This window comes from Schistosoma haematobium, chromosome 1 (assembly GCF_000699445.3).
Source record: "Schistosoma haematobium chromosome 1, whole genome shotgun sequence".
Taxonomy (NCBI): Eukaryota; Metazoa; Platyhelminthes; class Trematoda; order Strigeidida; family Schistosomatidae; genus Schistosoma; species Schistosoma haematobium.
In genome coordinates, this window is record NC_067196.1 from 60,590,933 (window position 1) to 60,663,021 (window position 72,089).

At 36.5% G+C, this 72,089-nt stretch overlaps 1 protein-coding gene across 1 annotated transcript; it reads left to right on the forward strand.

Annotated features, from left to right (window-relative positions):
- Nucleotides 1-1,177: 1,177 nt before the first annotated feature.
- DYRK1A_1 (Dual specificity tyrosine-phosphorylation-regulated kinase 1A) lies at nucleotides 1,178-37,966 on the forward strand. The gene is made up of 10 exons (XM_051209250.1): nucleotides 1,178-1,247; nucleotides 4,477-6,110; nucleotides 8,243-8,747; nucleotides 13,899-14,585; nucleotides 16,313-16,956; nucleotides 24,388-24,565; nucleotides 26,423-26,856; nucleotides 27,732-27,851; nucleotides 28,807-29,089; nucleotides 35,184-37,966. The coding sequence occupies exons 2-10, from the start codon at nucleotides 4,659-4,661 to the stop codon at nucleotides 35,804-35,806; spliced, it is 4,926 nt and encodes a 1,641-aa protein (XP_051074693.1). The 5' UTR covers nucleotides 1,178-1,247; nucleotides 4,477-4,658; the 3' UTR covers nucleotides 35,807-37,966.
- Nucleotides 37,967-72,089: the final 34,123 nt, after the last annotated feature.

The following is a 72,089-nucleotide window of genomic DNA, read 5'->3' on the forward strand; positions in this document are numbered from 1 at the left end:
ATGTCCTAGTGGGGTCCCCCAGGGCTCAGTACTAGGGCCTCTTCTCTTCTTGATCTACATAAATGATCTTCCTCAACAGGTAACGTCAGACTTACTACTTTTTGCCGACGACGTGAAACTTTGGAGAGAGATACGCAACCAAGACGATACACAGGCACTTCAGGAGGATCTGACGCGACTTCAAAGTTGGGCGGACGATAACGGACTTACCTTTAACACTTCAAAGTGTAAAGTAGTCCATCTGCGACATGTCGCAAACTACAGTTACAACTTAGGAAACTCCTCTCTAGTAGTATCCCAAGTCGAAAAAGATTTAGGAGTCCTGGTGCCCCATGACTTAAAGTCTTACGCTAACTGTGACAAAAATGCCTTCCGAGCAAACCTTGCACTGGTAACGTTGAAGCGCATTTTTGGACAGTTTGACGGACGAACTTTCCATACAATCTTCAATAGTTTCATCCGTCCCCATTTAGAGTACGGAAACATAGTACTCCCCCCCTCACTCCATAAGGACAAGGTCACTTTGGAGCGTATCCAACGGCGAGCCACGAAATCAGTTCGAGGACTCAAATCTAAGCCTTACGAAGAACTCCTCCGTTCACTAGACCTTTACCTACTAGAATATAGGCGTCTTAGAGGTGATTTACTAATGGCTTATAGTATTCTTAACACTTCTGGACATCCTCTTAAACACCTACTTAAGCTTAGTTCGAATAATAATCTAAGGGGTAACACCCAGAAACTGGAAACACAACATAGCAAGACGGAATGTAGACACAACTTCTACTCCTTAAGAGTTGTCAAAAGCTGGAATTCGCTGCCGGCCGAGCTAGTCCAAGCGACTTCTCAAGAGGCGACTTGACCTATTCTTAAGGACCAAGGACAGCATCACATTATGATTTACCAATTTCTTTTCCTTTTTTATTGTTAACATACCTAGGTTCCTGCCTGGAGGATTTGGTGATCCCCTGCTACTAGACACGGAAGCCTGTTAAGCGAAAGCTTCTTCTATTCCGTCCACAACCATTTGAACCATTTGAACCATTTGAGGACGAAGCTAGTTCCTCCGTTGTACTATTCCGGAAATTCACTACAACCCTTAGTAATCTGGATGTTCTGTCCAGTTGTCTGACGTTCATTTTCATCTGAATTAGGCTCAGTATGTTCCAATGGCCGCTTTGTACTTTGCGCGCACATTTCGTTTTATGGCCCACTTGGTCGGTCGAAGTATTTTGCATTTTATCGTAGTACGTAAATGAGAATTCTCGGTTTCATTGTTTTCCATTTTGAAGACCTACCTGAGTCTTATATATTTTCTGGGGTTTTATCATTTTCAGACTTGTTTGATGCAAATATCATAATGGAAATAATATATTACTCAGGACGAGGAATTTTATAAAATTCTGTTTACCGGTCTCAGTAGTTTCTTTGAATATCTGGTTTTTCGTAAGCAAAAGTTCCTGTCATCCTCCACATTTGTATTCAGAGACAAAAATACTACAATGATTCTCACTATTCTTCAAAATCAAACGAGTATTTGTTTTGTTTTTTGGGTCATTTTGCTTATATTTCCTGGATGGCAGTCATATCCCTTAAAAAGTAGTGGATGAAGATTCATGTTCGCATAACATTCAAACACGAGATTATTCCCAAGAAACTTGGTTCTCTTCCATTTCCAGTTCTGGATTCACAGTCTAAATCATCAATGGATGGTTAGTATTTCTTCGTATGAATTCAATGAGACTTGTGCGGTTTCTTGAGAATATTGGTAACCCCGAATCGCTCCACTCGGAATAGTATGAATCTTGTCTTCCGTACTGCTGTTTAGTTTAAACAAGTTTAGCATTTGATATAGTAAAGTGGTACCAGTTTAGTTAGCGTAAAGTGACCGATACAGTTGTGAAAGTGATTTCCGAATTAAAAAGATAGGGACGTAGTACCCTTGCTAATTCAGTAACCGGATCTTGTGAGTCAATGCGACCGTTCTACAAGATTAACTTTATTATCTACTACTAAATCACCTCACCTCAAAACACGTTTAACAGTCGAGTCTATGCAATTCATTCTCTGTTCTATTTGATACATGGTACAGTGGCTTAGTTTTTAAAACACGACTCATGCACCTGTTTATAGGTTCTTCAATTACTAGACTGCTCTACTTGCTGTCGAACGTAAATAGTTGCATTCTGGTTAATTTTCAAATATCACATATGAGATCTTTTCGATTTGCTTTTTCAGGTTTTATTTTACTGACATACGTTCTATGACTCGAAATCTATTCTCGTAGCCCTGCAAGCATGGTAGTAAAATGTACGAATCGCAGCTAGTTTGCCGTTTAAATGAACCACATAATAAAATTGATTATTTATTTTTAAGATAACATATAAGGTTCAAACGATTCCTTATTTCATTAGAAAGAAATGGAATTACTTACGAAACTCAAGTATTGTTAAAGCCGTTAGCGTATGAGTCATTATTGGTAACCAGATTACTGTTTGCAGCATCCCAGTACTATGAAAAATTTTGTGAACACATAATTGTCAAATACTCGGTGAGATATGATAGTTGAGCCTATGTACTTGATTTCTTTCTTATTCGAGAATCCCTTTTGCTGTTTAACTATTGGGTCGTAGACTCTGGCTACAAACTACCTATTTTACTTCATTACATAATGTGATTTAAAGCCAAGTTCGTAATTTGCGCTGAGCTACATAAACACTGTCACTCGGCAGTCCCTACCACGTCGGACTTCCGTTATTATTTATTTAAACACAGACATTGGTAAAAAGGTGAACCGAATACATATGCACCACATAAGTCACTTGATTTGTGAGTGGGCTGTGATACTGCCCAGGTGCCAAAATCGATGCACGTGATTTTCTTAGAGGGTCGCATCCCGACCCTTTGACCTGAAGGTCTAATCCGCATGGCAGTAGAGCGATGTAAGGAGATGCAGTCCTATCGTAGCCGGTCACCAACAATGGGTTCATACACCATTTGTTCCCTTAGAACCTTGGAGCCCACATGCACCAGTTGTTTGGAATCAGAGTTTTCTGACCCCCGTAGGTGCATCCTACGTATTCACTAACCCGGATAAAGCGCTGGACATTCGCTTTTCGTTCTCTCAATCTCGTAAGCAACACCCCCTCGAGAAGGCAGTAAGTGGGACTTCCATGGCATTGGTACGTGGTCATTTGAGAGCATTTCGAGAGAGAGAGAGGGCTGACTCCGCACTCTCGACCGTACCAGGTTACTTCCTTACATCCCCACTCGTGAATTCTTACAGTTAGCTGGTCACAGACAAAGTAAAATCGGATTCCTCAGGCCAATATTGTTCTTAGGCAAGGTTGAGAGCTCCTAAACCTGAAAACCCAGTAATCCTAAATTAATTCCGTTTTATAACCTACCATCTCCAGCGCCACATTTCTTAAATTATCCGCGGGATAGTCGTGGTGGTTATGTCTCAAACGACATGGCAGCATCAGCTGCAGGGACTTAGTTGTATTTAATCTTTATCTCCCTCCAAATCCCAAGTTTCATTAATATATTCTGAAAATTAACAGTTTCTTAATATTCTGAAAATGATTGCATAATGTGTACTGACATTACCCCATACTTTTTTTACCCCTGATTCTTTCCATTCCCCTCTCCCAACACTCAATATTTCGTTTTTCCTTACCGTAGTTATCATTTCGGCTCCTTTTGGTTCTCCTCCTGTTAATTTATTCCCACTGTTTTGGTATAAAGTGTGGCTAATCGATCCAGTTGATGAGGTTGTGAACCTTCATCGACTGAGATGGATGTGCCACGTGTAACGTTGCATGAACACCGATTACCACGACGCACAATGGTGACTAGTGTTGGGGATGGTTGGAAGAAAGTTAGTGGCGGCCAAACCAAAATGTGGCATCAGTCCTTGAAGTCACTAACTTCTAGTCTGAGCCACGTTGGCAGATGCAGACTACTTGGTTGGGGTCCGCGTGACTATCGTAACCATTGGTTGGAGACTCTGTGTGACATGACTCAGAATCGATCACATTGGTGTAGGTTTATACACTCTTTGTCTTCCTTTAAACTATGAGATAAAAATGGCTCCATATCTTTCTTTCTACATACTAAATCTTTCTTCCTGTACTATGTCCTTATATGGAATCTTTCTTTTATATATTACCACCACTGAATTAACTACTTCTATGAATTTGGTGTTCATCTTGTTGTGCTAATGAGGTATGGCAACCTGGACCGATGCATATATGTGCCTTGTCCTACGTTTTAGTTGACTGACTCGTTCCAATGAGCATCGTCCAGTTGAGGTTGCGATAGACTTAACAACTAAACTAAATACAAACTCCGTGACCATATTTTTCATGTTAGTTTTCGTATTTTCATGTCCAAACTTTGAAGCTATTTTAACTTTAATGAATATCACATGGATGTCCGCAGGTTTTCCTACATACTGTTTTTCATTTGTTGTAGGTTTATTTACTCAGAGATGTTACTAATTTACATTCAAATTCTTAAGTAATGTTAGACAGAATATGACATTTGTCTTACATAGAAATCGTCTCTGAATATTTCAAGATAATATGATTCTCCCAAATCAAACCGGGATGCAACACTTCTGGAGCTGGTAGATATCAAATTGGCATAAAAATTAAATGCATCTATGTCAAACAAAAGCAACACTTAGACCAACCCAGCCAACAAAGTCGTGTGAATCTCAGTATAGCTGCCCCGCACCATGTGATGGTATTTTGCATAATGCAGATAACCTTACTAATTCTTCGGATAATAATTTTTTGAGTTCTTCTACAAAAGATCCCTCCAGCAATTCTAATATTGATGACTCCATGAATGAGGTTCAAAGTCATCTTTCCATCCTAGGGTCAAATAATCAAATCCGATCACTTCCAAAGGAAGAGAAAGAGCAGTCTGATGTCATTAAGAAACTGGTTGATTCTGGAAGTCAAATGAGCGATTTGACTTTACAATGTATGGATAATTATTACGATGATGAAGATGACGATGCCTTGTTAGCAAGAGAGTTCAGTCAACAACCTGTAGGATTTGAGGGTAGTCCAGGTGATTGTGAATCGGGAGATTATGATATTGGAACATTTTCCCTTACTTCAGTTGATGGTAGAGCCGTCAAAGAAGAGTCCATTCCTCTTTTTGCACGTTACCGACCCTCTCCACCTCCTCCACTTTCCAGAGGACAAATACTATTTTCTCCTAACTTACGTAATCAGTCGTTAGAAGTTTCAGAGCAACCGTCAAGGTTTATCAGTTCGGAGTGTCTTCCACCACAGATCAAAGGGTATTCTCAACTTCAAATGAGTGATTTAGAAACTGTCGACGATGATAACCCATCTAGTCACAGATGGTTCTCTGAGGATGAAGCTGGTGACGTAAACCAAACTTTATATCATCGTGTTATGGAGGAACCTTCACCTTTTGTTGGTTTGTCTACAACGTTGTCCCCTATTGCACTCACGTTGGACACGGGTGTTATAACTTCTTCGTCACTCTCTTTGTCTTCAGCTTTATCCAGAGTAGCTGCAGATGACCAAGTTTCACTTCGACTTACCACTTCATCTAGTACAAGAAATAGTGCTAGTACTAATCCTGTTAATAGTCCACCTTTACAAGCTTCAACATCATCTTCATATGGTCAACTTAGTCAGCCTATTTGTGATAGCCGACCACTTACCTCAGTTACTTATAATTCAGACCCAGTAATTTCTTCTTGTTCCAAAATAACTTTCTCTCATATCCCAGATGACCCTTCTATTAGCGCTCGTCAAAGATTAATGGGAGCGTCCGCTGCAGCAGCTATCTTGGCTGCATCAGCATATGCTGCGCAAAACTACCCTGCGAAACTGAACAACTACAAAGACATGGTCAATTTAAAGGAGCAGGATGTGATTCATTTACGTCAGTTACCACAACACTCAGCATTAATTAATGACCTTTGTCTAAATTCACCACTTTTACAAATCCAATCAAGCTCACACACTGCAATGTCTTCTCTCAGACGCCGTGATCCTTGGTCCATTCCTTTAAGAAAAATGTCTGTAAATCTAATACAAACGTACAAGCACATAAACGAGGTAATGTTTAAATGGCTATGTTTTACTATATCACACGCGAGCAAATTTTACTATCGTACGTCTTGTAAATTACTACTGCTCTTTTTTATAGCGTCAACATCACTTTTCTTAAACATATGGGATTGGTTACTAAGCTATCAGTTTAGAATTGATGTCTAACTAAAATTAATAAAAATTTTAGCTTCTCTCCACTACTATATATGTTCAGATAGTTCTCAGTCACCTAGTTGATTAGATTTAAAATGTGGTATTGCAAAGACGCATTATTCACGGCACATATTCTATCCACGCTCTTTGAGGAGCCTGGTGCTCCGCCACATACCTGATAGCGTATATCAGTCACAATAAATTTGACCTGGTCATGTATATATGCGCAACCAAATGATATTCCAGTTTAGAGATTTATTTAGGGAATGTATACTAGAGTTTGAAATGATTATTTAATAGCGAAATCCTAAATTGGTCTTTGATGGTCATCGTCATATAAGGAAACCTAAAATTCTCTAGACCTTCAAATCTCTCAGAACCAGCCTACGTTAGAACTGTGACTGTTACGAAAGTTTTTAGGGTCGCTGTAAAGTTAATGCACAACTGAACAAATGGTCTTCACAAACTGATAGTAGTCACCACTTAGAAGACAGTCAATCATCTATCAGTAGGGATCAAACTAAGCATACGAGTCATGTGTCCTGTCAAACATGCAATATTTTTTCCGTTTGTAAGAGAACAATGTGAGTGAACAGATTTTTTGTGTAACAAATTCAGTTTCTAAAACTATATTACTGAATCACGTACTAATTAAACTAGGATATATTTTGTATCCTATTAGTGCGTAATTATAATAACAGTACAAACTCATTGAATCAAAATATTAACTAAACATGTAAATCGTTTTAAGAAATCTTTACATTAACGTTGGACGGTGTTTGTTACTCACTAAACAGTTCGTCATCAGGATTTCCGGTATTATAGTCCATTCACTAGCACAACTATAATACACAAGAGACTGTACTCTCTGAATAAGCTTCATGTTAGTGACTTTTGATTAATTTATTTATGGAGAAGTAAAGTATCTTCGTGTGCAATTCAACCGAAGCGGAAGTTAGGATGGATTGTTTTGTTGACCCAATCGGGTTGTAACTTTTGAAACACTTGTCTTTGTACGGGCAGAAGGTAGTCATTAAGATATTTCTCCCCAAATCCCAACATATGTAGTTATACTTTCAGGATGTAGTGAAAAGTGGAACTAGAAAACCAGTCTTTGTTCTTCCCCACGAACTTTCGATATGTCTAGCAACTTTTTTGTTACAATATAAACGAAAATGAAGACCTAGACATTACCGAAAAAGTTGCACATCATTTACATAAACTTAAAATGTTTAGACTACGGATTTTTTCAGTATATCGTTAACAATACTACATTGTTTCCAAATTTATATATGGAAATAGATTCGTGTCTGGCTAGACAACTGGGATTCTAGTCCCTAGACCATTTGGATTCATTATATCAGGAGAAACTGGCTAGCTAACTACCAATACTGTACAGCCGCGATTTCAGTCTTAAATGAGCTTTTCATCGCTTGCGTACTTTTCTAAAAAGAAAACAAGACATTACATTTGCAGTCAAACACTAGTGAAACCCGATAAACGTCTAATTTATGAACTTTGCTGTTACACCCTCATAAAAGAAAATGGATTTTTAAGAGATTATCATCAAACCTTTCACATAAAAGTCTTATCCATAAGACAGCGAGAACATGTTCACATAAACCAGTAATTAGAACAGATACATGCATCATATCTCCTTCAGGATCCACAAATTAATGTTTCCCACCACTATTGAATCGGTTTCTCTGCTCTTTTAAGTAAACCTATGCATGTCATCTCTGTATATAAGCGCCACCCGTTCACTTTTGTAACGAATATTCCCAACTATTTAAAGGTATTAAGTTAGGATCCTATTCTCAAGACACGAGCTCGGAATCTTATGAGGCTATTTTGAAAAAAATAGCAAGCTTTTAACCCTCAATCGTACCGTTTTATTCGCATGGTCATATCCGGTTGAATTTCATTGTAGTTCATTATCATTCAACCGTTGGTTACCATGCTTATATGTTATCACTTGTTTTTAGGTGTACTATCGTAAGAAGCGACGACTTCGCGAACAACAGCGTCAAACAAATGAAGCTTCTGCTACAGTTCCTGAAGTACCTTACCTTCAAAAAGTTCGCTCACCTGAAAATGATCTATTGCTTGGTGATCACCTGGATTCATTTTGGAGGATGGCGGATAGTAGTGAAGCGTGTATCAAAACACAACCAATGTATGACCATGGCACTTTGGGTGGTATTACTAGGACCACAGAACACCAATCATTTTCTTCAGGTGTTTCAGTTCAACATAGTTCTACAACTTCTAACAATGCTATGAACGTGCCCACAAATTACAATGTAGGTTCAGCTGTTCAGTCACAAACGTTTCCATGCAACAATTCTGTTGTGTCTTCCAAAAGCTCGCCTCACCCTCGACATCGGGCCGTGCCGAATGTACTTCGAATGAATTCAAATCAAATAGTACAACCTTATCTATATGATTCAACCACGTTAAATGGAGTAACAAATCGTTTTTCTACACTAGGTAATTAATATCAATTTTTATTTACTCATAACTATTCTATGTATAACGGTGTTGTCTAATAACTTGTTTTTCATATACTTTGAGATCTGAAGGTTACTTATGATACAGCAATCAACCATGATTTCGTTCTTTCTCGAACTGTAAAAATGGAAAGGTATTCCAAAAAGCTACCCTCTGCAGTAAAGGAACACTCAGGTGAAAGGAAACCAATTTATTGTTTAACGCAAAATCACACAGTGGCTTAGTAAAATATTAAAATTATATATCAAATATATCATTTGCACATCTTTGCGTTGTCTTTCACACACTCCATTGTTCCTCTAGTTCTATTGTTATTTCGATTGTTCTCAGATTTCCTTCCTGTTGTCTTCATTGCAATCTTCTGCCACCAGGCATTCCACTTTCGATTGGTACTACATACGGCTCATATTTGTCAATATAAGTAGCATGCACCCACTGTCGTCAAATAATTTGAATGAGAAATTATCACAAGTCTCTCAGATCTTAGCGCGATTGAAAGAGCTATAGCTAATCTAAAGCGAAGGAAGCAGCGGACCTGGCGGATTAACTCCGGAGACCGTTGAAGATAGTGGTTCACTTTTAGCAGCCAAGGTGATCGAGATACAGGCTAGAGTTTGGGAGCTGCCCACAATTCCATCGGATTGGTTTTGATCTCTGGTCGTCTCCGTTTGTAAGAAGAGGACAAAAATCCTCTTCTGATAACCATAAAGCAATCATTGTGACTAATATACTGTCTGAAATAATAACCTTTATAATCATCCAATACATAACTAGTTGCAAAGAGCAAACCCATAAAAATCAGACTTGGCTTATGCCGGACCGGTAATGTATTAACCAGATATCCATTTTTCGTTAGGTTTTAAAATACAGTCATATTTACCGACATGCGACTATGGCTTTTCTTCTTGATCTTAAGGCAGCATGCAACCCTTTTGACCGAGATGTTTTTTGAAACTGTTTATGATTAAAGGGGTTACCAAATAAGTACATAAACCTCGTAAGAATCTCAGCTCAGACACTATTGATCGAGTCCGAATTCATCGGTAAACTGTCAGTTGGTGTTTTTTTAGGGTTTCCCATGTGTATATTACAAGGTAGTCCTATATGTATCACTTGATTGTTGTGAAACATGGTCTATGAAAGTATAAAAGACACGTAGGGTGCAACCTTTCGATCACATATATCTTCGAAGCATTGTTTGTTTATTTTGGGATAGCCGTGTGAGTAATATTGAGGTTAGGCATACGGTACTAGACAAATGTAGGAGATCGGTTGAAGGGGGTGTATGGACCTTCATCGACAAAGGGGATTTGAACATGTGTTACGCATATCTAACCACTGCCTACCTCAATGCACTATGTCTACTGCTATAGAAACATGCTGTTGTACGAAGATATGAAGTTATTGACTGTTAGTCTAAGCCGTTGTTGCTGCCTTAAAGTGGTGGTCGGGCTTGCCTATCGTGATGAAGCAACCGAGCTATACTGACTGGAACAACCGTCCCTCAAGGTCTTACCATGCCAGACAGGTCGGTTGAAGAAGGGTAAGACTAAAAGCAACAAATCGAAGGTCCGAAGGCGAAGTCGTACTGCTGACTGTACAAAGGTGTGACGGCAGTGAGGTGTTTCTTTCAGACAACCAGCATAACAGCGATCCTGCCTTCCCACAAGGAGAGGTGGGGTTAGAAAAGGTCAACCCTAAATATTCAACACTTCGCCTTATCCCACGGATATCCGTCTCCGACGGTATTTATTATTTATTTATTTGAACACATAAATATTGGTACAAGAGGGCACCAAATATATATGCGCCACACAACAAGGTCTCAACAAGTACGGAGCTAACACGGAAATTACTCGCAGAAATATCGTGTGTGGCCGACTTCAAGCAGTTGTCCCTTGGGCACTGCGGTCACGCTCTCAGGTCACTAAGACCACCTCCAATCCAATTTCCTTTTCAGGTACCCCCAAAAGAACCCTTCCACGGTGTGAGCAACTGGGAAGTGATAACCGCCCTCATACCTCTAACAGCACCCAAGACCACTGTATTCATAATCAACCTCAGTCTTCACTTCCTATTATTCCTCCTACATCGACTTTCAACCCTAAACTTCCTCCTTCGGCATTCTCCTCAAGTGTCACCATAGCCAACGATTCTAGTGCTAAAAACTCTGTCCCAGGTCTACTGAAACCTCGCTCCAAACTACACATTGGAGCTTTCAACGTACGCACTCTATGTCAAATCGGTCAGCAGGCTTCCTTGGCTAAAACCCTAGAGTCTCTTTCCATTGATGTATGCTGTGTCTCCGAAACACGCATACAAGATCCTAGTGTGGTCATTCACTTGACCTCACCTCGGCAAAACAGAGAGCCGACGAGATGCAGATAGCTAAACGTTCAGACATAGTACTCGTAACAGGTGACTTTAATGCCCAGGTAGGTAGCTTAAACCAAACAGAAAGACATTTATGTGGGCATTTTGGTATTCCGGCTCAGCGAATAGATAATGGTGATCGTCTGCTGCAATTATGCTCAGACAATCGTTTATTTTTAGCAAACACTAATTTTGAGAATAAGGAGAGACGTCTAACGTGGCGACCCCTGCACCAAACCAACGATGGACTCAAATAGACCATATTGCCATCAGTCATCGTTGGAGAGGGTCGATAGAAGGTTGTCGCTCATTCTGGAATACCTGCTTGGACTCCGACCATGCTCTAATACGGGCACGCTTCTGCTTGTGCCTCACTGGACGCAGAAAAGTTGCACTAAAAGGACCCATTAGAATTGAATTGAGTGACGAGAAAACCAAAAGTAGGTTCCAGGAACAACTGAGGTCACACTTAGGTAGTTCTGAAAACGAGGCTGACCCAGATGTTGCTTGTAAAAATATACAATCAGCTGTGGAGATAGCAGTGACATCTGTTAGTGACTTAAACCAAAGTGTTACAAAACACCAATGGATTTCCTCTAAGTCTATTGCATTGATGGATTCTCGTAAACTCATCCCATCAGGCTCTGAACACGATGAAGAGCGAAAACAAATCAGATCTAGGTTAGGCAAAAGTCTAAGGAATGACCGTGAGAAGTGGTGGGCAATGAAAGCCAAATAGATGGAATAGGTGGCGGCTATAGGGAACACAAGACAGCTCTACAGACCAATAAAAGAAATTGGAATTAATAATTCAAGTGTGAGTGAGACTATGTCGGAAAAAGATGACACTCTTATCTGCTCCCAGTTTAGACGTTTAGAACGATGGGCGGAACATTTTAAGGAGCAGTTCATCTGGCCTTTGGCTACTCTACAACTACCCATCATTCACAAACAGCCTGAATGGAACATTGAAGTAGGTCTCCCGACTCTTGCTGAAGTTCAAAAGGCTATAGTTAATCTGAAACGAGGAAGGGCAGCTGGTCCAGATGGATTAGCGTCAGAAGTGTTTAAGGATGGTGGTCCAATTTTAGCGATTAGGTTGACTAATATTTTAGCTAAGATCTGGGAGTTAGACGTAATCCCATCTTACTGGTCACAATCACTTATCGTCCCAATACATGAGAAAGGGTCAAAATCATCCTGTGATAACCATAAAGGGATTAGTTTAACAAATATAATATCTAAAATACTAGCCTCGATAATTATCAGACGCCTAACTAAGACTCGTGAACTGCAAACACGAGAGAATCAAGCTGGCTTCAGACTTGGTCGTGGCTGCATCGACCACATATTCACCATTCGTCAGGTTCTAGAACACAGGCATACTTATCGGCGTCCGACAATGGTGATCTTTCTTGACTTAAAAGCAGCATTTGGCTCTGTAGACCGCGAGATTCTATGGCAGTGTCTGTCATTGAAAGGTGTACCTTAGAAGTACATAAACCTTGTAAAGGCTCTTTACTCGAACACTACTAGTCGAGTCAGGGCTTATGGCGAACTGTCATCTACTTTTGCAACCTCAAGTGGTGTCCGTCAAGGCTGTCCACTTGGTTGGGGTCCGCGTGACTTTCGTAACCAATGGTTGGAGACTGTGACATGACTCAAAACCGATCACAATAGCGTAGGTGTATACACTTTGTCTTCCTTCAAACTATGAGATTAAAATCGCTTCATATCTTTCTACATACTAGATCTTTCTTCCTGTACTATGTCCTTATATGGGATCTTTCTTTTATATATTACCACCACTGAATTAACTACTTCTATGAATTTGGTGTTCATCTTGTTGTGTTAATGAGGTATGGCAACCTGGACCGATGCATATATGTGGCTAGTCCCACGTTGCAACTGACTGACTGAGCTGTTTTGGTAAGTTTGGGGTACCACGTTGGAGTCCATATGGTAAGCACGATCAGTGCTTCGAGAATTTGGTAGCATAGGTCAACGTAGTTCTCAATGGCTCAAATTCATTCACTTCATTTTCTGTCTTGAATTTCAGTATTTCTTCGTATATATACCTTTTCACTGTTCCTTCAAACCATATTCTCAAAATTTAGACTTTATTGGTCATTACCAAGGTTATACCTGGTAATTTCAAATAAAATGAACACTGAGTAAGATGGTGATAGTAAAATAATGATGTAGTTGTGGTATCACAGTGTAGAAATTAGAATTTTTGACTTTTCATGACCTAGTGTAAACCGCTTCGGAGTAAAATAAAGAATCCGGTTGTTTATTTACTCTGAAGAAATGCCTTACACTGTCACAAAACGTCAGAAATTTCTTTGGTGTTTTTGTTATTGATACCACATTATTCTGATCCCTCGTTATTTTCATCTCGTCGTCTCAATGTGGTATGGGAACTTGAGCCAACTCACATCTGTCTCAGACTGTATTTGTGATGTCTATCTGCGAAAAAGCCGCAGTTTTTGACCATATTTTTCAATAACTTTGAAGGGAATAATCAAACCAGCAACACAACATATATCCGTATACATACTGGATGTCTGAAAGTGCTAAATACTAACTATAATGTCCTATTTCGAATTGAAATTTGAGTTCTAATATTCTTAATGTAAATTGAACCCAACAATCGTTTCCTTAAAAGTAGTGAATAAAAATGTTTTCTTAGTTTCATTTGTTTATAAAATTACACTTTCATACAATTCACAAAGCCCAATTATCTCTTTCTTTTAGATATTTCTGAGTCTATCTATGACACCGGTAATTCAAAAGTAGACTCAAGATTCATGCCTGTTACCCTCAATAATGTTTGGCTACCAACAAGCAGTTCCGGTGCAACTGCAACACATATTTCTAGACCACTCCTACTAGAAAGTGGGGAGTCGGTAGTTCGTGACCAAAGAGACCCACGTGGTTCTACTAACCAGAGAGATACTGAGCCACATTCCACACATTTGCAACACATATTCCCATATCAATCTTTTCTGCCGTCAAAGACAGACTTTCCCACTTATATGGAGCAAAATCCATTGTCTCTAGACAACAACATTCGTTCAGAAAACTCATCTCAAATCCCTCTGTGTCTTTTGTCAACAACAGAAGCTAGGAATACCAGTATAACCACCACCGAAGGATTTTATCAGAATCAATTCAATTTAGATATTACGAAACCAATCAATCCACATCATTCAATTTCTTTCCCGGTTGGAAATTTCAGTTCCTCGAATTGTACACATAACAATAGTTTCAGATCATCAACATGTTATTATAATTTAACACCGCTTGATTCAATATCCCCGACTAATAGTCGAATATCTGGGATGTTTTTAAATACGCATCAACATACTGCAAATACGTGTCCTATTAGTCATAGTCAAAATAATTTGGTGTCAACTTCTGTAACTTCACCGTCATATATGTGTATGTCTAAAACTAGATTCATAATTTACGTGTTATGATTTTATGTCAATATTCATTTTATGCGAATCCAAAAGTCTTTTAGATTTGTAGCACTTCTTGCTGAAGTATTAATAAGAGTCAGCTTAAATAAAGTTGGGTCGAAAACAATGAAGAGTTCTATGTCAATATGTGCTTTTGAGCTGTTTTTTTTTATCGTGGAATATACATCCGATCTCTGGTGTCTTCAGATCACTACTTACATCCAGTATAGCGATCGAGCCTACAATACTGTAGGTTTGTACATTATTTCAGGTAAGAGAGGAATGACATGTTTCGAGTTAGCTAAGAAACTCAACTCTCGGCTAACTTAGTGGAGCTGTTAAAATATGTTCGTCATGTAAGCAAAACCCGTGAACTTGATGGATCCATCCATGGTGATTTAAAATTCCAAACCAGGGGTGCATATAGGCTCCATGATTCTAAATAAACAAACTGTGTAAGCCTATCATGGTCGTGGTCACCATGGAAATACAGCTCCTAACTTTTGGTTGATAAACTCTCCTGACAACTAACAACCGTATTTGAAGGTCGTGGACTTAATACACTTAGATCCATCTTGTAAAATATGTTCATCTTTTATGTTATGACCATTAATCAGTCTCTTCGGGTTATGCACAACTAATGAAAATTCCATTTAATAATATGAACACGTTTTTTGCAAATGTTTTGATTACGTTAAATTTGAATTAAGGAAACTAAATGTATGTATTTTTTGAAATTCTAAGTTTAGTTACTGTCTACCCCTTGATTGTAATGATGTAACACATATCGACGCTGGTTTGTTAATAAATACATCCAATTACAACTAATAATAAGTTCATTAATGCAAGACTTCTATCGAACGTTTCTGTTGGTTTTGATTCCAACATAATAAATAACTAGTCACAGTGAATATTTTGCATTTGCATAGCCTCATAACTGTTTACTCCTTACTAATCTTATCTAGAATATTTAATAACACCTATCGATTGTTGATAATGATCTTGTTTGCACAATATAAAATCAACTTTTTCTGGGTTTTTTCCACCTTGTCGCACTTGTTACCAATCTGTGCAATATTTCTGCTCACTGCCCTGCATTATAAATATATATTAGTAACTTAACGGGATCATCAACATGACTTCATCATTACAATCAGTACGTACCTCAACAGAAGTCAAAGATTGTGTTACTATTCAGAAGTAATTACGTAAATTCTCTTAAGATTAGATCAATTAAGATTGCACGACATTAAATTTTTTCTGAACTAATATCAAGTGGCTATTAGGACTCATTAGCTGAGTGGATAGTGCGATGGCGTTTGAAGCGAATGGTACTGGGTTCGAGTCCCAGAGTGAACATCAACTCTGAGATGCAGGTACATCCAGCTGACGAGTCCCAAATAGGACGAAACGCGCGTCCTGGATTCCATTGTTAGCCACTATCTATCATGGTTTATAATATCAATTTATGTTGGTCTACGTTATGTATTGTGTTAAAAACTCATGTTAATTGTAGTCTGTTCAGATTTTTACCAGTACTACATCCTCTAAGCTTTTCAGATATTTCATATTAGTTCGGCGAAGCGATATTCTTGAAAACTTGTTAAGTACATGTTCTTAGGAATAAGTAATGACTAGAATATATGCTTTATTGATTTTTACTATTTCACACTTTCATCGATAATTTTTTAAAATATTATTTTGTAGCTGGTTTTCGTCAACGTTTCGACCTCACGTCACAAAGTCAAGATGCTTTAGCAAATACAAGAACATCACATGATAACATCCTTGGGGTTACTAGTATTAGTCCTACCAGCCCGCTTTTGCCATCCATTTTTTCCGGTCACGTGTCTAATCCAGCTTTAATTACATCTTTAAGCACATGCGTTGCACGACCTCATGAAGGCAATGTAAATCAGCTGTATCCACTTGGTTTGTCTACTAATGAAGTGTTGCACTCTTCCTATGCACAAAATGCTCTGTCAAAATCCACAAATGTTACATATGTAAATCAACCTATGTTTTTCAACTCGGCACTGTCAAATCAGTTTGTTCACCGTTCTGGTATAAATCAAATAGGAACCAAGGTGGCGATCACAAACTCAGACATTCCTGGGACATCAGCAACAGTCTTATCAGCAGCTAGTGCAGCAGTGCAACAATCATCTGTGATATCTGGTTCAAGCAAAATTAATATAGTAAATAGTTCTACTAGTACTACTACTACTACCACTCATCATGTAGATCGTCGTCATACAGATAGCAATTATGATTACATTGTTAGGCCCGGTGAGGTATGGATGGGACAATACTTAATTAACAATCTTATTGGGAAAGGATCGTTTGGTCAGGTAAAATTTCCTTTAACCAAATTACACGTCTTTTTTCATGATAGATTTTTTACCTGAAACTCAACCATTTTTATACAGGATGCATCATCTATGAGCGAAGGCTTCTGTACCTATATACCACTATCCATAAACGTATTGAACGTCTGTTAGGTATCCCACATAGATTCGTCAGAGCTATTCCATCGAAGCCAAATATAAGTCATTTATCACAACTACGATGTCTCTTTAACTTAAAATTAGTGTGTAATAAGAACAGTATTGCATCTTATATTTACAACAATTTTATGACAGAATCTTCGATATTTCTTTGTAGATGCTATACCTAATGCGATAATACGCTTGACTTACATGTTAATCTTGTAATGAGATGTGAAATTGTTTAATTTGAAAGTGTATCCTTACAGAATCAGCAATTATCGCTAAATTGAATTACCCTTATCAACTGGTAAAAATACAGTGGTCTTGAATGTTGTTAGAGGTATGAGGGCGGTTATCACTTCCCGGTTGCCCACACCGTGGGAGGGTTCTTCTGGAGGTACCTGAAAAGGAAATTGGATTAAAGGGGGTCTTAGTGACCTGAGAGCGTGACCGCAGTGCCCAAGGGACAACTGCTTGAGGTCGGCCACACACGATATTTCTGCGAGTAATTTCCGTGTTAGCTCCGTACTCGTTGAGACCTTACCGCCGGAGACGGATATCCGTGGGATAAGGCGAGGTGTGCATTTTTAGGGTCGACCTTTTCTAACCCCACCTCTCCTTGTGGGAAGGCAGGATCGCTGTTATGCTGGTTGTCTGAAAGAAACACCTCACTGCCGTCACACCTTTGTACAGTCAGCAGTACGACTTCGCCTTCGGACCTTCGATTTGTTGCTTTTAGTCTTACCCTTCTTCAACCGACCTGTCTGGCATGGTAAGACCTTGAGGGACGGTTGTTCCAGTCAGTATAGCTCGGTTGCTTCATCACGATAGGCAAGCCCGACCACCACGTCAAGGTAGCAACAACGGTCGGGCGTTTTTCTTGCAGGCCAAAGCCAATAGGCCCATAGCCTCCTGAATTAGTACTTTTTTATCCGTACAGCAGAACATACAAAGCCAATGCGAGTTAGGCTTCGAGCATTTTTTGTAAGCCGTCGGACTTAGGCGTGTACACACTTTGTGGTACCACTTTTTACAATCGCCACATTGCATTCCCTCCTCCATGGGAAACAAACAATTTAGTTGCCCAAATTTGTGAGTCTTACCAACCATTGTAATTCGATTTAAAAGGTTTAAAGAACATAAAATGATCACAATGTGAACACAAGTGTTAGTCAGGAGTAAAAAAAGGTACTCAGGACAAAATTTAGCAAACAATTTCAAACTTTAACCAAAGTACTTTAAGTTAGAGTAGACCAAGAATGCTTTTTGGTGCAACTGGCCTTCAGCTACTCTACAACTACCCTCCATTCCCAGACAGCGTGAATGGAACATTGAAGTAGGTCTCCCGACTCTTGCTGAAGTTCAAAAGGCTATAGTTAATCTGAAACGAGGAAGGGCAGCTGGTCCAGATGGATTAGCGTCAGAAGTGTTTAAGGATGGTGGTCCAATTTTAGCGATTAGGTTGACTAATATTTTAGCTAAGATCTGGGAGTTAGACGTAATCCCATCTTACTGGTCACAATCACTTATCGTCCCAATACATAAGAAAGGGTCAAAATCATCCTGTGATAACCATAAAGGGATTAGTTTAACAAATATAATATCTAAAATACTAGCCTCGATAATTATCAGACGCCTAACTAAGACTCGTGAACTGCAAACACGAGAGAATCAAGCTGGCTTCAGACTTGGTCGTGGCTGCATCGACCACATATTCACCATTCGTCAGGTTCTAGAACACAGGCATACTTATCGGCGTCCGACAATGGTGATCTTTCTTGACTTAAAAGCAGCATTTGGCTCTGTAGACCGCGAGATTCTATGGCAGTGTCTGTCATTGAAAGGTGTACCTTAGAAGTACATAAACCTTGTAAAGGCTCTTTACTCGAACACTACTAGTCGAGTCAGGGCTTATGGCGAACTGTCATCTACTTTTGCAACCTCAAGTGGTGTCCGTCAAGGCTGTCCACTTTCTCCATTTCTGTTTAACTTCATCATAGACCGACTGATGGAAATAACATTCTCGTCGACTGAATTCTCGGGTATTGATCTCCTACCAGGAGGTTCACTTACCGACTTAGAATACGCAGATGATATAGTCCTGTCTGGTGAAGACGCTGACAAAATGCAGAGTCTTCTGATAGCACTAAGCAACAATGCCAGAATGTTTGGAATGCGCTTCTCTCCCTCTAAATGCAAGTTGTTGCTTCAGGACTGGCCTACGTCAACACCTGAACTAAGGATAGGGAGTGAAGTAGTCGGACGCGTCGACAACTTCACTTATCTTGGAAGTTTGATCAGCCTTAATGGGTTGGTATCGGACGAAATCTCAGCACGGATTCGAAAAGCTCGTTTGGCTTTTGCCAACTTACATCACCTACGGAGTAGGCGAGATATCCGTCTATCAATAAAAAGACGAGTATACTGCGCGGCAGTCCGTTCTGTTTTACTTTACGGCTGCGAAACATGGCCTTTAAGAGTAGAAGACACTTGTAAGCTACTAGTATTTGACCACAGATGCCTTAGAAATATTGCTGGAGTCTGCTGGGATCACCGGATAAGTAATAGTGAGGTTAAACGCAGGGTATTAGGGAATGATGGTAAATCAGTTGATGAGTTTGTGAATCTTCATCGACTGAGATAGATGTGCCACGTGTTACGTATGCCTGAACACCGATTACCACGACGTGCAATGCAAACCGGTGTTGGAGATGGCTGGAAGAAAGTAAGGGGCGGTCAAACCGAAATGTGGCATTAGTCCTTGAAGTCACTAACTTCTGGTCTGAGCCACGTTGGCAGATGCAGACTACTTGGTTGGGGTCCGCGTGACTTTCGTAACCAATGGTTGGAGACTCTGTGTGACATGACTCAAAACCGATCACAATAGCGTAGGTGTATACACTCTTTGTCTTCCCTTAAACTAAGAGATTAAAATCACTTCATATCTTTCTTTCTACATACTAATTCTTTCTTCTTATACTATATCCTTATATGCAATCTTTCTCCTATATATTACCACCTTTGACCTAACCACTGCTATGAATTTGGTGTTCATCTTGCTGTGCTAATGAGGTATGGCAACACCGATGTTGAGATCTATATTCAGCGTGCTTCTTCGCACTGGATATTGGATGGATGCGCGAATCCAGAAATACTCTTCTAATTGTCATAATAAAACAATAATCGGTCGGGAGCCACTAATACGTCGTCTTCAGGAAAGACTTACACCAGCTGCATGTCAACTACTGAAGCGGCACTTGCGCACTCATATCACTGAGGTCGTAATGTCGGTGGACTTGTCCAGTCACTTACACAGTCTCCAGTAATCCACTCAACTGTTCATGTGGTTTTTACATTGAAAACCGAATGCCATGTCGTCCCATTTTGGCCTACTGCACACACAGTAATACTGAAGTAAACACTCATTCATTTATTGATAGATGGTTGCAATTGGACAGCTACATCACCAGCATTGCGATTGACAATAACTTCCCTATCCAAGTAGGACAGGGAAGCGTAAGAAAATCGTTGTATGCATTAGTGAGGCGTATGTCCGAAAAGCAATGTACTATAGTGTATAACAGTGCCTATCAAGTGGTTTACGGTAGGATGCCTCCAACACCGTTGACCTTACCTGCAGCTACTGAGTTTCAGATCGATACCTCCATTTCCACTGATGTTACAATGCCGTTGACTCAACAGACGGCAGTTACCAACTATCAAAATAACGTCGATATGGATGCAACGTTAAACAATGACGAAGAAGAAATTGTTTCAATTAACTCAGAGTTCACTGAACGAGACTATGACAGTGATGAAAACGCGTATGACAACAGACTTTTTGATATTTGCAATCTTGCGCAACCGCCACATGAAACTGCTGATGGAAGTGCTTGGATTTTTTGTCCATGTGAAGCAATGTCTCAATTATTTTGTGCTTGCGACCCATCACCACACGTCCATCGAATATACTGTCCCATGTGCGGCGCTATAACGGACTCATGAAATTCGGAACTGTTAAGAGAGCTAGTAAAGGCCCTTTTCAGGGCCATCCATAATTTCATTTAAATTCTTTTGTTTCAATTCCTTATTTCCATGGCAAAGGTCAAGTGTGATTATCGCTCACGTTTTCGTAAACGCTTTATCAAATATACGGTTTAAGTAAACGATTTCGTATGGAGGAAAACTTCATTTAATGAACACTAACCTGTCTAAAAATAGTACATGCAAAACTGATTCAGAATGTTTCAATGTTTTTCATATAGTTACGATAGACGAATGTAGTACTACCAGTTCACTAGTACAACGACATTATTTCTTTTTGGTTGAGATTATGAACCGGTTGATGTTAGACCACCGTTGAAAACCTGGAAGCAGTGGACGGCCGTTTCGTCCTATTGTGGCACTCCTCAGCAGTGCGCATCCACGATCCCGCTCACGGAATTCGAACTCAGGGCCTTCAGTCTCGCGCGCGAACGCTCAACCTACTGGACCGCTGAGCCTGCATTCAATGGTGTTAATATCTAACCTCAACCAATCCACGACTCATGATCTCTCAACTATTAAAATAAAAAAAATGTGATTATCGTTCACGTAATAGTAATGTTAAAATGCAAATTCTCACATCCAATCAAAGCACTTGATACTGTTTCGATTTGAACTAATCAGATTACAAAGATGCACATTATACAGCCAATTAAAAAATTGTTACAAGTGACAAAATGTTTGTTCATTATCACTTGAGCACACACTTGCAAAAACAGGTCCACAAATTCCAAAATCTTTTGATCACACCCTAAAATTTCTATTCAATAAGTGGTATAAAATCACAATGTCCGTGCAATTAATGTCAACGGACTAAAAGCAACAAATCGAAGGTCCGAAGGCGAAGTCGTACTGCTGACTGTACAAAGGTGTGACGGCAGTGAGGTGTTTCTTTCAGACAACCAGCATAACAGCGATCCTGCCTTCCCACAAGGAGAGGTGGGGTTAGAAAAGGTCAACCCTAAATATTCAACACTTCGCCTTATCCCACGGATATCCGTCTCCGACGGTATTTATTATTTATTTATTTGAACACATAAATATTGGTACAAGAGGGCACCAAATATATATGCGCCACACAACAAGGTCTCAACAAGTACGGAGCTAACACGGAAATTACTCGCAGAAATATCGTGTGTGGCCGACTTCAAGCAGTTGTCCCTTGGGCACTGCGGTCACGCTCTCAGGTCACTAAGACCACCTCCAATCCAATTTCCTTTTCAGGTACCCCCAAAAGAACCCTTCCACGGTGTGAGCAACTGGGAAGTGATAACCGCCCTCATACCTCTAACAGCACCCAAGACCACTGTATTCATAATCAACCTCAGTCTTCACTTCCTATTATTCCTCCTACATCGACTTTCAACCCTAAACTTCCTCCTTCGGCATTCTCCTCAAGTGTCACCATAGCCAACGATTCTAGTGCTAAAAACTCTGTCCCAGGTCTACTGAAACCTCGCTCCAAACTACACATTGGAGCTTTCAGCGTACGCACTCTATGTCAAATCGGTCAGCAGGCTTCCTTGGCTAAAACCCTAGAGTCTCTTTCCATTGATGTATGCTGTGTCTCCGAAACACGCATACAAGATCCTAGTGTGGTCATTCACTTGACCTCACCTCGGCAAAACAGAGAGCCGACGAGATGCAGATAGCTAAACGTTCAGACATAGTACTCGTAACAGGTGACTTTAATGCCCAGGTAGGTAGCTTAAACCAAACAGAAAGACATTTATGTGGGCATTTTGGTATTCCGGCTCAGCGAATAGATAATGGTGATCGTCTGCTGCAATTATGCTCAGACAATCGTTTATTTTTAGCAAACACTAATTTTGAGAATAAGGAGAGACGTCTAACGTGGCGACCCCCTGCACCAAACCAACGATGGACTCAAATAGACCATATTGCCATCAGTCATCGTTGGAGAGGGTCGATAGAAGGTTGTCGCTCATTCTGGAATACCTGCTTGGACTCCGACCATGCTCTAATACGGGCACGCTTCTGCTTGTGCCTCACTGGACGCAGAAAAGTTGCACTAAAAGGACCCATTAGAATTGAATTGAGTGACGAGAAAACCAAAAGTAGGTTCCAGGAACAACTGAGGTCACACTTAGGTAGTTCTGAAAACGAGGCTGACCCAGATGTTGCTTGTAAAAATATACAATCAGCTGTGGAGATAGCAGTGACATCTGTTAGTGACTTAAACCAAAGTGTTACAAAACACCAATGGATTTCCTCTAAGTCTATTGCATTGATGGATTCTCGTAAACTCATCCCATCAGGCTCTGAACACGATGAAGAGCGAAAACAAATCAGATCTAGGTTAGGCAAAAGTCTAAGGAATGACCGTGAGAAGTGGTGGGCAATGAAAGCCAAATAGATGGAATAGGTGGCGGCTATAGGGAACACAAGACAGCTCTACAGACCAATAAAAGAAATTGGAATTAATAATTCAAGTGTGAGTGAGACTATGTCGGAAAAAGATGACACCTTATCTGCTCCCAGTTTAGACGTTTAGAACGATGGGCGGAACATTTTAAGGAGCAGTTCATCTGGCCTTTGGCTACTCTACAACTACCCATCATTCACAAACAGCCTGAATGGAACATTGAAGTAGGTCTCCCGACTCTTGCTGAAGTTCAAAAGGCTATAGTTAATCTGAAACGAGGAAGGGCAGCTGGTCCAGATGGATTGGCTCCAAGTTCACGAATTCCAAAATTTTCTATCGCACCCTAAGATTTCGGTTGGATGAGTGGTAGCTAATCTCAATGTGCATGCAATTAATGTTAGCGCCGGAAGTGGTCATTCAAATCTCAAGCCTGTACTACATTATCTAACAAGTGAAGTCTCTGTAATCGATCATCAAATTTTTCTCAGAACTCATCCTTGGTTTCATTCATGCCGCGATTCTCATAAGCATGGGAGGAGATTACATAAATATATCGTTTCCCTCACCAACTTCTCACTTTGATGAGGGTTAGAATTTCTCTTGTTTACGATTCACCTGCTTCTATTGCTTAGTAATCTTAAACTTCACTCGACAAGTCCATTAATCTGAACACGGTTGAACAGGAACGTAATTATATTCCAAGTAATACGTATTTCATGGTTGTACATGTTACAGGCTAATTTACTGATATAGTTTACTGAACAATTCATTTTATTTTTAAAAGACTTATTTGTACATATCAGCCTGTAAGATGCCTTTTTAAAATTTATCTGTTTTCTAATTTACTGTGTGTAATATATCAGGTAATGAAAGCACATGATTGTATTTCAAATGAAGATGTGGCTATTAAAATTATCAAAAATAAACGTGCATTCACTAATCAAGCTCAAGTGGAAATTCGTTTGCTACGTGAAATGAATCATTTTGTTGAAGAAGCTGCTGAAACTGGGAAAGAACCACCACCTGGATCTAATTTGATTGGTGAGTTCTTCTCATTTTTGCCTTGTACATAAAATGATTTCATTGGGTTCTTGTTTTCCATTTCATGAATAACCACTAATTTCACAGCAGAAATAATGATTTTAGTTGAGTTTTTTTCTCATTAAGGGACAGTGTTAAGTTAATAAATCATTTTGACTCTGATTGAATACGGTAAAATAATAGTTTATTTCCAAGTTTGTTTATCATGATTGACTCAGTTAGAAAATTATCTGTTAGGGTATTTCTTTTTTATACAACTTTTCATATAACACATTTCAGAGTTGATGTACGCTTTTATCTGTTTATTTAGTAGTTAGTGCTATTATTCTGCTATATTTTGTGAAAAATCATAAATGCCCTGGTACGACCGAGGGTGGGGGAGAGTCCGCTCTCCCTCTCAAAATGCTCTCACGTAGCTGTGCGTATACAGCCGGGGAAGTTCTACTAACTGCCTTCTCATGGGGGGGGGGTGTTGTTTACGAAATTTGGAGGATGAAAAGCGAACGTCCGGTGCCTTATCCTGGTTGCTGAATACGTAGGATCCACCTAGGATAGTTGGGAGACCCTTATTCCAAACCAATGGTGTACATGGAGTCCAGTATCCTGAAGGAACAAATGGCGTATGAACTAGTCGTTGGTCATCAGCTACCATAGGACTGCAGCTCCTGACGTTTCTCCGCTGCCTTGTGGATCAGACCTTTAGATCGAAGGCTCCGGGCGTGGCCCCCTTATATAAACCACCTGCCTCGGTTTGGGTACCCAGGCATTATCACAGCCCACTCACAAATCAAGTGACTTGTGTGGTGCATATGTATTCGGTTCCCCTTTGTACTAATAGTTATGTGTTCAAATAAATAAATAAAAATAAATGGGTTTATTAGACCCATATATTAATATCTCTCCATTAGTTCAATACTTTTAAGTTTCGTTTTAATCATTTCTAATTATAACTACTCTATTTTGTGAAACACATTTCAGTGTGCTTTTATATGAAGTTTTCGAAAGGTGATTTCGTTTTTGATATGATGAGCTACACTAGCGAACGGTACAACAGTCTATATAGCGTGAAATAATTATAAGAAGCTTTATTTGCTTAATAACTATATATGCCGTACATAGAAGCTTTATGATTATATTCGGCGTTTTGATTCACCCTAACTAAATGTTACCACCAGCAATTTCATCCAGAATATGTGTATTTTCGTCCTTTGGTACAATCTTGAGTTACGTGAGTGAGCATTAAAAAACGAGTAATCGATATTGTAATTCATGCATACTTCTCTTCTTGGAATCTCACCAACCGGCCATTTAATATTTTCTTTTAATCACAACCATGAAGTTGTAATTCTCCCAATTTGATTCTATTACCTTTCTTTGATTATAGCTTTGGAATAGGACTTTCCAGCTAGATAGAATCGATTTTTGTATTAACATTTTAGAATGTAACTATTTAACAGTTCTCAGCAACCTTTCATCTGGAGTTTTCTTATTCTGTCTTTGCATCGACGTTTTAATCATGTGGCTTTGAGCGTACTGCCATCAACGTTTTAACCGATAATTAGTTTTCTCGTCTAACATTTTCAAAATACGATGGCTAAATGACACTTAATCCCTCCAGTTTTATTCGGTCCCAATAAAATCCAAATAATCTTCAAGTGATCTTGAAACTCCATATATAACAGTCAAGACATATCTATCTCATAGTTGGGAAGAATCATAGTTCTTGGATTTATATTTCTATACTAACCAAGGGTCCTTACATGCTAACATTTATTATTATATTGTAGGCAGTTTGTTAATAGCTAAAATTCTATTGTACTAATTTTGCTTGTGTTCTTTTCTTTTTTCTTCTGTCAGTTCGTTTACTTACTCATTTCACATTCAGAGGTCATTTGTGTCTAGTATTCGAGTTACTTTCATACAATTTGTATGATCTTTTAAGAAATACAAATTTTCATGGTGTTTCATTGGGTTTAACAAGAAAATTCGCTCAACAATTATGCTGTGCATTAGATTTTTTATCTAGACCTGAATTACAAATCATACATTGTGATTTAAAACCGGAAAACATTCTACTTGTCAATCCTAAACGCTCAACCATAAAATTAGTGGATTTCGGAAGCTCTTGTCATATGAATGAGAAGATTTATCAATATATCCAATCACGCTATTATCGTTCGCCAGATGTTCTACTAGGATTAGATTATACGATGAGTATTGATATGTGGTCTCTGGGATGTATTCTAGTTGAATTACATACTGGGGAACCTTTATTCGCTGGACAAAATGAGGTGAGTTTCTTGACTATGTTCCATTATCCGTTTCCAATTCTTTTCATCTTGTATTTATATCTAGTTACTTTACTAGCCGAACATTATCCCCAATAATCGTCTCTCCATGTCTAATTAGCACACATACTTACAGCATAGAATAAATGTCGTCACGTGAATAACGAAACCTGAGTTCTACATGCATGTTTATAGGAACAGGGCATGTATCCTTGATTTATTATTCCAACGTTGACTAGTGAATTGATTCGAAAAGCTGTTGCGTTGATTTTACAACTTTAGTATACTATTTCTTAAAACCAAAGGGTTTGTCTTGATTTCAAATGTAGAAATTAAAAAGTGTAAAGGATTTAGTGGTAGGATTGTATGAAGTGATTATTAAATGTTATCCGGAAAGCGAGGTTATAATGAGCACTGGGGACAAAGTTGTCACTTTCATGCTGTTATTAGGTGGTAAATGTAAATATCGCGTGTAATTTGACTTTTGTCCTATTGATTGCTCGTATCAAACTGTCTCTTAATAAGCCATTTAATATTTTTTTAAAGGGATATGTGATATTTATCATAAATTGAACTCATCCACGTTTATGAAAGAGGTTTCTCGATAGTCTGTTTACAACCACTTCAAACTATAGTAATCATTATACTCCTGACACTACAGGACGTTCGTAAGAATGCATTCAATACTTTTTTGTTATTACCTACCTATCTGTAAAACATATTTTGTACTGAAAGTTAATTTTATCATTCTTTAACAGAATACCGTCAGATAAATTATACTAATTCGCTTTTGAGCTCCAAATGCATTAACTTAACTATTCATTCAATATCGTCTAAAAGTTAGAAACATAATGTATTTTTCGTTTGGTTATTGTCAGGTTGGACAAATGATGAAAATTATTGAAGTTCTAGGTATGCCACCCCGGTTACTACTAGAAAAAAGTCGTCGCTGGCATGTATTTTTTGAACGAACAGTTGATCGCACTTATGTACCTAAAGTAAGTTTGTCAAATGAAAGTTTCTTTTCTCATATTGAAACTGGTCTTTTACGATAATTTTTCCTGCATTAACGCACTATTTTTTTTATTCTAAAGCTGGGAAAATTTACCCTGAACTCATATCTATCTTTAAGACAATTGCTAAAACTAAGGTATATCGTAAGTTTGCACCATAATATCTTGTACGTTAAACCAAGGTAATCTAAGGATTGATTAAATTACCCACCTACTTAAGTCACTATTTTGAAATATTGGACTATTAATAACTCATTTCCGTTTATGTGAAATTCAGCTATAATTATGATTAATTATTACATGATACAACGTAGATACCAATTGTAATACCAAAAATATGAAAGTTGTCTGAGCATGAGAACAGTGGGTTAGTTTAGTTGAGGTTAGGTGAGAAAACGTTTAGATTAACTATTCATAAAATATTAACATAAGGTTATCACAAGTCATCTTAATAATTTTTCGAAATTCTGTAGTTTGCTTACTCCAATGGAATTACACATTACCGCGAAAAAGAATAGTTAATTAGTATGCTCTTTTCTTTCACTTGTTCTCTGATTTTTTGAGACGCGTAGTTTATTTTATCTGATACTCATTAAATTTAGTGGAGATTCCAGATCCTTTTACTCAACAGATTCATTATCTGCACGTTCATAAATCACCTTTATACATAATAATCTTTATCAATCTCACATTTTCAAGCCCGTCTATTGGCTCGAAGTCAGCTATTTTTAAATGACTAAGCACACTACTTATAAGTAGGTAGATGTTTCGTAAAAATATTATTTTGGTACTACTTTGAACTGAATGTCAGCTACATATTATGTATCACTTGTTAGTTAACCATTACTCCACATAATCAACCATTCTACAGTTTGAAAAACATTATATATATTTATATTTTACATATTAGCTTAATTCCTTTGTACTCTCATTAACATAGGCTGCTTGCCAGCAACCAGGTAGTCGTCGTCTTTCTGAAATTTTGGGTGTCAATACTGGAGGACCACGTGGGCGACGTTTACATGAATCTGGTCACACCCCAATGGACTACAGCATCTTCTTGGAGTTTGTACTGCGAATGCTTACTTTCGATCCAGCTCGACGCATTAGTCCTGCTGCAGCATTAGGTCACCGGTTTTTTCGACGTTCAAATTCAAATCCAGTGCCTTCTGGTGCCAACGTACTACAATCGGGTCAGTGTGATTCTGTTTCAAACGCTCCAGGTGTGTTTTGTTTGAAATTAACTAACTAATTGCTGAGTGTATTTGTTTTCCGGCAACCTATTTTTGTCTTAAGTCGTCTTGCTAAATGATCAATCGTCATTAGAATATGGCATCTTTGGTATTGATTAAAAGTGGATTTTATATAATCTTTCTTAATAAACAAACTATTATTGTAAAAGAAATATAACAGTTCGTTTTTGACATTTTCTCCGGTTGTTATAATTTAGATGTCAAGATTAATTCAGTGTTCACATTCACATATTTTAATACATTAAGTTGGCGTGACTGTTCATTTAAAAAGGCTTCAAGTGACTACTATACATTAAAATTTTGGATGGCATGACACTGATGTGAAATTCTTTTTAATGCTCATATTGAAATCCCGTAATGCTGTTTACGTGTGATTGCTTGATTTATTTATTCGCATCCATAGTAGTTTTTTAAAAATAATTCTTAATTCTCTAACCTAAAAATCGAGTCTATGTTATTGTATGAATGATATTAAGTTCATATTTACTTAAATTCTTCGTATTAAACTAAGGCATAATAACATAAAATGTCGTTGCACAAAATGTTAGTCATTTTAAACTATCACCTAAAATACCACTTGATGTTCAGAGTTATCAATTAAAAAGGAAAAAGTCGGGGACGAAGAAATGTAAATAAACAGTGCGTTTTATTTTTAAGGCCGTAAAACAACTTACAACTTTCAAATATTGATTTTAACACATCAAGCATACTAGTTACTTTCGTACACAGCCTGAAAGTAAACATAAGCAATATCGTAAATTTTTAGTTAGATTTTGATCTTATCATTTTAGCTTTTGCAAACTACTGTTGAACCAGTGGATAGTATACATCGTAGAAAGGAGCCATTTTCTGTTGGGTAGCGTATGTTCTAGGCTCATTATCTCTGGACTGAACTCACAAACTCATCTACTGATATACTTTTTCTGCCTAAACGTTTGCCTCAAATGTCAATATTATACACATTTTTTTCTGCCATTAAGCAGTGATTAAAATATGCACATGATCAAACGTATAAAATGGTCCGTTGTTAACGCTTATGCTATTCAGCTATAAATTACAACGACTTATTGCAGTGTTCTTAAAATATCTTTATGTCCGTACAGACGTTCAAATGTTAAATTGATTGAATTTACTGAATCAGAACTGTTCCATTTTGAATACAGTTAGCAAAAGAATTTCTATCTCTACTTCTCATCAACGACGTAAATCTCATAAAGTTCACGATGCTTCAAAATCAAAGTCTACTAGAACTCATCGATTTATGCTTAACAACATACTTTCAATTCAACAACAAAATCTACAGGCAAACAAAAGGGACACCGATGGGACCTCCAATATCAGAACTTATCGCCGAAGCAGTGATGCAGAAACTAGAAGCCCCTATCTTACCAGTAATCAAGCTAAAAATTTGGATTCGTTTTGTGGACGACACATTCGCCGTCGTCAAAAAGGAGGAGCTGGAAAACACCTATAGGCTGACTAACAACGTCTTCAGTGACATCAAGTTCACAATGGAACAGGAGTCAAACAACAAACTATCATTCTTGGATAAACTAATCACCAGAACCGACACAGGCAAACTGGAGACTCAATTGTATAGGAGGCCGACCCACACCGATCGAATCCCCAACTACAATAGCAACAACCTTAAATTAACTGCGTACAAACCTTGTTCAAGAGGGCAAGGACACACTGCAACACAATTACAGCACGAAAAAATGAAGAAAAATACTTGAAGACCATCCTTCAAAAGAACGGCTACCCAATCAATATAAAAAAAATACCAGCCTCACACATCATCATAAACAAAGTCAATCATAGAAATCAATAAAAGGATCACCCTACCATACATAAAAGGCATATCACAAACGACAACGAGACTGCTGAAAACCTTCGGAATAGGTGTTGCGCACATACTAACAAAATCCATACAATCAATCCTATGCAAACCAAAGAATGAAATAGAAAAAGAAGACAAACCAAACATCATCTACAAAATAAATCGTGCGAACTGCGAAAAACACTACATCGGACAAAGTAGACGCCCGCTTCATCTTCGCCTGCATGAACATCGATTAGTAGTCAAACGCCATGACATGTCCTCGCTTATATCAATGCATGTAGACAAATGCGGACACTCATTTGACTGGAAAAATGCGGAGATCTTGGATAGAGAAAATTATTAAAACACCAGAGGATTTTTAGAAGCTTGGCATCCAGGTCAATCGGAAATAAACAAACATTGAAATCGATCAAATTTACTGATAAGTCTTGCGGATTTGAACGCTATATTCGTATCCTAAGCTATTCTGTAACCCCCAAGCTAGAACTATACAGCGACCTGAACACGAGAGAGAAGACTCAAAGTATACGAGAAGTAGTTTACTCCCAGGTTCATTTTATTACAGAAAATATAGGGTTTTTATAATATTTTAAGTGTCCCTGGGTCGCTGGAATATTCTGGAATGCTACTAAACATAGTAGCAGTGTAGCAGCCAACCAATCAGAGCCTCTGCATGTGACGTTTCGTGTCCTTGATATTTCTGGCCAAGACTCCAAGTGAACGCTGATTGGACGAAACGCTTCTTAGTGTTTCTTGATGCTTGCTTGTCTTTTGCAAGCAATTTTCTGGATCACCCCAACACCTCCCCTCTTTCAAAAAATAAGACCTCTTCTTCGGGTCTACCTGCAACTTTATAACTGGTTTCATGCGGCGTTCGGACTTTCTTGGTATCCGGCGTCTATGAGTATCTGTTGGGGTTCCTGTCACTGGAGTATCTGTAATTATATCCAGCGGAAGCCTCACTTGACTATCTACCCTGTCTAAAGTCCTTTTCTCTCTGTGTATTTGATTAATTTGTCTAATCCACATTCCGAAAGCCCCACGCACTTTGTATAAAACATTCTTCATTCTCTTCTCAATGACTCCCGGTTCCCAACGATTTTTCCCAATGTATGATTTGACGAGCACTTTATCACCGACGTTAAAACTACGAATATTCTGACTATTATTTGATGCATCTGTCATGTTTTCTGGTAAAAGGGAATTTCGACAATATGATCCCTCAGACACTTTTACTGCAGAATGATGAGGACCATTTGGAACAGCTGGATTCAGTATACTGCGCGATTTGTTTACTGTTTCTTTGTGGACGGGTACTGCAATACATTTATGAGCATTTAATATGGCATCGTCTTCCTGTGAGCTGGACAACCCAGTGTTTGTACATAGTGTTTCGGACGCGATGGGATTTGAGCCCACGACAGGGCATGTCTCTGAAACGCACATTTCTGGATCACTGGACGGATCATGAACGACTGCTCCCATTGCGCCCAGCCAGTTGAGTCCAGAACACAAGTCTCAGCCTCTGAGATATGAATCATTATATCTCAAACATAATCTGTTTATATACCAATCAAGCGGACCAAATCGTACCATAAAATAGAAAACAACATTTGTACAATATTTAACGAGTGAAGTAAATATTGACCAATAGGAAATGTCAATTTGAAGTCCAAGGACACCATTAGACTTAACATGATAATTATTGGTATATTTTCCCGAATATCCCAACACCTCCTTTTTTGAAAATCCGGATTTTAAAATTCTCCGCGTCCATCCTCCCCCGCGAAATAATGTTGGGTCCTCATATACCCAAGTAACAGTTAGTCTGATTCTATTTAAAGCATATTTCCCGCATTGAGTAGAGAGTCCACTAGAACTGACTAGATGGTGAGGATCAGCGACACTAGATATGAGGTCATTAAGGTTTGATTCTTGTGAAACATATTCATCAGATCTCTTCAAAATTCCATTAGCGGATAATAGATCACTAAAATAAACAGCATCCATCAAAATTTTATTAGATTTCTGACCAAGACTCCAAGTGAACGCTGATTGGACGAAACGCTTCTTAGTGTTTCCTGATGCTTGCTTGTCTTTTGCGAGCAATTTTCTGGATCACAGCAACATTTACCAATTAATCAGGGAAATTATACACAAACATAGGAACAAAAACCAAACCAATGGGAGATATAAGCAAAACAAAAAGTAAACAATGACAGGTTTAAGGTCAACAAGAACCAATCAATATCGAGGTATACAGGATAAGCTGTGAACCATTTGTGGAGAAATTCGAACACTTCACTTCTACCTGAAGTTTGTGCTGATGATGTCGTTCAGAAGAACAATGAAAGTTCCACGACTAAACCATCCAGCTCAGAGAACAAAACTCTATCAAAATCATCCACCTGAACTACAAATCTTCTACACACACTAACGTAACATACTTGGAATAAATGTGTATATTTGTATCTGTTCACACATTGAATGTGAAAACTTGTTTTCAGATTTAATTAGTGATAATTCTTGACTGTAAGTAGTTACAACTGAGTTCAAGGTGTATGATATCAAATTTTATTATCTTATTTCCTAATTATTTCCCTTGAGTAGTAGTAATAACAACAAATGCTAGAAAACTTAGTTCATCTATACCACCATTAAACTAATGTCAGTCTTTTTTATTCACTTTATTCACTATAATTATGTTAAGTAATTCATGATTGTAATACCCAACACTATGGATACACAATCTTTATTATATTTAAGCGAAACTTGATTGGATTGCATAGAATTATTAATAAATTAGATCCCTTTAGAGAAAGCATTTGCCAATAAATTTAAATGTATAATTTAAACACATTATAACCAAACACTAAATAGAAGAATACAGTTTTATTGTAAATTCAAAAAGTATAGCAAGACTAAAGGTGTAAAAAGCTTATGAAATGGTAAAAAAAAATGCAAGAATTCAGAAAAAATGACATTTTCATATGTATATTCTGAAGGTACTTGAAAGAAAGTCTTTATACCTAAGTTTCATGCTGTTTACCGCTGTCAACAATTTGTATCTACCATGTTTGAAAAAATCTCTTCCTCCCCATAAAGAATATTCAAACCTGCATCATGCATCAATGGGATTCAATTTACATAAAAGACTAGACGGGAGCATGATATATCAGTGACTACTCAGTGATAAATAAGAGTGAATTTGTTTTGAGGAAGGAGTATATATTTCATCATTACTGCAGTTAATCACTTTTCAACCATGTCACACCTTAGTCGTTAATCTCCATTCTAACTGTCCTAGACTCCAATCTTAAATCTTGTATTTCAGTGTTGTTCTAAGCGTCCGGCCACACTTCTATTTCATCCAACTTAGTGATATAAGTAATAGTAGAAATTGTGAAACACTTTAAGCATCAAAATTAATGCAAACTTACGGTATTGTGTAAATGTAAGTTTTGCTTCCCTTACCGAAACAACTAATGTACATTCCATGTAAAATAGTATTTCTATAAAAACCGAGCCAATTATATATGATTAATTCATCTCAAACATTAGAAGATTAATTTATGTATTAGGATATTGGTCCCACTAGTTGTCACCGTTTCTCATCAATACATAAACTTATAGCGAACAAAATATTCACTCTGGATGTGTTTACAGTTTTAACTATTTGGGACACTATCCAATGGGAGCTACACTTCTAGGATCCTATCAGTCAATGATCATTACCACATAATTAAACCCGAACTATATTTACCTGAATTGGCTACACACCCATTCAGAAGTAAAATCTGTCCATTAGACTACAGTTTTATGCCTTGCGGCTGAATAGTGTTTTGTTAAAACCCGCTTAGATTTTTGGATTATGAGACTCGAACCCTCCGAACGTCAACATATCCACTCAGTTATTGAATCCAAATAGCCACTATGTCCATCAACGAGTATGATGCGTATTCGTAGAGGTTTGTATCATTCAAATATAAAAATAATCGTAAAAAAGTCCATATCTAAATGATCCACTTCAGATACACATATGTCAACAGCAGAACAATACCAAACCCTTATGAATAAACGATCCGTTTATATTTTTATGAAACTTATATGTACACCTTAAATCCATTCTCGACAACCGGTCAGTCTCTATTCCTTATGAGTGAAGCAGACTTTTGAATCTACTTTGGTGTATTCATATTTTTTATTTCTATCCTATTTTAGTTCTAGTTTGTCCCCCTCCTAACCATTGGGCCAATTTTGTCGATAATCCAACATCTAATCTAGTGCATAATCATTTGAATAACTTACGAGTTTCTGGACACTCTGGTGTTAGTTTGGTCAATCGAACAACTGAACATTTAGAACTCATGCGGATTCAACAACAACCCATGCGAAGTGCAGTCACTGGTTCTGTTATGGTTTCACAGCCTCGCTCCATCCCAGTTATATCTAATGATGGTGTGATAACACAAATTGCTGAACCGCTCTCACCTCTTTTATATGGATATCACGGACCATTTCATGTTCATTCTAATCCAGGTCCTCTACCTCTTCAAATTTCTCGTGTCAACCCAACGCACCTTATGCAAGGCGTTCATTGCTTACCCTCGGTAAACCAAACGCATACTATACCGGCCACAGCAATTTCAACTACTTTTACCGATTCAACTCACTTTCATCATCCATATTATATCGAATCTGGAATGTATGCTTATCCTCAACAACCTATCCAATTAACATGGATCAGTGGTTTAGGTGAACATCATTCAACTAGTTCTACCGCATGTCTTACATCGCCTGATATAATGAATGTAGCTTCTGCTTCTCCCGGAGTTTGGCGTTAAATTCCAAGACGAAAAACAAAGGGTAACAGTAATAGGTTTGCTAATGCATTGAAAATTTTCCATTATTTCTTATTCGCCTCAAAAAATAGCCGTTCTGTGATGCGAATCAACATGTCCACAATCAAAAATATATTCATTGGGTTTTGTTTTAACTCATGTATATGCATCTGACGATATACCATATATATATATATATATATATATATATATATATATATATATATATATATATATATATATATAATTCTTTGCAAAATCTTCCCTTACCGGTTTTCCATTGTACAGTCATTTTTGTCTGTTTTACAATTTTGTTTCTCTTCTTTTCTATAATTCGGATGTGCGTGGTATCTGTGTTTTATGTTCAAATCTCAAAATATTCATTTACTCTCTTTTAACTGTGATTTTGCTGTGACACTCGCACATTGTACTACTGAATATAAATTACTTTTATCCCAAACAATTAAGAAACTGACTAACAGATATTTCCACATTTAATGTTACTGTATACAAACACAAATGTAATTCTTCATAGTAATATTATTTTTAAAAAAATTACATGTTATGCATTGATGCTCATTTATTCGAATATTAAAAATTATTCGTTTACAATGTGTGCATTAGGTAAGTGCATTTGAATGCTTTGAAATTCCCGACTTACGATTATAGAAAATGTCGTATTCAAAATCAAACATTGATATGAGTGCACCATTTTCTAATATATTTGAGTTATATAGCATATACGTATTCGTGTATACACAAGCTTTGAGCAAATCTAGGTAGAACAGATTCCCTTACTTCCACAATTTTTTATGATTCCTTATATTATCATATCTTAGTTCTTTTCTCTGTTGAATTGAATTGATTGTCTAATCGAGTATGTTTTATGTTGATCTGTTTCTTTATTTCGTTGGTTTTTTTTACGTCAATGCGTACAAATATGTACCACTTACATTCCTGATTACGGAGACAGAAAATATTTGAAAACTAACCCCCCCTTCAGCTGAAGTAAAAAAAGAACCTTAACCATTTCGTGATATGTATCTTTTTTCCATCCATATTCTCCCGGAACCCTATTGTGTATGTCCGTGAACATACAGATGTCTTTGTGTTCGCGTGTGTACATTCTCTATTCTGCAAATATTCTAGTTAATGAATCTAAAACTATTCAGGAATAACAACTGATTTTTTCCGTGCAGTATAAAGGCAATGCTTCTATTTGATTTGTGGTGATTTTTCTTACATTACTTCTAATTATCATAAAATGTTGTTCTTGTTTCTTTTTTTTGAGGGGTAATCGATAATCTTTTATATAATCTGCGCATAATCAACATAGTTATATCGACCCACTTTGCCATACTACGTAAACGTAACGCGATGAAATTCATAAAATAAATAAAAGGTTCGGGATAATTGTAGTATTAGTAATAATGTAATAGACTAAACAGAGAATATGATTTAAGGAGAAATTAAGTAAAGGATTAGTAAGTATGAACTAATACTGGAGCTCAAGGGTGACGAGTGCATCTGTCCCACTTTGACTGATGTTCAAATATATCACCTTAGTTCTTCAACCATTGTACAAAAGTATCCTGTGGACCTCAAGTGGTTGGTCTACATCTATCAACATGGACAAGATCGACAATCAGTGAGCTAATAGTATATCTTTGTTTGACCGGTTTTGGCTCTCTCCCAATCTACACCATCCAACACTGGAAGTCGAGATAGGTGGTGATTAAGCATGCGTACCACCTTCCAGGCACCTGAGTCGATCGAATTCCATAACCTTATCAACCGACCTGCCATATCTTTTTATTATCCTACATCTAACCTCAGTGTTAACCACTCACTTGTTCCTCCGCACACGAGTTTTCTAAAAATTTCAAATACTAATGACCTCCGTTTGTCTTCTACTTCCAGAGATCACCTTTCACAGCCACGAGATAAAAACTGCGAACTATAAACTGGAAATAATGTCACCTAGAAATCTAAATCAAAAATATTTTAGTTGTGAAACTAATCACTAGATAAGACTACGATATAAGTTTTTTCAATTAGTTGGAGTTACTATTCGATTCGCATCAGTCCTATGCTGGAAACACTTTATATTATGCTTTGATTCATATACCTTTATTTATTTGAATACATAAAAAACGGTACAAGGGGGGCACCAAATACATTTGAGCCACGCAATAACAGTGAGGTTGTGAAGAGATAGAGAGTGTAAAGTGCGTGTAATAAAAGAAGAACAGAAATTAGTGTACAAGAGTGAGGTAACAATAATAAGAGAAACAGTTCAGTTAGCAAACATATGAACAGAAAGATTACTTTCAGTCAAAGAAGTTACATTCATTTTTATGAAAAAAATTATAGCAGAATCGCCACTGGCTTCCATTTTGAGCCGTATCTGATAACGTCTAAAGCCGTTGTGTTGCACCATCTCCTGAACCCTAATCCGTGAGTCGACCGACCGAAGCCAGTCCTGTACAGTTTCCTTTCATATCACGACACCATGTCACACACTGACTATCTCCACTTTATTCAACCGGTCCCAGCCTCGGCAAATAATGCACATCGTGGGATTCTCTGAGATAAGATTCGTAGTTTATGTTTAAAGACAGTGACACTGATTGAATTATCGTCACTGTTCCCGAACACACGACACCGGACCTCTACATTATTAACATGGTGTTGCCACTTGATATAATTAATCCTTAGGATGATCAAATACATAGAGTCGTCTAAAAGTTTCAACTCGGGGAGGTCAGATCTCACAAACAGAGCGAAACTGCTCTCACAAACGCATTGTTTATCCGATCCTTTACAGTCAGACTAACATCACGAATACTCTAAAGGTGGCCTCGATTGGCATATGCCGCTCTGGCTTTCACTTAACGTGAATTGATCTCGTCACTCACGCCACCACCAGCACTTACACAGGTACACGAACTCCTCAACTAGTTCTATCCGCTCACTAACCAGGGTGTTTGCGGTATTAGGGTCCTACCAGTCCTATTAAAGTACTCTGCACTTGGAAGGTGTAAAGTACACAACATACCTATGGACACCGATCTTCAACTGATTAAGTGCGGATTGCATGGCTTGGGTATCATGGCACAGCAACATTATCATCCACATTCTTAAGGTCAGAAAGCCCTTCTCCAGACCACCACCATTACCTACATTCATCAGAGCTGTTCCCAGAACCTCATCGATGTGAAATTTGGACAGAGGTCGTGAGATTAGGCAACCCTGACCAACCCCACTGCTTGAATAAAACAAGGGAGAGAGGCGGTTGTATCCCCCACTCCTCTGAGGTGTTGGTATATAGGACTTTCGATGTGTTAATAAACTTCTCAGGCATACCCTTCTTCAATAGACAATCCTAGAGAACAGCCCAGTCCAACAAGCCGAAGCCGGCCCTAATGTCAAAAAACACTACGATTTTTGGCCTGTGATAAGTATGACAGTGTCCTAACATTTGGCCGAGGCTGGAGATATGGTCAACACATCCTCGACCAGAACGAAAACCAGCCTACTACTCATGAGTCAACCTTCCCAGGTTTTGAACAGTGTACGAAGTATGACGGAAGCCAATAGTCTGGATGCAATCGGAACTAGACTTATCTACCGATAGTTGTTGCAGAAACAATGTGAATCCTTTCAACAGACATGAACAACCATTGACCCATTCCACGATGTTGGAGCACTCTCTAATTGCTAGACCTTTGTAAATAGCTCAGATCCATAACCAGAAAGTCACCACCATCTTTAAAAACTGCCGGAGGTAAGTCGTCTGCGCCTGGTGATTTGTGGCGCCTCAAGAGTTTGAGTTCCTTGCGTAATTCCGCCTCGTCAGATAGATCAGTCGTCACAGACCACGGGGGCAGGACGATCTGATCGATATTGCCGAGGCAGCAGACCAGTTGAACTGCTCTTGGAAAAACTCTGCCCATCATCCATTACGTTGGTAGACGTTAGTGATTGGCATTCCGTCATCGCAGATTGTTTCACTCACACCAGACTTCTTGCTGCCAGTGACTCAGATGAGTTGAAAGAGCTTCAGAAATTTGCCAGACACAGCCGCTGCTTTCAACTCGTTGGCACGTTCCTACCACCCGGCTTCTCGGTCCTTACGCAAGCTTTGCACAACTTCATTACATGACAGTTCCCGTTGGTGGTCAAACTCGCGGTCACTCGGAGTAGACCGACGTGCTTCAATAAGTTGTAAGGATCCTGAAGAAACCCAGCGCTTATAAGCTGGAGGTTTCGCGAAGCCGCAAGCAAGTTTACTCGCTATTTTCATGGCGTCATGCAGTTGTAACCTATGCTCATCTATACTTTTCGGTGGCCTGTTAGCTAGCCTTCAACCTAGCTCGGTTTGATATTTGGTTGCAACAGAAGCTGCGACCAATTTGCTTACATCGATCCATTTAGGACGACGACTTTGTTGGCCACTGAAATGTAAGGTAAGATTAGCCTAAACAAGGGCATGATCGGAGTCCAGATCGGTACTTCAAAAGGAGCGGCAGTCTTGTGCACAATCACGCCAGCGGTAGCTGATCACGATGTTCTGAATCTATTATCAATAGTGTCTTTATCCAATAATTTATTTTTGGTACATTATAGAATCCTCAGCACAAAGTATTTCAACAATTCTCCTTTTCTTATCTCTCGACAGACCCTTGCAATAAATATTAGGTGGTCGCTAGTTAGATGTTAACAGTTCAGGAACCAACATCTGATTAATGTATATTATTTTCAATGCATATTACTAGCAACTACAATCTCTCTGGTTGGGTTCCTTGATAACTTATACAATGAAATGTCGTCAACTTTTCACAAGCGCACCTGAATAGGTTATGCGACTAATAGGCATAATGATGTGTTAAAATAAACAAGAAAACAGATAACTTGTTGAAATATCCAGATGACAGGAAACAGATAACCCAAATGTTCAAGCAGACTGCCTTGAGATGAAGAGGAAGGACGTCTGGTGGCACATCGATAATGACTGTGCCGGTAACTAGTACTAGCCAGAAACAGGTTGTGCTCTGCGCACAGTTGCAGTAGACGGTTATCGCTATCTGACCTGCGACCAACAAATCCCTGACGGCCATCTAAATGACTCTCTTCTGTGCCTAGACTCCCGACCTGAGCATTCAAGTCTCTGGCTGGTACTACAATATCCGTCGGACTCACGTTCTGTAGAAAAACTGTTAACTGGTGGTAAAACTCATCCGGGCTGCAATCTATAGGAGCGTAGGTTGAGATGATCAAAAGATATCATATATCACGCTGATTTCTTCTTACTTTGATGGAACTTTCTAATCTAACAGCACATAATCAACTGTTAATGGGGGTTCAGTCGATTAGTGCTGCCTCAGCTTTAGCGCTTAGTGCGATACCAACACCAGCAAAACCAGAAGATGCCACAGGATTCCCGGATAAACGGACGTAAAACAAGTTTTTCGAAGCGGCAGATGGAGAGCGAATTTGTGGTACTTCACTAGAGTCTTGAATACGGGTCTCGGATAGAAAGTAGATATCGGTATCAAGATTTTCTATCTGTTGTCCGATCTGCGTGAGTGTGGGAAAGTTGAAGGAAGTCAGTTTGAATGGTATATATGGTTTCAGAAAGACTGGTTCGATATTTGTATTCTGTGGTAGCATTCGACTTTCGACCAGTTAGTGACTCGAGATCTTTTAGATAAAACAGGATTTCAACCATAAGCGAGCTGCTGCATAAGTTGAAAAATAAAATACACAAAATGAGAATAAAGAGGAATTGATAAGTGATGTAGTTTCAAGGAAATGAAAAGAAATGTTATCATATGATCGTGAACATAATTTGTCAGAAATTATTCCAGTAGTAGTTATCACTGATTTGTGTGTGGGCTTTGGTACTGTTCGGGTACCTAAACCGTAGCAGGTGGTTCTCCTAGGGAGCCAAACACTAACCATTTCACCTAATCATCTAATTCACAAAGCAATGGAGCAACGTTAATAGGTGCAGTCCCATGGTAGCCAGTCAACAACAATAGGTGCATACGCCTTCTCTTCCCTTAGGATCATGGAGCCTATATACACCACTAGTTTGTAATCGGAGTTTTTCAACTCCCCTAGTTGGACCCTTCATATCCACCAACCCGAATAAAGTGTCGCATATTCTCTTTCCGTCCTCTCAATTTGGTAAACAACACCCGGTCCATGAGAAGGCAATGAGTGTGACTTCCCTGACAGTGGTTGTATGCACATGGCTATGTGAGATCATTTGTAGAGAGGGAGCAGACTCTCCCCATCCTTGAACGTACCACGGTATTTGGGGAAACATAGTGATTTTACGGTGGTCAGTTTACATAATGAGAAAAACTGATTTCAGCCACTTACAACAATTATATTTGAAACAGCCAAATCTCTGCATACCATATCACAATTCAAGAATTATTAGTGATGAGCTTGTAAGCATAAGTCCCATTGAGAAACTCGTCAAGTTAAATATTTTCTGACAGTATTTTAAAGCGATCATTATTAATCTGGGACTGAATAAAGTCAAAACATGCAGACCAATGGCTTCAAGAAGCTTGTCTTTGGAAACCTAAATATAATAATAAGTTATAACTAAATGGGGCTTCATACTATTCAATATTTCTCCATTTTACATTACTTCATGACCGTTTTTTCTCAAATAATTTATTGTTTATGTCTAATTCTATCCATTTTAATAATTCTAATTAAAAAATAAATCCAATACAATGAATCAATAGGACAATGAGAAGACGGAGTTTATCTGAAAAATGTGATGGATTTGCGCTATACATTTCGAACAATCTGGTTACACATATACTTTTCAAGGCATTTTTATATGAAAATTAGTAAAGATCAATTAAATGAAAGTTCAAGCAAAAAGTAACAATGGGGAGAGAAAGAATAAGAAATTGTCGCGTTATCCTAGATCATAGAATGACTTAAGGATTACCAAGGTAAATTCAAGGTTACAACAAATTGTTTTTGAATCAATAGGAGTTAATTCATTGTCTAGCAAATGTTTGTTTATATTTATTTAAATAGAATCTGTTTAGATAGTTATCATTATAATTATCAAAAAATATTCATTTTATTAGTTGGTAAAATTTATAAACATGATTATCAGCATAGACATATGTATGCTTTGAAGAAAGTATAACATAACAACTGTATCAATTTCACTTCAATATGCCCTATTCACAAAATAGATAATCATCGGTATCTCCTGTATTCATTGAATAGTAAACATGATTATATAAAGAAGTTTCTACAAGATCACATTATAGACAATATATATATATGCAAGTAGAACAGGTTATACTGATGGAGTATACAATATTTAGGAAATACACTACACAGCTGTTAATCTTATATTTTGGTGTATATGTATATATATAGGCACATATAATGTCTACCTTGATTGATGAATACTGATTATGAAGAGATATGTGAACGAACCGTGAGGTGGTCAGATTAAAAATGTGAAGGGATAAGAAAAACTAATGAAAAAGACTATACAATATTATACATCAAATAAATATCTTTGAATTATTAATTCGGTTTACAATAATATTCTCCTAGCCAATGTGGATTACAAAATCAGTAAAAACTGTACTTGAATTCATCATTCAAAAAAGTAAATCATTTAAGATGTAAAATTTAAATGAGAAAAATGTATGGGGAAATAAACTCGTAAAAGATAGAAATTCTATGAAAATTGCTAGGTTTGAAGCTATCACGAGTTCACTTAATCTGCGAATGAGAAACAAGACTCGGTGACCAAAGACCAGTAAGCTAGCTATTGATGCGTCCAAGCCCCGCTAACTAGAGAGGGAGAAGTCCAAGAGTGGAATGAGGAATTATATTCTGCAAACAGCCAAAAAACGAGCGATAACAACAAACAATTCAAAACGTATATATACAGTGCAAAACTGTCCTTGGGGAGAGTTACCAAATAGCATACTAGAAGACGTAACGGATCAATAGCATTTAAGATATTTCCCAGTGGGAAATACGACATGAAGGTGACAAGAGCGCCTTTGGCGTGAAAACAAAGAAATTCAAATTTTCTAAATAAATTACAAAATTAGGTCCTTTTCCAAGTGAGTTCTGGGGATCTAACGTCCCCAACAAAAATGTAATAAAATACATTTTCTATTCAACTAATTTCTTGGACAGATGGATATGGAATTCTATTTGCCTACATAGATTTTAGCCAAACGACTTCCCTTAGTTGTTGTGTAGGGTTTATGGACATTGTTGAATTGTACAGTTTACATAGCGGACATAAATTTCATTAAATAATCAGCCAATAAAAGTTTGGAAATCCGGGTGCTATTGACAACCATTTTGTCTTAGTATGAGACTTCTGAGCAGCGTTTATCTATGACCCACTTTCAGGGGGGTGGATTAGTACTGTACAAATTGATAGTAAGAAGACATATGTATTTATGAAATCTATTTCATTGCGATCAATGATACATAAATTGCCCTGATTGGTTTAATATTTATATACACTCACAACTACTCATGTGTATTAGAGTAAAACCTGATGACAGTCTAACTGAAAACAGTACTGTTCGTCCATAAGTGTTATTCTAAGTTACAAGTTTGTCATGCCTTTCCAGTGCAATCTAAGACGTAGGGTATTGTTCTGTTTTAGTGTATTTAGATAAATGTTATTGTATCCCAGTTTTGATGTTCACTTTTAAACCCAAGACCGGTACCTATCGCACCAAACATTAACACTTTATCTAATCAATATATTATTTACGGTTGAAGTTACATTTTTAAAGAGGTGTGATTATTATTATTATTAATATGGGTTTGGTTTACGTAAATATAAAAAAATAAGAAGAAATATGATGCTCATGAAACAATATGACGGGTCTCGTAACTCAGTCATCTGGTGACTAATGTCCCGGCGTTTGAAGCCAAAAGTTGAAATTTTAACTTTAATTGTGAATAATGATAATCAAGGCAGTTACATCTTGATGAATCTGAAGTAGGAAGGAACGACATTCCTTCACTTCACTCCTAGTTCAATTCAAAAGTATATTAAATGATCACCTAGGAAGTCTTGGGGCACACATAGATAGAGATAGTTCATCATTCTAGTCGATCGATATGTATAAATTGACGACATTTATTACTGGAAATAAATGGTAGAACACGGTCGCGCCAACTGTGAAGAAAACAATTACGCTCCAGTGTTACTATTACTCAAAACATCGACGATAGTCATCGAATCGGCTGGAATAAATAAACATTAGAAAAATAGCTAACATAGGGAAATGGAAAGAGGAAAATAAAGGTGAGAAACACCAACAACCGAAAATCCTATTGGGAATTTTACCATACACTTGAAGTAGTAGTTCATCACGAATTGTTGAAAGTCATTACAAAGTAGAAATCATTTAATGAATGTCTCGTTACTTATCAATAGTGAGTAGCATAATCTTTAACACTAAATTGTAGTGATTGTTTAAACATTGTCTACACAGATTGATTGTCAACATGTTAACAGTATTCAGTATTAGTCACAAAGAAGTACATTTCATTCGCAATTTTTCTTTTGTGAGTAGTGATTCCATGTTTTAAATGGTGATCTAACTTAAATTTGTATTCCGGATCAGCTTTTCATAGACTGAGTGTTTGTTCACGAAACTGAAATTCTTGTGTTCAATTCCCCCGTGACGAGTAGTGGATGTGCACTACTGAGGAGTCCCACAATAGGAAGAACCGGTCGACCAGTGTTTTTAGGTTTTCAATGGTTGTCTAACTTAGATCGGCTCATGATTTCAATGAAATTCAACAAATCTCCACAATCCCTTAGTGAGTAGGTTCTTTTTGTGGATACCATATTATTTCTTGTAAGTAATTATTGTAACAAAATGAATTATTTCGTATTAAAATTGATATCTCCTGGAAATACTAAAAAAATATCAAGAAACAGGAGGGATAGCACAGTTTACTAATATTTAGCAACTCAAAACATTTGAATTTTATGTATGCTTTAGTTGTTACGTGATTTTTGTCCAACTACTAGTGATTTAAAATAATGACACTTCACAATAAACATTAGAGACGGATATTTCTCTGAGGAAATTTAATTGATAAGAGCTCATTAAGTAGAGTTTTTACTAGAATAAATCAAGCCATACGTTTGTCATATGATAAACAGACTGAAATTGATGAAAATCAATTAATTTCTATTCTATAGTTGAATTCATGAGTCAGACCACCATGGAAAACCTGGAAGCACTGGACGGCCGTTTCGTCCTAGTGTGGGACTCCTCATCAGTGTGCATCCACTGGCTTCAAGAAGTATTTCCTGGATTTCTAGTGAGAAGCTGTGACCAGTGGAATTCAAATGGGTCTGTCGTTAGTTAGTAGATCACTGACTTGTTGAAGAGATTAACACTGTTGGACCCCGGCCGGCTCAGTAGTCTAGTGGTTAAGCATTCGCGTGCGAGACCGATAGGTCCTGGGTTCAAATCTCTCAGAGTGGGATCGAGGGTCCTCACTGCTGAGGAGTCCCACAATAGGACGGAACGACCATCCAGTGCTTCCAGGTTTTCCATAGTGGTCTAGCTTCAATTGACTCATGAATTCAACTATAAGCTTGCTAAAATCTTCTCAAAACCCCTTTTGATAATAATTTTTATTGATTACATATTCAACTAATCGATACTGATTTACTGCTAGAATATATTTTGTGATGTTTCAATCGAAGAATTGAAATAATTTCAGTATGAATATTCTGGGTGAGATTATAATTTATGGACGACCTTTGAGCGATGTTAAACTGACCTTGAGAGTGCTCATCTAACAACTAGGATTAAATAAGGATTATAAACCTGTGTAAACAATTAAAATTATGATCTACAGTTGATGGTTAAGGTTAAAAATTAGATTTAGGGTTTTCATCACGAACTGACATCAGCTATAATACCGAAACTCTATTTAGCCAAATGGGTGAGTGAATTTCGCTCCAAAATCCGAGACCTGTTATCTTATACCTGATTGGTTCGTCCATAAACTATAGTCTCGCCAATATTCTGTTATGATCTTGACAAAATTTCATATACATTATTCCTTTTATCATTTTAAAAAGAGCAATAACAAATATTCTGAATTCATTTTGTCTCGTTAGTCCTCATCAATTGCTTATTAACCAACTTGATAAACTGATTCATTTATAATACTTCACCCTAGTAATAACATTAATATCACAAATTGTAAGCAACGGACAAGAATCAATGAAATAAAATGAGATTCATGTTATTCTGCTAAAATCTTTGTGTTTACTTTCTTGATAAAATTTTACACATGAACTAAATATCGATTTATCATTGGAACATTATCTTGGTTTGTACTATTCGTTTATTTTTTAAAAAAAATGATGTCATTACTATCACTTTCTAGGTGGTTGATAATGTTTTACTTATTTAACTGTATTATAAGGATATTTATTCTATTTTCAATCTTATTAAATTTATAAGCTAATCGTCTAGAATACATAATTTTACATCCGGTTTAGACTCATTATTACTTGCCAATTCAATGGATCATTATGATTGTATATTACAATTTAATGACTAATATTGAATTCTTGCAAATATGCATATCTGAATTTTAGATTGTGTAAATTTCACACATTCATACATTTTTGATTGAGATTATTAACCGATTGATGTTAGACCACCGTTGGAAAGCTGGAAGAACTGGATGGCTGTTCCGTCCTATTGTAGGACTCCTCAACAGTGCGTATCCACGATCTCCCTCGCGGGATTCGAACCCAGGGCCTATCAGTCTCGCACTCGAATGCTCAACCTACTGGACCACTGAGCCAGCATCCAATCGCGAGACTGAAGGCCCTGGGTTCGAATCCCGCGAGTGGAATCGTGGATGCGCACTGCTGGGGAGTCACACAATAGGATGGAACGGCCGTTCAGTGCTTCCAGGTTTCCAACGGTGACCTAACATCAATCGGTTCATGATCTCAATCAAAAACTTAATAATCTCCACAACCCGTATACTGATAATCATACATTTTGTTTTTGTTTTTTTTGTCTTTTACGTTGATTGGTTTGAAAGTATTCATTAAGTCAAAACTATAATGTACGACCAGATTGTTCAAATGTATAACGCAATTACATCATATTTTTCAGATGAACTCCATCTTCTCATTGTTCTGTTAAAATTTAAAAAAGGGACTACTTTCTGGAACTTCTAGTAAAAATGAATATGATAAGTAGAAAATATTTTATTACACTTATATTAATCATCTAATGTATCTTATGTAAGGAGTTATTAAAAATCGTGTAGAATGTGATTAAATATTTAGAAGTGATTCATAGAAAATCATCCCGATTATACTTATTGATTAGTCGATTGAATTTCGCCAACACTAAAACCTAAGAAACATATGATGCTTGATTGAATGTAAGGTTATACTTACTCAAGGTTCGATCTTTTAACCTAGTTGTGAAAATCAGTTATCGAAATCCATAGAAGATCTGTAGTGTCAGTTGCTATGTTAAGCTCATATACCTTATTCTAGCTTCTGGACAGGCCAATCTATTTATTCTACTTGAGTCACATTTTAACCTTGTTAATTATTCACTTATCAGCCCTGAGTGTTTTTATATGAGCGTGTGTGTGTACACTTTTTATCCAATTCATCATATATCTGTAGCTTATTTTTTGTGTGACTATAAATATTGATTAACCGTTGGTTAAATCGAGTTGCATCATACGCCTTCTCCACCACGCGTCATTTCGATTCTCCCTTTTCTCATCGCTTTGTTCCTCTGAATGTCTGTCCAGATCGATGAGTGTACAAAATATACGTGTTCGAAATTCATTTTCGTATTTGGCTTATTTAATTCCGTAATACAGCAGCGCAATTTAAGTTGAAGAAATATACAAGGATAACCAACATGTGTATTTCGATAACAATCAGTATACGATCAATCTGGAGTCAGATAAAGGGCCACATTAAGGTGGTGTGCCTGTCGACAACATCGTGCGGTCTAATTGACGTCAAAATGAAGTGTCCCACTAAAGATCTAAGTCAATTAAAATAAAATAAAACTGTTTATTAAACTCTAAGATCATTTCATAAAATTCTATAATCTCAAAATAGAATTATCTCATGTAAAACCACACTGTTTAATTCGTTTTGAATTCTTATAAATAATACTAGCTGTGTGAAACATTGTCGATCCGTTGGAACGATTATGCATTATTGTTAGTCAATATTAACGGCACCAATTCAGGCATAAAAAAGATTTCTGAATATTTCAAAAAGTAAGAGACTTACAAACTTGGGAATATGATAATATTATATGTAAAATTTGTGTTTTCTTATTGTTATTATTAATTAGGACTGCGTTTGATCGTTCCCGCCGATATTTAGGACTTTTTTGAGCGGATTCCAGGATACTGTTTGTAGTTACAAGTTGGAACAAGACATATAAACGAAAGAAATATTGTTTTCAGTATGGGGTTGTGTATTTTCCTAATCAAGCTAATCAACTTCTTGTACTCAGATGATGTATCTCATCAATTGACAGTTCTAAGAAATGTAATGTTTATCCTTGGAAATACTACAAAACCTAAGAAAATATCTAAAATAAATTTAGCTAATGAACGCTTTTAATAAATTCTAGTATTCTTTCCAAGTTGACGTAATTAAGTTCTCTCTTATTGTCTGAAAACACAATTCGTTGTTGACTAATGTATCTTTTCTAGAAAGTGCTAGAAATTAACAACCATTTGTAACCATACTAATTAATTTTAGTTTCCTTATTTAATCTAACCTTTCAGTAAAGCTTCATCATCTTAAATTTTTACAGATTCATAATGATCACTTTTCAGATACATAACTGACACATATCTCAGTATCAGAATCATCTAGTGATCAAACAAAGAATATATGGGAGTTAGAATCTGGTTAGTTATAATCGTAAAAACTAATTAAATAGCGATATCATAGAAGAAGATTGAAAAACAAAATTGAACAAATCACTTACAATCAGTGACATGTTTGTCCATTCTTTTTATATTGACTGAATCCTATTTACCAAGTTGCAATATAGTCACAAGTCTAAGTGACTCGACATCGTGTGTACTATGTTTAAACCTTAGTTGATTGGAGGTAGCCGCCAGGATACCGTGGATATACCAATAGTCTTGAATGATTATAAGTACGCGTTGGTGACATGTAAACGAAACCTAGGTTTAAGGTTTCGCTGCAGACTACCTTCAATCACCTAATGATATTAAATAATGTTGTCTTAAATGAATTTTAAACTCTCGACTTTTTCTGTTAGGTTTTGCATTGTTGCATGAATACATAACTTTTTTAGTGAGCTTTAATTTTTCACCTCAAAGCTTTGCCAATTTTTACAGAACTAGTAAGTTAGATACCAACATCAAGAGTTATGGTCAATATTCAGTTTTACTACTCATTATTCAAGCACAAAATACATCAGGTATTTTCACTAGTTTTTTTATCAACCAACTTGACAAACTGAACTTATGATACTTCATACTAGTAATAACGTTGATATTCTTAAACTGATATGAAGTATACGATTTTCAGTCACATATCCTTTGTAACAAACGATTAGTATGAAGCTTGATTAAATGGCACTTGATAGGACTGTGTGCTTTCTATGAATCGTTATATAACCTTAGACAAGCTTGCAAAATCCTGTTAAACAGACACGACAGCATATAACATAGTTGAAAGACAATGTTTTTCCAAAGCAAGCAATGAAAAAGCCGACTAGCGCAACAAATAAAACAACCAATCATAGTTTTAGCCCTAGTTCAGATAAAGAAGAATCTTGAGTAAGTGGTTATTGGAAAAACCTGGATTTATAACCATAGCAACAGCCAGTACAAAAATACTTTCATTTACAATATTTTTATCACATTAAAATGCGTTTCGTGGTATCCTGATTTGTGATTGGATAAAGGTCATCTTTATATTGGGCTGTCTGAAGACAAATTCTCTGCCTCTTTCTTTCTTTCTCTCTTTGTCTTGGATTCTCTCTCTCGCACTGAGTATTTCTATCCATCACTGTCACCTATATTATAAATATATATCGGTTGTTTTCTTGTAATTGGGTTATGTGCATATGTTTATTTCAAGTAGACAATAAGACTCGATTTACTTTGAACATTATGTATGCTTACGTAAAGAAAACAATGACGTGTCTGTCTATTTAACTTCGAAAGTCCAATATCTGTGTCTATTTTGATTGACCGTCTAGATAGACTTTAAACAAAAAATGTAGTACAGTATTACAAAAGGATATACATTTGATTGTTTAGTATTTAAAAAAACTAGTACATTCAGATGTTGAATTCCAATCGGAACACATTTATTTATTTAAATACATATACATTGGTACAAGAAGGCATCAAATAGATATGCAACACACAAATCATTCGATATGTGTGAGAGCTGGAATGCTACCCGGGTGCCCAGACCGAAGCAAGTGGTTCTCCTAGGGAGCCAAACACTAACCATTTCACCTAATCATCTAATTCACAAAGCAATGGAGCAACGTTAATAGGTGCAGTCCCATGGTAGCCAGTCAACAACAATAGGTGCATACGCCTTCTCTTCCCTTAGGATCATGGAGCCTATATACACCACTAGTTTGTAATCGGAGTTTTTCAACTCCCCTAGTTGGACCCTTCATATCCACCAACCCGAATAAAGTGTCGCATATTCTCTTTCCGTCCTCTCAATTTGGTAAACAACACCCGGTCCATGAGAAGGCAATGAGTGTGACTTCCCTGACAGTGGTTGTATGCACATGGCTATGTGAGATCATTTGTAGAGAGGGAGCAGACTCTCCCCATCCTTGACTGTACCACGGTATTTGGGGGCAGTCGTAAAACAGTGATTTTTAAAATGATAACAGTTGGGTGAATTAAAAGTAGTTAGTGACCACAATGTACATTGTGATAGTGACAAAACTCTTTCAAGAAATAATCAATAAAAATTGAACAACGTCTTCATTAAAGTTCTTACATTTTTAATGTTAACCTATTAGTCGCTTAGATATTGATTGGAAATAAATATACAGGCTAAAGGACATAAATTCCATCCGTATTAGTTTTTTTCTTCTTTTCATTACCCACCGATAATCCTTGAGTATCAAGCATTTTAGTTCATATGTAACAGAATGCATTCAATAACTTTCAATTTGGTTATTTAAAATTGTTAGGTATGCAGAGGAATATACCAATAATTATCGTGTTAAGTCGAATGGTGTCCTTGGACGTTAAATGGACATTTCCTATTGGTCGATGTTTATTTCACTTGTTAAATATTGTGTAAATGTTGTTTTCTATTTTATGGTACGATGTGGTTTGTTTGGTTGGTATATAAATAGAGTATGTCTGAAATATAATGATTCATATCTCAGAGGCTGTGACTTGCGTTCTGGACTCAACTGGCTGAGATAGACAGCGAAGCAGGGCCAATCGAGTCTCTAGGTCGTCCTTACATGTTTCTTCGTGTTACTGTAATCGATCGATATAAACGCTGCTTATCAAAACCTGCAGTCCACACGTTACAACAAAAATTGAAAGTGATATGAACACCTTTAAGTCAAGTGTTCATCGAAAAGAATAACTACATTCAAAATAAATGAAATTCATAGGAGAAATGTATGAATGGACAGTCAGATCATGGTTTGTAGACATGTTCCATATCAATAACGGTGTTATGCACTGTAAATCATCTTGGTATTCATTTAGCAGTAGTCTACATGATCTTATAAATGTACGAATTTTTTATATCGAATCTGTTATGACTCGTAGCCTGTCAGTTCTCACGTGATATGGTCATCAATCAGAACAGGACTTATACAATCTTAGCACTGCGTCAAATCAATGATGTGTTGACCGGTACGAGAAGCTTAGAGTCCTTATTGGTCCTTCTTGATTAGCCCTACCTGTTGAGTTTAGAACATCAATATCAGCTTCCACTACATAAATCATATATTTCAGACGTACTTGATTTATACACCAGCCAAACAGACTGCGTCACATCATAAAATATAAAGTAATAATGCAGGATCAATCCCAAAAGTGGCTGTGAATGTGAGAGACTGTAACTGATAAATTCGGAATAACTTAAGAACAGTAAATCGTATTATAGTAGTCAATGGGTTAAGTAAAAGCCTATGATAAAAGGAATATGAATATATACATATATAATCTAGTTACTTAACAGTTATACAATAAGAGTATATAATTAAAATAACAGTCTACAAACAGTTCCCGGAAGTTACCCATACTTTATTTCTCCCCCGATATACCAAAAAACAATATTTTAAGTAAATAAATGAAAATTCAAATAAATCTTATTAGCATTATAAAATTAACATTTTCGGATAAATATCTTAATGTTGAAATACTGTTTTGAAAAAATTCTATTTGATCAGTCCACATAAATGGTTTGAATCATTTTTTTCTGGTCAGGGTTTTCGAATTAGTTTTCTACGAGATAGGGTCGCTAACCCCATGTCCAACCCTCCTCCTTTATCCGTGTTTGGAACCGGCAGTGGCACCAGAGGGGCTTCAGGCGGAATTAGTTCACATAAACTCACTATAATATCTTGGCACACATAAGTAGAATTGTTGATACCATTTACTTAACGAAAGATCTCTTTTTTTTAAAAAAGAAAAGTAAAGTTGAAGTCGCCTACAACTGAAAATAAGTTCATTGTTTATATTCTGTCAGTTTAAGATAAGAGGATTTCAATATAATAATCTATGAATTCATATTAGACGAATGCTTGAGGCATATATACTATCGAATCGTTTAGGACATTTTAATGTTTTTCAATATGATGTTCGATTAGAGACTAAGGAGTGGTTGTATATATATATATATATATATATATATAACCATCAAACACAATGACCTGGATGGTTAACATTCCTCAGTAGAATTTATTTAAAACCAATACTATCAAACATATTCAAAACTACCCTTAAAATGTACTCAGATACAGTAGAAGTAGTCTGGGATTATAGAAAAGGACTAGGAACTCAGTAAAAATCGTTTACCATGGCAAAATTATCAAAAATATCATTAAGAATTATCAAGTTATTTTTTATTTTATCATTCAAATAGATTTTTTAAATCTTTAAGCCTGTAGAACGGGATTAGGTTAACCTTAATCAACAAATGGATAACATTTGGAAATTTAAAGAATTTCATTGTTCACATGAATCTTTACTCAAACGACATATTCCAAAACTAGAATATTCAATTTAATTTACAATCTAACCTTAATTGTAAGTATATTTAGACAACATTAAATGTGTTCCAAAACTACTTCACATCAAATTCCTATTAAATGATAAGAAAATCTTCTGTTTGATAGAAAAGGGTTATGCATGTAACACATGTTATGAAAAAATTCAGTTGTGACGGTAAATAAATCTCCAAAATGAATAGCTCTGTAAGTTTTCGACATTGGATGCTGACCAAATTAGTTTTAATGGACTCACCTAGCTGAAGGCGCTCGGTCATGCATCCGCACCAGATCACGAGTAGGAACGCCGTGCTCAACAACCCTTGCAATCGCTAGCCAGATTAGATCAAACGATTTTCGATAAATCGATAGCCTATCAAATATATCTTCGAACCCCCTCGCTTCTGTATTTTGACTTCACTTAGTGGGTACGATTCATACTAGAAGGTGTTACTGGTTAAAGCGTTGTCATACTCCGATTACATGTAGCATCTTCACAATTAACCAATAAGAGAACAATCTATTTTGTCATCATTCTTTATCTATTAAACTTGATCATTTATTGTTGTAATTAGCCTTATTTTATATACCTTTCAACAATGAACTACAAAACTCTTTGTAAAAACGTTTATCCGTTGATTAAATTAGAACTCAAATGAGACTCCTCTTAGGACGAAACTGTCCTTTCAGTGCTTTCAGGTTTTCCATGGTGGTCTAGTTTCAATTGACTCATGAATTCAACTATCAAATAACTATAATGTACACAAAACTCCTCTCTGATTATAAACATTCAAATTGTTAAACTTAACCCAGTCATAAAATGGTATGTAGTTGTGTAAATAAGTAAACTTATAAACAAAGTAATAACATTCACAATCCCTTGAATAAGTTGATAATCACTAATCGCTTAATAATAAATATTATAAAAAAAATCAGACCGATTAAATATTCCATCTTCATATTTATTACCTGCTTCTAGTGAATAACAATTCCGAAATAAAATTGATCATAATCTCAATCAAAAACTTAATAATCTCCACAACCTTATACTGATAATTACCATGTGCTCACTAGTAACTACCTTCGTGAGGGAATTCTCGGAATTCTAGTGAGAAGTTGTGACCAGTGGACCTAATCCATGTCGGGTAGAGACAGGTATCTACCTAAGTACAGTGGAAGATGGTCGCGCAATTTCGCGAATTGGTTGAGGTTAGACATTAACACCGTTGGATTCCGACTCAGTGCTCTAGAGGTTAAGCGTTCGCGCGCAAGACTGAAGGTCCTTGGTTCGAGTCCCGCGAGCGGGATCATGAATGCGCACTGCTAATGAGTTTCACAATAGGACGAGACGGCCGTCCAGTGCTCCCAGGTTTTCAATGTTGGTGATCTCACTCAATAAAATAAACACTGAAAAAAATCTCATACACTATTATACAAATGTCAATTAGTGTGACATAACAAAAAACTATTTGTAAAAGTTTATATTTCCATGTAGTTGGTTGATTCTGTAGACTGCAAATAAGATTAATCTCTATTAGTATATATACATCTTGAAAGGGTTATCTCTATATATTAAAATTTAGTCTAAGTTAATGGTAGACAACAGAATTCAGGATATGAGTTTAGTCCATTACAAATGAGATTCATAAATGTTACACAAAGATAGCGATTATTTGAATTCAATGGATGATGCGTTGTACATTTATAGTAAAAGTAATGAGTTTGAGTTTCACTGTGAACAATAACATTTAAATGTAGGTAAATTCAGCTGACGAGTCTTGATAAAGAGTAAATACATATTCTGGATTTCACTACTAGCCACTATTCAACTTCAACAAAAGTATCTAGATTTTCGTTTGGTAAATCTCAATATTAAAACAAGATATTTGAATTACACTACCAGTATGTAGTCACGTTTAAAGCCCTAAATAAAATTTTAAAAACAATGCTGCTATAATCTTAGATACAAAACAACAAGAAAAACAATAATAATACCATGGATAAGATTTGATTGCAGTAAAGCCGAAACATATAATCAAAACACTATTCAACGCATAAATCGCCCCAAGGTCATAGTTTAGTTTAGTTTAGAAATCTAAAAACAACTGAATTGGATAGAGTACAGCATATAATTTATTCTCTTAAAGTAATTCAAAGATAATTGATTAAATTAGTTTACTATTTATTATTGACTTATGAATGTTATCCAATCGAATCACACTTGACGGAGAAGCTTTGGAAGATGTGAAAACCTTTATATATCTGGGTAGCATCATTGAAGAACACGATGGATCTGATGCAGATGTGGATCGGCAAAGCAAGAGCAGCATATTTACAACTGAAGAAGAAATACTTAAAAGGAATTACTTGAAGCTAAACTAACTATTAAACTTACATAGGAATAATAACACGTTTATAAAAATAGTGATTTTTGTGACTAAGTTTTCAATAAATGAATGAACACGTTGATAAGATGAAATTCTCAGTGTATTCATAATCTGGTATAATCATGATACACCGTGAGGAATTTGAATCATACCCGATCTATATAACAATTTTAGTTAAATTAGGATACGTGAACTACTTGGATTTGGGCTTACTGACCTTTTAGTTTAGTAAGAATTCTTGGGTTTTGAAGGTTTTACTTTTAATGTCAACTGATGTTATGGTATGATACAATTCTGGAGTTCTAGACTAGAATTGAAAAAATATCTACCTTTATAATACTAAATAATGTTCCAATTTTTTTCAGTACATGATTTTAATTATATGTAAACGGTGACCAAGTAGTTTTGTGGATAAGCTACCTCTACAAAACTTGATCACCATACGTTTAATCCTTGAAGTAGTATTACATTTATATTGTAAGAGCGGTGACTAAGTGATTAAATTACCCTGGCTTCAACAAGTAGAGGCCATGTCCAATAACAGTTCCGATTACTCCAGTTCGGAAAACCGCTAGGTGTTATCGGTTCTCATACTAACTGTGTGACTTAAATCCGAATACATAAATATGTACTTGGTGGGTAAAGATCAAAGTTAGTTCAACTCTTTACAAACCACTGAATTTAACTATTCCTAATGAAGAAAATTGTCAGACCAGTTAAATTAACATTTTTAGCATTTATTAATTAGAATAGATGTATTGTGACTAGCAGTCGAGTTCAAGACACGCCTTACATCTTATTCACAACAAGTTAACTTGATCTACCAGTATTTGTGTTGATATACACAACGGAATACGAATCCAGTGCTTTTCACTTCAAACTCCACAATCTATTCTATTCTGAATAACTTTTGGCATGATGGTTATTATCACGTCAATACTCAAAAAATGAATATATTCTAATAAAGATTAACCGAAATTCAGTCCTTAATATCAACAACGGGATAACTCAATCCCTTACTTACAATGATGCAAACATCTATTACTATTCAATGTACAATTTAGATATGATTTTATGATTCTTTAGATTAGCCATGCTTTTTTATGTTTACTTATGTTAACTTATTTACATCTAGAAATGTTGCACCTTCATTTTTGTTTACGTACTTTTCTTCGTCTATTTTTTAAGTTATTATTATTAAACTTGTTTATTTGCCTACAACTCATAATCAAATTGTCTAGCTAGAATACGTCAATAATTAATTTTGATGTCATAATATTATCAACTCCGCCTGTAGCTCTTATAGGGTTGCTGCCGGTCCCAAGCCCGGGTAAAGGAGGAGGGTTGGGCATGGGGTTAGCGTCCCCATCCCGTAGAAAACTAACTCGCTAAAAAAACGCTAACCAGAAAAAATAATCCAAACCATTTTAACTCTGCCCTGGGAGTTAGAAGGTCTTCATTTAGAAGAATTATGACGCTTCATGGTGAAAGCCGAATTCCTTCGGAAGCCACGAGGCCGATGCCCCTTCTAACAACCAGAGCAAAAATTTTTATAGGTACATGGAACGTTAGAACAATGTGGGAAACAGGGAAGACCAGTCAAATATCAATGGAAATGAGGAGATACAACTTAGCAGTACTGGGAATCAGCGAAACCCACTGGACCCAAACTGGACAGAAAAGGCTAGCTACGGGAGAGATGCTGCTATACTCCGGTCACGAAGAGGACAATGCTCCACATACTCAGGGAGTCGCTCTTATGCTGTCCAAAGTAGCACGAAATGCACTTGTAGGATGGGAATCTCACGGATCCAGAATCATCAAAGCATCATTCAAAACAAAGAAGGAGGGGATCTTAATGAATATTATCCAATGTTATGCACCCACCAATGATAGCAACGACGAAATTAAAGATCAGTTCTACGAGCGGCTGCAGTCAATCATTGAGAAATGCCCCAGAAAGGACCTAACTATTCTGATGGGAGATCTAAATGCCAAAGTCGGAATAGACAACACTGGATATGAAGATATTATGGGACGACATGGACTGGGAGAAAGAAACGAAAATGGAGAAAGATTTGCAAATCTATGTGCATTCAACAAATTGGTCATAGGAGGCACAATATTTCCACACAAACGTATACACAAGGCTACATGGATCTCACCGGACCACACTACAGAGAACCAAATAGATCATATTTGCATCAACAAAAAATTCCGAAGGACAATGGAAGATGTGAGGACCAGGAGAGGTGCTGACGTAGCTTCAGATCACCACCTAGTTGTAGCCAATTTAAAACTGAAGCTAAAAAAGAACTGGACAAGTGGACAAACAGCAATACAAAGGTTCAATACAGCCTTCCTTCGAGATACTGTCAAACTCAATGAATTCAAGATAGCTCTCAACAACAGGTTCCAAGCCTTACAAGATCTACTGAAAGAAGAAGAAACTACTATGGAGGACAACTGGAAAGGCATCAAGGAAGCATTAACTTCAACGTGTCAAGAGGTTCTCGGTCTAAAGAAATACCATCATAAGGAGTGGATCTCTACAGAAACACTGGACAAGATCAAAGAAAGGAAGAACAAGAAGGCAGCAATTAACAACAGCCGAACACGAGCAGAGAAAGTCCAAGCACAAGCTGAATACATAGAAGCAAACAAACAAGTGAAGAGGAGCATTAGAGCCGACAAGAAGAGATACGTGGAAGAACTAGCAACGACGGCAGAAAAAGCTGCTAGAGAAGGAAATATGAAACAGCTTTACGATACAACGAAGAAACTATCAGGGAAATACAGTAAACCAGAGAGACCGGTCAAAGACAAAGAAGGCAGGAAAATCACCGAAATTCAACAACAGCGTAACAGATGGGTAGAATACTTCGAAGAGCTCCTGAATAGACCGGCTCCAATGAATCCACCGAACATCGAGGCAGCACACATAGATCTTCCTATAGATGTCAATCCACCAACTACGGAAGAAATTAGAATGGCCGTCAGACAAATCAAGACCGGGAAAGCAGCAGGACCCGACAACATACCAGCTGAAGCACTGAAATCAGACATCGAAGCAACCACAAGCATGCTTTATCTTCTATTCAAAAAGATTTGGGAGGAGGAACAAGTGCCGATGGACTGGAAAGAAGGACACCTCGTCAAGATTCCAAAGAAAGGAGATCTGAGCAAATGTGAAAACTACAGAGGCATAACACTACTGTCAATACCAGGGAAAGTCTTCAACAGATTGTTGCTGAACCGGATGAAGGATGCAGTAGACGCCCAACTTCGAGATCAACAAGCTGGATTCCGTAAGGATCGGTCGTGCACAGACCAAATTGCAACACTACGGATCATCGTCGAACAATCAGTTGAGTGGAACTCATCACTATACATCAACTTCATTGATTATGAAAAGGCATTCGACAGTGTAGATAGGAAGACATTATGGAAACTTCTTCGACACTACAGAGTTCCTGAGAAGATTGTCAATATTATCCGGAACTCATACGACGGACTACAGTGCAAAGTAGTGCATGGAGGACAGCTGACAGATGCATTCCAAGTAAGGACCGGAGTCAAACAAGGCTGTTTACTCTCTCCCTTCCTCTTTCTTCTGGTGGTCGACTGGATTATGAAGACCTCGACATCTGAAGGAAAACACGGAATACAATGGACAGCTCAGAATCAATTAGACGATTTGGACTTCGCAGATGACCTAGCCCTCCTATCACGTACACACGAACAGATGCAGATGAAGACAGCCAGTGTAGCAGCAGTCTCTGCATCAGTAGGCCTCAGCATACACAAAGGGAAAACTAAGGTCCTCAAATTCAAAGCAGAGAACAGCAATCCAATCACACTTGATGGCGAAACTCTGGAAGATGTAGAGTCCTTCACATACCTGGGAAGCATCATCGATGCAGACGTAAAGGTGAGGATCGGCAAAGCAAGGGCCGCATTCCTACAATTGAAGAACATATGGAACTCAAAACAACTTTCAACCAATATCAAAGTAAGAATCTTCAATACGAACGTCAAGGCAATTCTACTGTATGGAGCTGAAACTTGGAGAACTACAACAACCACAATCAAGAAAGTACAAGTATTTATAAATAGCTGTCTACGCAAGATACTCAACATCCATTGGCCGGATAACATCAGCAATAGCCTTCTGTGGGAGAGAACAAACCAACTTCCAGCTGAAGAAGAAATTAGGAAAAGACGATGGAAATGGATAGGACATACATTACGCAAATCGTCAAACTGCATCACGAGGCAAGCTCTAACTTGGAATCCTGAAGAGAAGCGGAAAAGAGGAAGGCCAAAGAACACATTGCGTCGGATAATAGAAGCAGATATGAAAAGGATGAATTACAACTGGACGGAGCTAGAAAGGATTGCCCAGGACAGGGTTGGATGGAGAATGCTGGTGAGCGGCCTATGCTCCTTCACGAGGAGTAACGGGCGTAAGTAAGTAAGTAAGTCATAATATTATCATCATCAAACCGAAGTTGTGGTTTGTATGAGTTTGATTTTGTACTGCGAAATTCCTCATGAAATTGATACACATGTAATCTGGAGATAGTTTCCATTGGAAAATGAAATCGATTGCATCACTAAAAACATGTAGTACTGATTCCTTAACTCATAATGCTTTACAAAATTTGAACAAATGAGTCGGTGGTAATACGACCGAAGCGTAACGCTAAGTTTAAAGTAAATACAGAAATGAGACTTTTGGAATATTGCGAACTTCTAAAATAGGTGTGGCAAGTATTTGTGAATTGTGAGTTTATCAAATCAGAATAAAAAAAGGATAGAGTCACATCAATTTGGGAATTTACTAGGAATCATTAAGGGCATATTAAACGATATTTTTCACAATGTAATGATTCTTTCAACTAATCATAGATATCTCCTAACAATTATCATTCATTGTAATCGTTGTAAGTAGCAGTTGTGCATATATGATGTGGAATTGGTGAAAAAGATAAATGAACTAAATTTCGCTCCACAAAGTTCACTTTATAGTCGGCGTCTTCGAATGATTATAGTCAAACAATCACAGAAAACCTGAAACTTTTAAACAGCTGTTTCGTAATTGTATAGAACTCTCTAGAACTGTACACTTACAATTCCGTTGGAGGTCGAACACATGAAATTGAGGTCTCGGAACGAGTAGTTAACCCTTCAATCATTTAATCGTATCCGATAGTTTACATTTCTAACTGCATTTAGTTTACGATATTACTTAACCGTCTTCCAACATCATTCGTTGATAACTGCCTCACACTCAACATGGTTTGACTCCGCTGTCACTCCATTGGTCTAATGATTAGGCTACGCCTACTCTCCGGTTGGATAGCTGTTGCTTACTGCTAAAGAGTCCTATACTAGTATGAAACACTTGTTCATTACTTCTTGGTCTTCAAGAATTATTAAACTAAAAGCACTCCATGACGTTAACTATAAAATTAAAAAATCTAAACAAACCCGGCTATATAATAATAAATCTAATTTTCCTGACATTGTTCATAAAAGTTTAACACAATATAATGTATTTTTTAAGAGGTAAAGGTGATTTGACTTAGACATGTGAACATTCTAAATAAACTAAATAATGACCTATTCGAAAAGATTTTTCATCCCTTCAAACCGAATAAGGGCAAACTCTTAATTCTTATTCGTTGCTTTTGTTATGTTCTTATAAGAAATGTTCCGATCATCATCATCATCATTGTCAATAACCATCAGTCTGTATGATAACTTTCATGGTGTTGGAGCCCAAAGTTCAATTGAATGATGGAAAAACAAAAAAAGGACGACCAAGATATTCATTTAAAAGAAAGAAAATAATTGAAAGTAGTCGTGACCTCTACCATTCATTGTAAATATAACTGTCCAATCAAATTCGTTCATTATTTATCTATGGGTTGATTAATAATAGTGTAGATTAATTTTTTCGATAGGGATTCCAACCAGTCTTCTTAACAGATTGATAAATATTATAGCAATTCTAGAGAGAATAACTATTCTTTATAGATTTGATATTATAGAAATCCATTGTGTTATTCCACATGAACTAATGGAATTTTTAATTGTATTAGTTAAACAATTCTTGATAATGACGTCAGAATATGAATCGGCAACTAACAATAACAACGAAAACTCTATTATAAAGAGTACTTTTAGTCAAATGAAAATAATTTACATTAGACCAATAGTTTATTCCTGTTTTCAATAATACACAGCTATTTATATTTATATTATAAACAATCACTCAGTGTTAACAGATTTGTGATTTATTCTGGGGTTTTTTTCAACAGTTAAATGGCGGAGATTAGTAGTTGGTATACACGTAATAGCATAGATGAACACACAAACAGACATACTAAGTATTACCTTAAATATTTGTAAAAACATTAAGAAATATATTGACATTGTTTATTAATTATTCGGTTGATTGAGAAAGCATATGAAGCTTATTCAATACAATAACAATAATAATGACACTATAACTACAGGTATAATTGTGCCACACACATATATACACTCACTCATTCACTGACTGACATACATATATTTAGGCGAAGAGAAAAATGGAGAAAGTACTGCACCCAACTGTGTATACACAGTACATCAACACATAAACTTACTGATACACATTGTTATTATTATTGCCATGATTAACATCATCACAATTAACATCGTAGTAAGTTGAATAGGATTACGTTATTCGTCATTTGAGAAGATCAACACTGCTGGATGACGATTTTAATGATGCTGGTGGGGAATGTTTTAGTGATCTTAGGAATATAATAATAATGATATTATTATTATTGATTATTTGGTGGAAAAGTTGTTTTATTGTTATTATAAACATTCTATATTCACAGTTTGAACAAGAACAGATCACAGAGATTTTCCGCCACACTACTGTATAAACACAAACATGAAAGATGAGTATATTGTGATTTTGTCCTAGAGTTAATACATATTACTATTTAACTTAATTGATAAATTTACGCTATTGAAGAGAATTAAAGTTTTCTATGTCATTGAATGAAGTATCATTTAATGAATAAACATAATAAAGGGAAATATAGTCATAGAATTGATTTATACAGGAAATATTTTAGTAATCTTTATGTTTACTCTTTTATATCATTGAGTTATGTCAGAAAATTGTCTGTATGAATGTAGTTGTTTTCGTGAAGATGCCACCCATAAAGCTTTCATCAATTATTTTTTCTTAAATAACATCGTCCGTACAGAACTTAAAAAGAAATAACCATAGGTTATTCTTTTATCCATAGAATTTACTATGAAGTTGAGATAGTGAAGATTTGTAGCTCAGGTGGATGATTTTGGTGGAGTTTTGTTCTCTGAGCTGGATGGTTTGGTCGTGGAGCTTTCATCATTCTTCTGAACGACATCATCAGCACAAACTTCAGATATCTGAAGTCAGTCAGTGAATGAGTGAGTGTATATATGTGTGTGGCACAATTATACCTGTAGTTATAGTGTCATTATTATTGTTATTGTATTGAATAAGCTTCATATGCTTTCTCAATCAACCGAATATCTGAAGTTTGTGCTGATGATGTCGTTCAGATGAACGATGAAAGCTCCACGACCAAACCAACCAGCTCAGAGAACAAAACTCCACCAAAACTACTATGAAGTGTACACCGAGAAAATTTAAAAAATCATCTCTTTCCAAAGTCTTCATTGACATTGCTGTCTAGAAACACAAGAAAAGCTTGACACTAGAGAATGCAACTTCACTGAAATCATCATTTTCAAACAAAAATGTCTCCCACCAATATTGAATATTGCTACGATTATGTTTTGGTCAGTGCCCGATTGATGATTACTCGTGAAGATTAAATGGATGATGTAAAGCTCATCCTTAAGATGAAAATATATCAGATGACAAAATAACTACCAAGCAAACAAAGTTTATCGATTTTGCATAAACCCACACAATTATTTATTTGCAAAATAATTGACACAAAAATGAACATAATCAGAAATTATCTTGATAAAGTTTGAATCTTCTCGTTGTCGATAGATTAAGGACTACAATTGGCCAGTCTTTTTTTGATATGTGCATCGTTAGCTAAGTACCTTGATACTGCCATCAACTCACAAATTTTCGAGTAGAGTTAGAAATGGAAATCACGCTCTTCCTGTTTGGGAATTTTCAACTAGATGCAGTCTCATCCTAGTGTTAATGTTTACGTTTGGATTCGAACTTACTACCTTTCGCTTTAAATGTCTATCGATTTGTTCGCTGATCTGCTGAGTTCAGAAGGACACTAAATTTTCTGGCATAAATAGATTTCTTCTCATTTCTATGGGTTTGAATCGTTTGAATCGTCATCCAATCAGAAATGTGACACATGACGTTTAAATTTCTAGATGTTTCTGAGAAACGTCTATTGAGTGCTAATTGGATGAGATGTTTTCCAGAGTTTTCAAGGCTCCTTTGGGCTTTCTTCGAGGGATTTTCTGGATCTTCCTAATATACAGTCATTAATGTCAAAAAGACTAGATTCAAACCTTTACAAATAAAACAAAATTCACCCCTGAAGCATAAGCTGTTATCTGTCTGGACTCAGTAGCCCACTAGGTAACGCGTTGATGCTTGATAGTTGAGATCATGAGTCAATTAAAGTTAGACCACCATGGAAAACCTGGAAGAACTGAACGGCTGTTTCAACATATGGCCACTAGTGACTAGACTCATGAGGTATTTCCTGGAGTTCTAGTGAGAAGCAGTGACCAGTGGAGTTCAACTAGGTCAATTTTGAGATAGTAACTCATTGAAGACAATGGTGGATGTGTCGCTCGATTTCGTGGATTGGTTGAAGTTAGACATTAACACCGTTGGATGCCGGCCGGCGCAGTGGTCTAGTGGATAAGCGCTCGCGCGTGAGACCGATAGGTCCTGGGTCTGAATCTCGCGAGGCGGGATCGTTGATGCGCACTACTAAGGAGTTCCATAATAGGACGAAACGGCCGTCCAGTGTTTCCAGGTTTTCCATAGTGGTCTAACTTCAATCGACTCATGATCTCAACCATGGAAATTACCATAATATCCACAAAACCCCTTCTGATGCAAATAAATAAATATGATGTATCGATTCAACAAACTAGTTACACATACGAAACAAATAAAATATTTTTAAATAACTGTTGAAATCTTAGTACAGTAAAATGCCAACTCGTGATATAGGGTGGTGAAACTATTCAGTGGGCAATCAATTATCAATGTTAACTTATTAGTTACAGATGAAAATTAAACAAATATTCACATATAGACTGTATTCTTCACAGATTTATCTTTGAAAGGCAAGTTGATTTGCAACTGGGTGATCATTGGGTAGTGACTAATGTCATATATATTACCTCTTTGTTAGTGCAGATCGAATCCTATTGAAAAAGTTGCAATGTGGTCACTAGTCTAAATGATTTGACATCTAGTGCACTATGTTGATGTGCAATGTGGTGGTTGCAGGTAATCGACAAGGAACCCTGGACCTAGGTGACATGCTGTTTGACACTTATCAACAAGATGTATCTGAGCGGGGAAAATGTATTTCCATTTAGTTCTTCATCAAGGCTCTACACTAATGTATAGGTTATATAAGTGAGTAGAAAGACGATACTAATGAGATGTTGGTGAGTCAGTTTAAAAAAATAATAATCGGTTAGTTACACAATTTTTTAAACATTAGGATTAAAAATAAAGTGAATTTTTATAATCGGTTAATTGTTACAAATGGTTACATAATTAATATTGGATGTTAATATAAATGTTTTTTTGTTATCTGTGAAATTGATGATAAGTAATGAGTAGGACGGATGCAGTGAAAATTAGATAATACGAATAATAAATAGGTTATTTAAGATTAGAACTAAGAATTGAAATTGTAATGAAATTAAAGTTCAGAAATCTTTTTTAAGAGAAGGGAAAGAAGAGTTTTTAAATATTTAATGGTATCTAAGTAGAAAGCCATGGTATATTCAAAAGTTTTATAAACTTTTTCTGTAGATAAAGGTTAGGTTTTTTGTTCTGTATTCCTAGGGTTTCTACTATATGTAAGAGTTGGATTCTGGAACCATAGGGTAGATTCGGTGAGATTTTATAAATAACTTTACACACTGGAGTTATATCTAAGTGGTAATCGGTATCGACTAAATGCACCAAGATAGAGCTCGTTATTACTTTCTTTTTCCCTTTGGTCAACCATAAAGGGTGATGTCCAGAAATACGATGATGTACTTGTCTAATTGTGCGCCCAATATAACTAGCTCCACAGGAGTAGTTGGAATTATAAATATACGTACAGGAAGAAGAACTAGGCAATTTATGCTTAGGTCGTGAAATCACTATTAGATGGATGAAGAAAGTAGCACATAATCTCGCTGCACTGAATGTACGTTCTAAGACTTTTTGTATACGTCCAGTTACTATTTCGCTGAATACATCACTTTTGAACTAGTTTCAAGAATATTTACTAATTTGGTACCATCGATGATTTTGTTTCAGGCTTAGTTGCAGACATATGTTTGGTTAAGAATATTGATGAGTATCCATCCTTACGTCATAAATCCTGAATAAGTCTTAGTTCCTATTACAGACTGTCCCCAAAACAAATAATTTTGGCTCTGTGGGTGAAGCACTTGATTAAGTTTCTCTTATATTGTAATGGGACAAAGTTAGAAAAGTGTGCATATTGGCTTTGTGTAGTGGATTTACGATAAACACCTCTTTTTATGGACCCATCAGTTCTCGTCAATAGGACGTCTACGACGGAGATAGCGTCATACTTATTTCTTTCTATTGTGAAGATAATTGCCTAATGGACTTTTTTAAATGTTTTTAGTAGGGATTGAGCTTCGATATTGTTTTTCGTAACTATAAATGTCATTCATGTAGCGACAATAAAATTCTAGTTTACCTATCACTCTTTTTGAATGACCGTTTTCCAGAAAGAAATCAGCTAGGATTAGACCTAGTGGTGATCCCATAGATTGATCTTAGTTGAGATCAAAATTAGGAGGCAATAAACATTTGTTTCGTCTTAGTATGGGACTCCTTAGCAGTGCGCACTCACGACCACATTAGTAACCGAATCAACAATCTTCAGGTCACGCATCGAACGCTTAACTATTAAAACTACTAATAGAAATTTCAACGTCAACCTATTTTTGATATAAGTCAACGATTATCTAATGGCATATGGCGTATATTTTTTTCTTCTTGACATATTTGAAACCCCTCAGTCACAATTTAACACTGAAATTCCAGAAACATGTTAACTTAAGTTACTAGTGGGCTGATTAATATAGTTGAGGGGGATTGATTGTCTGGAGACTGATTTGATTTAAAGGCTCTTCCAATTAAACACTCATATAATTTCAAGTTTCATCAAGTATGTTCTTATCACTCTCAGAATCAATGCAAGTTCATATAAAAAATCACAATTGGATCTTAGACATTTTATTTTCATTCAAATATTTCAATATTGTCTACTCTACAGTCCATAATAAGATGGAATTCACAGGTCACCTTACTAATAGAATTTAACTATTATTCAAATGTTTTCTACTTACTTTGTAACTCATAGTTTATAGTAAATATTATTAAAAATATTTCACTGAATAGTTTTGTTTAGTTATTTATAAATTCTGCTTTCATAAACTTTGAATGTGTTATGTCCGGTCGATTAAACGCTACTTGCTATGTCTAGTCGTCACTGATTGTTATGTCGGAAACGTTTAATCACTTATACTCGGAAAGAGGGACCTCCACAAATTCCCACGATGCGAAAGTAAGAACACAAGACTGGTATGAGTGAAGATTGATTAATCCCCAAAACATGACGACAACTCTAGCAGGAGATACACTCATTTATATATTGATTGTACACCCAATTGATTAATAAGTAGAATGAAATTACATCTTTGAAAAATACTTAGGGTTATAACAAATCATATGCTGAGTATAGTTCATGTTAACTTAATACAATTTTATGTCATTACTACATGTGATAAAATATAGAATACACTATTTTAGTAAAAAAAGAACCCGTCATGACTTTTATATGAAGGAAGTTTGGAGAATTCGGGGTTACAGATAAAATTCTGAACAATAACAAAATCTCAATGTAAAATGTAGGTGAAAAAATGATGGACGGTCGCGCAATATTGTGGATTGGTTGAAGTTGCACAATAACAGCGCTGAATACCGGCTCAATGGTCTAGAGATCGAAGGTCCTGGGCCTGAGTCCCGCGTGTGGAATCGCGAATGCGCACTGTCGAGGATTCCCATGCAATAACGAAAAGACCATCCAGTGCTCCCAATTTTCCGATGGTAATCTAACATTGATCCATTCATGATATCAATCTAAACTCAACAATCTCCATAACCCTATACTGAAAAAATAAACAATGAACTATTGAGTAAACAACAACGATATGTTTCTGTGTGTTGATTCCTTTGAAAAAAACACATACCTTTTCAATGTGTAATTGGCGACATAAGAAATAAGATATGCCTAGAAAGATAAGTTTGAAAATTTGCGTAAACACTATTGTTTACAACTATATTGGACTAAATTAGTTGATGATAAATAATCATATGATTAGATTCAATTCATCACGTCATCATATCATGATTTAGAATAGATGTTTACGAGTGTTATTACCAATATTAATAACAGCACAAATTCAAAAGTTTATTGTCTTTTGATTATGATCAGTTATGATTTAGTGATTGATTTTCATGGATTGGAAGATATAATTGAGGAAAGATTCGTAAAGGATTTGAAGCTGAAAAGTATCTTGATATATATTCTATCTCCGTATTTACATAGTCTGTATAAAATCAAACAGACTAATTTACACATAAACCAATGTTGTCCAAGCTTCATAAGTCCAAATTATAATAGTTTCCTATTTATTTGCATTACAAACTATGAAGTATTCCTTTTCTTATGTGTATGTACTTCATTTTGACGTTGCAGTGATTTATGCAATAGTCTTTATCAACCTTACCCAATCATATGTATCCGAGGTTCCGTAAAATTAAAAGAATAGTCAGAATTCTCGTTCTGTACAAATATAAACATTTACAAAGTCTGTCATAAATAAGGCTGAATAAATATGAACTATATCAGTCGAAAGAAGGAGGCGGAAATAACACATGCGTCGAGAAAATGTGCAATAAAATATTGACTACTCATAAGTAGTTTGTTTTATTCTGGTTAGCATTTTTTAATCAAAGAAATAACTTGGAATCCTGAAGGGGACCGATCAAGAGAAAGGCTATAGAACATATTGCCTCGAGAACTGCAAGAAAACATCAAAGGGATGGATAGAAACTGGAAACCAGCGGAAAGAATTTCTCAGTACAGAGTTGAATGGAAAATGCTGGTGGATGGCCTATGACCCTCCAAAGGGGGTAATATGCATGAGTAACTCATAAGTAACCCAGTTAGATAGCATTTCAGAAATATGATAAATTCTTATAACAACTTAATATAACCTCCTCCTCTCACCCCCCCACACCCATGTGTCAAACAGAAATGAAAACAGTGTACAAAATATAAAATATAAATCAAACCAATCTTCAAACAGAAACTTACTGAGAATGGTCAAAATATCTTATTTCTCATTACACTTCTTCATATTCAGTTGACAGTATATACAATAAAATGTTGTTTAGCATTGTTCCGTGACCTGATACCGTAGAGGTGTCAATCTTCTTTAGAATAATTGAAGAATACTTCCAAACAGGACAACTCTAAGGTCTCAGGGATACGGAATCTAATGCAAGTTGAATTTCATAAAGTTATATTTAATTGATAGTAACAAAGGACGTCTGTACATCATCATCATCAACTTCCATATGATCTATAATTTTCAGTTCAAGAAAATAGTGTCAATATTAGTTACCAAAAAAGTATTCATGTTAGAAAAAATGTGAAATTATGAAACTTAATGTAGACATCATCACTATATAAAGAAATTTTAAGTAGTGAGAACACCACATGATCCTGCTAAAATAACAACAAATACAATCATTTTCATGACAAATTAACAAGAATTAAATTTAGTTAATTAAAAGAGTTGGAGATACAATCATCAACTGATGAGTTCCCAGATAGGACGATTCTTCGTTGTTGTTAATCACTACTTCATATATAACTTGTAGCTCTCTACAGGGAATTAATTTAGGTATCTGATCAAAAGAAATTGTATACCAACACAACAGCTAATCAAATCAAGTCTTCAGTATCACTAATAAGAAGACATAAAACAAATAACTCTCTTGCGATAAATAAAAAAACAACAACTAAATGAATGCATATAACAAATGGCTTCAAATGATCTCGTCATTCTTAAGATGCCCTCCCCCCCCTATACAATGATACAATTGTAGATATCACTAAATTACCATGAAATACTACTGATTTTTGATGCGAAAATTACCTTACCAATACGTAGTTATTTGAAGAAAACAAACAATCAATTATTCCATCTGAATTGCGGAAATCATTCTGAAGTAGATAAGTCACTAAATTATATTGATTGAAATTGAACGAAATTACTGATCAACTCTTGAAAAAGAAAATTATTAAAAAACATACAACACGTGGTACGTATGTTTACAACGATCGGAATTTAAAGTGTTAAAAAACATGATCGTTTAATTTGTCAATAATTATGAATCTTTTCATCATAATGTGATGACATTTTTACTTATTTTCATTTTGAGTGTAATGGAAAAAATTAAGTAAATACTACTGATATAGTGTATGTCACATAGTTACTAAATACAAGTTTGTATACCCAGCTTTGAGAAATAGTTTTGTTGTGTGAAAATTTGTAGTTAGATTTATTATATTCAACCGTTCTAATAAAAATAAATGGAATAAGGTTTATTCAAATCTGTTACTTGATGGACAAAGATAGATGGTGGCTAGAAGTGGAAATGAGGACGCGCGTTCCGTCCTATTTGAGACTTATCAGATGGATGTACCTGAAATCTGCATAGGATGTACATATGCCGATAAGAGACTGATCAATTGCAGTCTTAAACATCAATGGGAAGATTCGAACAAACAATATAAAATGTTACTTGATGGTTTGAATTTTTCTATGTTCTAACCATTGAACTGAAAGGGGTGTCTCTTTATGGAAAAGTTGTTCAACTAAATTGCAGTAAGTTCATCATTATGAAATCCTAATCGAATGAATTTTTGAAACACTAAAACCAATATTCAAACACCTTTTTACTTCTATTCACTATAAAACATTTTTTAAATCAGATTTAAATGAGATAATCAACTTTTGTTTACATTTACACTTTTTATCATAAATTCACCTGATAGTAGTAACTGAATATGTTATAAGGTCCTTGTTGAGTTCATTAAGACTTGCCAAGATATGAACATATTCATCAATTCACAAATTAAAAACTGAATAGAACTTGTATCCCATGTATTAATATTAACTAGCCTATCAATCAGTTATTATTATCAACATTAGTTCATTAAAAAG

What these genes read in the sequence shown, in the direction of transcription:
- DYRK1A_1 (XM_051209250.1), top strand. Translation starts at nt 4,659, where the DNA reads ATGCATCTATGTCAAACAAAAGCAACACTTAGACCAACCCAGCCAACA. An exon ending in GGAAAGGATCGTTTGGTCAG is followed by an intron (nt 16,957 to 24,387) that starts GTAAAATTTCCT and finishes GTAATATATCAG; the next exon opens with GTAATGAAAGCACATGATTG. An exon ending in TATTCGCTGGACAAAATGAG is followed by an intron (nt 26,857 to 27,731) that starts GTGAGTTTCTTG and finishes GGTTATTGTCAG; the next exon opens with GTTGGACAAATGATGAAAAT.